This window comes from Phocoena sinus, chromosome 16, assembly GCF_008692025.1.
Source record: "Phocoena sinus isolate mPhoSin1 chromosome 16, mPhoSin1.pri, whole genome shotgun sequence".
Lineage (NCBI taxonomy): Eukaryota > Metazoa > Chordata > Mammalia > Artiodactyla > Phocoenidae > Phocoena > Phocoena sinus.
In genome coordinates, this window is record NC_045778.1 from 82,660,087 (window position 1) to 82,732,175 (window position 72,089).

At 44.8% G+C, this 72,089-nt stretch overlaps 1 protein-coding gene across 2 annotated transcripts; it reads right to left on the reverse strand.

The window, feature by feature from the left end:
- Positions 1-8,662: 8,662 nt before the first annotated feature.
- C16H10orf143 (chromosome 16 C10orf143 homolog) lies at positions 8,663-58,345 on the reverse strand. 2 transcript variants are annotated; one of them, XM_032608933.1, is made up of 5 exons: positions 57,484-58,345; positions 22,456-22,629; positions 22,295-22,357; positions 10,115-10,401; positions 8,663-9,696 (listed from the first exon to the last, which is right to left on the reverse strand). In XM_032608933.1, the coding sequence occupies exons 1-5, from the start codon at positions 57,550-57,552 to the stop codon at positions 9,477-9,479; spliced, it is 813 nt and encodes a 270-aa protein (XP_032464824.1). In that variant the 5' UTR covers positions 57,553-58,345; the 3' UTR covers positions 8,663-9,476. The 2 variants fall into 2 exon arrangements, with proteins under 2 accessions (XP_032464824.1, XP_032464825.1); XM_032608934.1 differs by lacking the exon at positions 10,115-10,401 and having other exon boundaries at positions 8,787-9,696; positions 57,484-58,025.
- Positions 58,346-72,089: the final 13,744 nt, after the last annotated feature.

Consider the following 72,089-nt stretch of genomic DNA (forward strand, 5'->3'; position numbering starts at 1 on the left):
GATGGAAGAAAACATTTGCAAACCATATATCTGATAAAAGGTTAATTTCTAAAATATGCAAGAAACTCCTATAACTCAATAGCAAAAAACCAAATAACTCATTTTTTAAAGGGACTAAGGACTTGAATAGCCATTTCTCCAAAGATGACACACAAATGGCCACAGGACATTTTTGATGATCGGCAACTTTTAGGGATAGGAAAAAGAATTTATGACCCCTGAGGTTAAATTTCTTCTGCTAATTCAGATTAATTATGAAGAGGCTTGTCAAGAATGTTTGGAAAATTTAAGAGATTTAGATCATCATTCAACTGGATTTCCTGAAACACGAATAAGTGGGCCTCACCTGAAGACCGACCAAAAAGATCACTTTAAATGTCATATACATTTGTGGTTGACAGTTACATCTTATAATTTTATTCTTAATAAAGGTCATAACTAAATGTGATTTAAGTTTGGATTAGTGTAATTATTTTCACCTAAGTAAATTTAGATGTCCGTAAAGGAATATTGTTTTGTCCTGAATTGGGGCTAAAAAGTCACTATGTATTTAGTTAAAGCTCAATTAGCCCACAGCAGGCCACTGGGAGGGCTTGGGCTCTCGTTCCAGAAGGAAGGGCTGCCCCCAGGCCTCCAAAGCCTCTGGCTCTCACCCTTACCATGAGTCAAGAAGTGGGAGTGCTTCTTGCAGACCAAGGAGAGCACCTGGAGAACCACACATGGGTGCAGAAGTAGCAGTTACCACACGCCGAGCCATCACTACATGCACACCGGCGTTTCACCTCAGGTGGCTGACAACTGTCACAATGACTCTATAAGGAGATGTAGGCCCCAAAATACAGCAGAGGAAACGGATGGTCAGACAGAAAACCCAGATGAGTCCATGAGAGCCAGGAGACGCAAACCCACATTCTGCATTGTCCCCATCAGTCACCGTGGGAACCAGTTACCGTCACCGGCCATGGGAGGCGCACGGCCTCTCTTTACTGGACCACCCAGCCTTCCAACTGCTTGGAGACGGCCCTGTAGATCAAACTGACATGCCATCCTGGACCCACACCAAGATATCTGTCCTCAGAGCGACTGGAAACTAAGGAACCTGATTTTGAGCCTGACGCTGACCCGCCCCCATTGGAAGGTCATCTGGAGGGATTATTGCTGAGTTCTTGAGACAGATGGTTACTTCTACTCCATAGACGCTGTGGGGTAGGTGGGTCCCAGGTGAAAGATGTCAGGTGGCTGAGCAAGGCTCTGAGCAGAAATTTAATGTACAGCTCAAGCTTCAAACACAGGAGGATTGTTTCTCCTCATCCTCCTTTCTTTTCTTGCCCAGCTCGGCTGTCCCTGCATGCAATGGAGGGAAAGGCCACGATCCATGCGGGTGCCGCTGTCTGTGACCCTCCCCTGCAGCACTGACTAAATGACAGTCACCACATGCGTCACCATCCACAGCCTCTGCCCTCCAGCAATTACGGCGGGAGGCCCAGCAGCGCTAACAACTCCTCCAGGGCACCTGAGCGTGGCCCAGAGGAATGGACTCCATCCAAACGCTTGTCCGGGCTGTGTCCCCAAACTGGGGACTGAAGGGTCATCCCCAGCTCTGCGTGACCATTTTCCCAAAGAATCCAGGGCAGGGGGTGCTTGTCTGAGTTCCTGAAGTATCCCAGGGTTTCCAGTGGCTGGAGGAAGAGGAAGAAGTGGAAAATGAGTGGTTGGATTTGGGCTGTCCACAGCCGGTGACTTACAGGAAGCAAGGAAAAGAAAGGGAAGCGGTGGGACTTTCCTGGCGGTCCAGTGGTTAAGACTTGTGCTTCCACTGCAGGGGGCTTGGGTTTGATCCCTGGTCGGGGAACTAGAATCCCGCATGCTGCGTGATGCAGCCAACAAAAAAGAAAGGGAAGGACTGAGTCACTGCAAGTCTTGATTTTTTATTCTGGTGAATTACACGACAAAGAACTTACCATTATAACCATTTCTAAGTGTACGTTGCATTGGCATTCATATTGTTGTGTAACCATCACCCCCCATTCACGTCCAGAACTTTTCCGTCCTCCCCAACAGAAGTTCTGTCCCCACTCCCGCTCTGAGCCCTGCCGTTTGCATTAGACAGCCCTGCCTTCCCACCGGGTGCAGAAGTGACAGTGATCATGGGAGGCGGACGCCCAGGAATCCTCACCAAATAAGCACGCATTCTGTAAGTAACTGATGGGCCAGAAGTTCCTAAAGGCTCCCTAAAATAAGCACAAAAATCAAGAATACTATCATGAGCTCGGGGGCCGCGGGCCGTGGTGATGAGGTCTGGGATGGTACTCGCCATGCGGCTCTGATGGCAAGGGAGGGGGCTTCACAACAGGGTCCGTGTCAGGGGCAGAGAGACCCCGCTTTAACCTCCTCTGTCGAGGCTGCCTGTGACCCTGCACACTGGGCTGGGTGGCTCAAAGGCCCCGTGCCAGTGGACCCCGTTCTAGCACCTCAAGTACATCACCGCATCGGCCCCGCTGCAGCTTATTACAAGGGGACACCGTGGTTGCCATTTCACAGGCAGGAAACAGAGGCACTGGGTTGGAGTGAGGAAGCGGCAGGAGCCCCGGGCCCCCGACCCATCAGACGTCACCACTGCAGGTGCTGGACACCGAGACTAGGGACTTCCTAGGCTGTCCAGTTATTCCAGGAAAACGGAAACACCTTCCACACTGGAGCCCGGGGACTGCCTGCACCTCCACGAAGGCCCCATGTCACAGGGTCCTAAGTGACTCGGGGACACGCCGGTTCTCAGAGTGTGGTCAACGGCACCTCCTGGGGCACCCTCCTGGGAGCCCCTCCGCCAGACCCGGAGACTCTGCTTTTTAAGCAGCCCCTCCCGCCCCCAGGATCCAGGAGCACTTTGAGGAGAGCGGGCGGGTCTGGAGGGGCAGATGCTGGCGTCCAAGGAGCCTGGTTTGGACCCGCGGTCTGGCCGTGGATAACTGACCTGCTCTCACTGACCCTCTATCCTTGTGAGTACAGTGAGGGTAATTCTCCCCCCAAAGGGCTTTCTGAGGGTTAAAAATAATTTAGGGGCTTCCCTGGTGGCGCAGGGGTTAAGAGTCCGCCTGCCGAGGCAGGGGACACGGGTTCATGCCCCGGTCCAGGAAGATCCCACATGCCGCGGAGCGGCTGGGCCCGTGAGCCATGGCCGCTGAGCCTGCGCGTCCGGAGCCTGTGCTCCGCAGCGGGAGAGGCCCCAACAGTGAGAGGCCCGCGTACCGCAAAAAAAAAAAAAAAAAAAACCAAACAAAATGATAATTTAGTACAACATCTGACATACAGTGTTGCTCACTCTCTAAAGAGCAGCTTCCTTCCCTTTGCTTTTGGGGAAAAAATGCACCAAAAATCTGTTTGAGTTTTAAGCAGCAAAATTTCGGGAAATGAGCTGGTATAACAGTTATAATCAGAAAATGTAATGGAAAAAAGATTATCTAGGACTGAGCTTAAGGTGTAAGACTGATACTAACAAAACAAAAACCAAAAATGAGGGGAAAGGAGGAAACTTTTAGCTGCACACGTAAGAAGTATTATCAGAGTAAAGTGCGCTGTGTCTCTGGTGACAAGCCACAACGGTGTAAAGTCACCGCTTATCCCACAATTAACCGGTAAATTCAGCACAAATCCAATAAATACTTTATGTGGTTTTTACTTTTGATATTTTGACAAAACGATCCTGAAGTTGATCTGGAAGAACGAGCGCGTGAGGAGAACCGGGAACATCTGACAAATACCAGGGGAGGCGCCGCATCAGCCGTCCACACAAGCGTGTGCGCTGGGCCTGGACACTCCTTTTTTTCCCTTTTCTGCTCATGTGTTATATTTTAACAAAAAGGGCCCCCCCCCCACGCACATACACATCCCACACGCACAGGTGGTGTAACATCCACCAGATGAGAAAGATCAAAGAACAGAAGAGGAAGTACAGAAGCAATCCCACGTACAGAAGTGGGATTTATAATCGGTGCAGAAAGCTGTGGTTAGAATAACTGGTTAATATTTGGGGAAAAGCAAAGTTAGATATATCACCCTTTATGTCCTCAAACTTTGTAGCTAAAGCAAAGTTCTATGTGTTCAAAATGAAATCAGAATCATGAAAAATGTCGATGCATAATTTACATATCAGTTCATATAATGTATGTAATCCGGAGGAAAGGAAGGTCTTTCTCGAATGGTTCCAAGAAGAGAAACAGGCTAAAAAGAGGCCAACAGACATGACAGCTAAAAACTTCCAGCAAAGGACTTTGTAGACCTCACTGAAAAGAATGTGAAAAATTGTAAATGGGGAAAAAAATACATGTAACAGATGAGAGGAAAACAGACTTATTATTTAACTCCTAAAAATAAACGACCATGACACGCACCCCAACAGGAAAATGGCCAAAGATGGGACATTCAGAAAGGACACCCACGTGGCCGATGACACGTGTCAGAAACGCAACGCGGGACCCGCGCATTAAGACCACGAACTTGGTGCAAAGGTCAGATTGGCAGGGATCAAAAAGGAACTTTTGCCAAAAAATCAAAATTGAATCTGATTAAGCTTCTGGATCAACACCAATTTATAGGAAGTACAGAGGTCAGAGGAGTAGGTAGAACACGGGAGATGCAATTAGCAACATCTCAGCACAAACTCTACGAATAGTTTCCTGAAAATACACTGCAAGTGGGGACAGGAGGTGGGGGACCCGTGATCAGAGACTCAGGACAGATCAGCCACTCAGGTGCGTGGACCCTGTCTGTGTCCTGCATCCAACTCAAACGAGTCATGAAAAACCAAACAAAATAAAAACAATCACCTGTGAAATCGAAGAGGCGTGTAGGAATTTGACCAAAAACTAGAGAGAGATTTCACAGTATAAGGAATTATTGTAAATTTTGTTTGAGGGCTGAAAATTGTATTGTGGTTATGCTTTTCACTTTGTCTGTTTGGGAGGACAGACTGAAATAATTATAGTTGAACTAATATTATGTCTGGGATCTGCTTCCAGTACACAGGGAGGGGGAGAGGAGGTGGGCAGGACTGGCCGTGGTGACCCTTGTTGGAGCAGGTCAAAGGCTAAAGGGGGTCCTTGTACTATTGCTTCTGCCTACTTTTGTGTGTGTTTAAGACGAGCTAAGTTAAAAAGGAAAAATAAGAGTGGGTTCTATTTGGTGTTGGTGAAAGGGAAGGGACATGGGACCACCTTTCCAGAGGACAGAAGACCAGTGCACTCGCTGACCTAGCAATACAACTTCTAGAATCTTCTCTTATGAATATAATTGAAAAACTTTATAAAAATGTATGTGTAGGACTTCCCTGGTGGTGCAGTGGTTACAAATCCACCTGCCAATGCAGGGGACACGGTTTCGAGCCCTGGTCCAGGAAGATCCCACATGCCACAGAGCAACTAAGCCCGTGCACCACAACTACTGAGCTTGCGCTCTAGAGCCCGCGAGCCACAACTACTGAGCCCACGTGCCGCAACTACTGAGCCTATGTGCCACAACTACTGAAGTCCACGCGCCTAGAGCCCATGCTCTGCAACAAGAGAATCCACTGCAATGAGAAGCCTGCACACCGCAACAAAGAGTAGCCCCCGCTCGCCGCAACTAGAGAAAAGCCCACGCACAGCAACAAAGACCCAACACAGCCAAAAATAAATTTAAAAAAAAAAGTATGTGTAAGAATATTTATCCAGCAATTTTTGTGATACCAAGTAGATGAAAGAAAGAAAGAAAGAATGAATGAATGCAAAGAACCTACATGCACATTAGACAGAAAGTGGGCAAATGCACTGTGTATTTTCAGTCAATGGAATACTATGCAGCCCTCTTTTTTTTTTTGGCCACGCCGTGCGGCTTTTAGGATCTCAGTTCCCCCACCAGGGATTGAACCTGGGCCCTCGGTTCCCCCACCAGGGATTGAACCTGGGCCCTCAGCAGTGAAAGTGCTGAATCCTAACCACTAAACCACCAGGGAACTCCTGATGCTGCCCTTTAGAATGACAACCTAATACACACTTGCTGACATGAGAAGATGTACATGATGTTAACATCAAACATACAGGCCTACAGATGTGCGTGTCCACACAGAAAAAGATTTATAAGGATACACGCTAAAAGGTAAACATTAGTTACCTTTGCGTAGGGATTATAGATGACTTTTTAAAAAAATATTTTATTTATTTGGTTGCACCAGGTCTTAGTTGCGGCAGGCGGGCTCCTTAGTTTCAGCTCACCAGCTCCTTAGTTGTGGCACGCATGTGGGATCTAGCTCCCCAACCAGGAATTGAACCTGGGCCCCCTGCATTGGGAGCGCGCAGCCTTATCCACTGTGCCACCAGGGAAGTCCCTGACTTTTATTTTTTTTTTATTTTTTTATTTATTTATTTTTTTTATAAATTTATTTTATTTATTAATTTTTGGCTGTGTTGGGTCTTTGTCGCTGCACACGTTTCTCTCTAGTTGCAGCGAGCGGGGGCTACTCTTCGTTGCAACACGTGGGCTTCTCATTGTGGTGGCTTCTCTTTGTTTCGGAGCACGGGCTCTAGGCACGTGGGCTTCAGTAGTTGTGGCTCACGGGCTCAGCCGTTGTGGCGCACGGGCTTAGTTGCTCCACGGCATGTGGGATCTTCCCAGACCAGGGCTTGAACCTGTGTCCCCTGCGTTGGGAGCGCAGATTCTTAATCACTGTGCCACCAGGGAAGCTCCCTGACTTTTATATTTATATTTCATTTCAACTTATCTACAATTAAAATTTTTCTTTAGTAAGTGTGAATTTGAGGTATCATTTTGAAATGTGTTAAAAACAAATTTGAAAATAAACTATTTTAAAAGCAGGCAAAACAGTTCAAGTGATGTTAATAAGTTTTCGATAACCATTTACCATGCTTTTGAATTTTCTGAGAGTTTTGTAATTTGTTCCAAGGTTTAGAAACCATTATAAACTTATTTGGTAAAATGATAAAAGGTATGTGTTGATATTTTTGTCCCTACACAAAAAGCAAACAATGACAGATCATGATTAAGAAGAAATGGAAAATTTAATGGATGGATATTCATGTATATGTATATTTAATACACATACGCAAGTGCCTGGTCTGTTTCCTCAGAGTGTTCCTCCTCTTTTGACAAGAGAAAGACGAAGCACCTTAAAGGGATAATCACATTTCATGCCGTCATGGGTGTGTCAAAACCCCGTTTCGTGGAATCTGCAGGTTTTGCGTGTCGCTAGTCTGTTTTCGTACCTGTGGTGTGGACAAATTGGTGTGGCAGGGAGAGGTGGTCCCTGTGCGGGGTCTCCGGGCAGCGGGCCTGCTTCCTGCCTGTCACATCCCCTTACATCCCGGCAGAGACAGACAGGCTCCCTGCAAACTTGCCTACGGACTTTAAAGCCAGCCCTTCCCCACCAAAGGGCACAGCTAGTGTCAGAGCCATCAAAACAATGGCCTGCTTGTCCCCAGGTGGGGTACCGTGCCACCTTTTAAAACGACGTTTTCCTACAATGATGTGGGAGCATGTTCACTACAAAACACTCAGAAGTAAAAAAGAAGTCCACATCCGGAGGGTGGCCCGCCAGCAGGCCAAGGGTGGCAATGCGGGGTGAGGGGTTTTGTTTTCCTTTCTCTATTTTATTCCACATGAACAAGTATTATTTTTATAATCATAAAAAAGCCAATTAAGAAAGTTTTACCAAAACGTCGTCTCCCTCATCCTTTGCAGGCTGCAGGGCCCAAAAGGAGGCGGGTTGGGCGGGACAGAAGGGACAATTCCGGAGTCGGGGTGAAGTCAAAGGCCAGGTGGGCGAGGTGGGCTGCAGGACGTGCTGCCAGGCTCTGCAGCGCCAGAGGTCTCTGCTGGGCAAGAGGGCCTGCTGGTGGGCTCCGCGGGGCACAGGGGTGGTTCTGGAAGCCTAGACCCAGCACACTCTACCGTGGGCCTGTTCTACAGGGACAGGGAATGCTGAGGCCACACCTCCCAGGGGCCCCCATAAGCTCTTCCACGCTGCGTTTTCTCTTTACCATTTAAGAACTGTAGGAATTTAGGATAAAACTGCCGGTTCCCGCACGCTGGCCGGCTTCACTTCACCCCTCTTGTCACGTTCACACTGCGAGGACTCCTCATACGGGGTTTTTCCAGAGAAGGTCGCCTGCTCTGGCCTCAGAGGGGCCGTGTGGCAGGGCAGGGGACGGACCCTGAGCAGTGGCCAGGCCTCGGTCTCACTCCTGGGTCTCACACTAATGACAGCCTGTGGGTCACCAGACCCTTTCACAGAGGGACGGCAGCCGAGACGCTGGAGGCAGCGAGGGGAGGTGAGCCCTGACTGCACGTCCACCCAACTCTACCCAAGGGCGTCCGTCCTGCGCCAGGCAGGGTGCTGCACAGGGGCTCTTCCCCCCCAGGAAAGCTTTCAGTCCATGTAAACGGCTGGGGCGACCGCTGTGCTGCTTCAATTACCAAAACACCTAGCTGTGAATATGTGGTCACCTCCTCCCCGCATGAATTTGGGGGAAAAGGAAGAGCTTATACACAAAACAAAATGTTGTCATCTAAGAATTTTCACGTTTTCCATAAAAATTAAGATGTGTATCTCATTTGGAAAAGACAGAAGCAAATTAAAGCTCTTTATAGATGTATTTTTAAGGCCACAAATCTCAATACTTCCTCTCGGCCCTGACTGGCGTTTCCTCATCGAGTCACAGCTCTGCGAGCTTGCTCGGGGTTAAGATGCTGCGGACAGAAAAGTCAGCTTTCTGTCCTGAACCTGGCAGTGCGTCCAGTGACTGTGGGTAATCCATATCACAGACGGTCGCACTAAGCTCCTTTCTGCCCCGTGTCTTCTTCTGCCCCGTCTTTCCAGTATGAGGTACCTCCGTGACGGGTCGGGCTCTTCAGGACGCGGATGCTGCAGCCCGTCACCGGCAGAGGACGCGGCCACACAGCTAACACAGGGCAACACGGCGAGCACGGGGCTGCGTCCGCCCGGGCAAAGGACCCAAGAGCAAGCCTACGACCCAGTGGTTTCACCGGGACCCGTCTCTAGGTGACAAGGGCATCTCAGGGTGCCTGCAGACCCAGGGGAACAATGCCAGTCTCCACACTCAGGCCATACACTGAAAACGCAAGAGAAGGTGAGAAATTCCCATTTTAACATAAAGGTGGTCCTGTGCCTGGTACGTTTAGTTGGGGAATCACAGAACAGACTGGATACTAACACTTACTGAAATTCAGTTTAAGATTATAGAGCATTTTCAATATAAAAATAAGACTTTTAATTAAAAAAGAGTACATAAGCAGCTCTGGATACATCCACAAAACAATAGAAAAGTATAAAGTGGGGCTACATCTGGATATGGCTCCGTAAGCTACAGGGCTCTCAAACCTCACGGGAAGTTTGATACTGAATTTTGTAAACTTTTAAATAAAGCAATTGATCTTCTTCTCAAGCAAGATGCATTTGAAAGGAGGCTTCATGAGGAGTAACATTTGGAGGCTCTTCTGGCTCTGGAGCGGAGGAGGACGGTGGGATTTCCTGACGGGAGGGTACCAGGCGCTATTTGAACAGGTGGGCACACACATCCACCCAGGAGAGGTTTACATTCGCTGGCACATGAGGGTTCGAAACCACAACTGGAATCTTCCTTTTTCAGCTTGCATCTTCTACCAACTCTCCATATGGTTAAAATGTCCCTACAATGATAAAACAGCATGTCGTGGGAATTAATTTACCTTGGCTTTACATTCACCAACACAAAGCACTGCATTTAAAACGGCCGAGCTAACACTTATTTCTGCGGTAAGTACATATTTATAGAATATATATAAAATACTCTAAGATATTTAAAGCACTTTCTACAGTGCCTGGTACATAGAATGTTCTCAATAAATGTTACTTCTCTTCTCTCCCACAGTTCTATGAGAGGGAAAAAAAAAAGAATCATTTATAAATTCATAAATAGTTTTTTAAAATGATGTCTAAATATGGAATATGATTCAGCACAAAAGCACTGCAGCAGGGGCCAGGGTCTGGAAGTAACCCAGCGTCGGGAGGATCCGCAACCGGTCCCCCGCCCTCCCCGCCCCTGGAGCAGACCTCCTGTCTCCTCACCTTCGCCCGCAGAAGTCACTAGGAGCACCGGACGGCTGGGGGCAGACCCGTGGCCAGACACTGTGCCACCATGAAATGAGAGGTCTTGTCCAGCATCCAAAAACCTTTATCACACTTGCCACTGTCCCGGCAAAGAGCAGTGTGGCTCCGTGGCCCCTGGGCAGAGGCTGGCAGGCACCCCTGCACTCCAAGGCTGCGCCGTTGCGGCAGAAGGCTTGCTGCGCTGGCTGAGGCCAGGAAGGGAGTGGTGGGCCAGAGCAGTCCGGTCCACGATGGCATCCTGTTTCCTGGAAGGCGGGTGCTGCCCTGAGCCACGGGGACCCAACAAGAGAGACTGAGGACTTGCGGTCGGCAAGGGAAGCAGCACCCAAGCTCGTGAACACCCGTTTCACACGGATGGCTCACTGGGGTGATTGGAACGGGATGCTGTGGCTGATGAACCTGACGAGGGGTGGGGAAGGCTTCACACACGTGGACCATGGAGGCACAGCAGAACCTTACAAGATGGGAGATGGCACCCCAGGCAGTGAGAACGGCAGGTCAGAGTGTTCCAGAACCAGAGCAGCTGCCTGTGTGACCGAAGCCAGGGTTCATGGTGCACAGAGACAGGGATGGGAGATCTGCCTGGAAGGTCAGGGGAGGTCAGGCTGGGCCAGGCTGCAAAAGGTCCTGAAGACCACGATGAATACAGAGGCTGGATTTGTTCAATGGACAGTCTCAGAAGCACATGTATAACAGGCATCCCTTGACAAAAGGATGTTCTAGAAATACTAGGCTGAGCAAAATCAAACCTGTCTCTTCACTTGATTCTCGGGACCAACAGTCTAATGTACATCACACTTCCAAAGGTGGGGAAAGGATGCAGCATTTCCCGAACTTCCCTGGCCGGAAACTCTTGTCAGGAGCCCCTGAGCAGCAGGGCCCCCGGTGGGGAGGCGGGGAAGAGGCCAGACAGAGCGTGGAGGCTCTGTGGAGGGGCTGCGGGAGAGGTAGAGGAGGGGACAGGTCAGCAGGCAAGGCTGCAGAGAAGACGGGCCTCTCGGGAGAGACACTGGGACTCGGGGGAGGGGCAGGGAGAAGACGAGCAACGCTTTTTAATTAATTTCATCATCATCGTCATCAACACCACCACGTGGGTCAAAAACTTTTTTTTTGTTGAAAAGGTCTTCAGGGAGGGAGGGAGACGCAAGAGGGAAGACATATGGGAACATATGTATATGTATAACTGATTCACTTTGTTATAAAGCAGAAACTAACACACCATTGTAAAGCAATTATACCCCAATAAAGATGTTTAAAAAAAAAAAAAAAAAAGAAAAGGTCTTCAGTGAGATGTCTCATTCCTGCCCCCATCCCCACCCTCCTGCTTGGATGGGGTGTATATGAAGCCACGCTGAAGGCAGAACAAATAGGACTTAGGACAATCGGACGCGCGAGACAGAGCAACAAGAGGACTGAGATCTAGAATCTCCCACACAAAGGAACCACTCATTTAAACCTTCCACCCAATCTCTGTTCCCTGATCCGACTTCAAGTTCCCACATCACCATGTTCTTCTCCCCACAGTCCAGTTTGTCAGTGTCCCTCTCAAAGCCCCCCTCAAAGCTCAGATCCCCAGGGGCACCCACAGAGGACCTGTCCTGTCCCTGATACAGATGTGAGGCCTGACGTCCTCAGACTCCGAAACACCTGGTGGCAGGGACCAGCCACTGGAGGCATGTCTGATGGGGGATGTCTGGGCACTGAGCCCCTGATTTGGGTTCATGCTTTAGAGGGACCCCTCTGGCCGTACCTCTCCATGGATGTTCCCACCCAAAGGCCCTGTCCCCTTCTAGGGCCTATCCCCTGACTAGGCCAGGCTCTCCCGCAGGTGCGTTCTCCTGAGATCACAGCACATCACTAGTGTGATTGCTGCAAGCCCGAAAGATGCCCACGGGCCGGGTGCTTGCTGGAGAGGGGTGTGGAGATGTGGGAGCAGGAACGTGGATGGGGTGGACGTGTCCACGTGCACGTGCTCAAGGCCCCTTGTCATGCAGGACAGGGCCTGAGCGGAGGAGGGGGGTGGGCCAGGGGCCAGCTTTCCCTCGTTCCACCATGTCCTGGCGTGGCACTCTGAGAAATTCAAGAATTCTATATTTGAACCTGGCCGTCCACCTTGTTAGGAAGTATCATTTGTCTGCATAAGTCTGAAGTAGTGTTGGGAGAGCAGGGCACAAACCAAGGAAAAGAAGACTTGATTCCTGCGGTCACGTTTTACCTCTGTTCCAGATTGTCCCGTAGCTCCTGTGCGCTGGAACGTGTCCTAGCCTAATCTGCTAGGGCCCTTCTAGGAGGCGGGCATGGCCGATGCGAACAAAGCTTAGTACTTACCGGTACCCAACGACAGCGTCTAGTGAGCAGTTCAAACAACAATGAGCACACAATGTTTATAATCAGTCTCCTACTGAATATCTTTAAGGGGATCAAGTTTGGGAAGCAATCCATTTAGACCAAGGAAAGGATAAGTGGGTAGCACTGAAGTCAGGGGAGGTAGCGTGAGATGACACCCCATAACCTTCTCCACTCCTCTGAGGCTGAGTCAGGTGCTCACGCTGGGAAGGAAGACACAGGCCTGAACCCAGGCCCAGGCTTCTGCAGGGCGCAGCTCCACCAGCCACAGCAGTACGACAGGCAGCGCTCTCACCCCAGATGTACAAGGATCAAGAGCTTTGCAGAGGAGCTGTTGTTGAGCTTGCGAGACAAACAGGCAACTTTAAAAATAGGGTATGGGGGCCCGCGCGCCACAACTCCCGAGCCTGCGCTCTAGAGACCACGAGCCACAACTCCTGAGCGTGCGCCCCAGAGCCCACGAGCCACAACTCCTAAGCCTATGCTCTAGAGCCCGCGAGCCACAACTACTGAGCCCGTGCCCTAGAGACCACGAGCCACAACTCCTGAGCCTGCACCCCAGAGCCCACAAGCCACAACTCCTGAGCCTGTGCTCTAGAGACTGCGAGCCACAACTCCTGAGCCCGCGCCCCAGAGCCCACGCACCACAACTCCTGCGCCCACGCCCTAGAGCCAGCACGCCACAACTACTGAGCCCACGCTCTAGAGACCACAAGCCACAACTACTGAGCCTGGGCTCTAGAGCCCGCGAGTCACAACTACTGAGCCCACAAGCCACAACTACTGAGCCCACGTGCCACAACTACTGAGCCCGCATGCCACAACTACTGAAGCCCACGCACCTGGAGCCTGTACTCCGCAACGAGAAGCCACCACAATGAGAAGCCCACACACCTCAACAAAGAGTAGCCCCCACCCACCACAACTAGAGAAACCCTGCGCACAGCAACAAAGACCAAACGCAGCCAAAAATAAAGAAATAGGGTGTAAAGGATGAATGTATATATTCTAGGAAAAGTCTTGAGTTTAAGACCAAAAAAATTGTAGGCACAGCTTTCCTGGACTTCAAAAGCAGGCATTAAGGACAGACTCTCCAAAATACATATAGGCTGTTCTCTTACATAAGTTTGCTTTATCTCAAATTCATTGACATGGGCTCAGGAAGGGACATCCTGGCACCTTGGAGGGGATACTGACGTCTTAAGAGGCTGCCCTGGAAGGAGCCTCAGGAGCTTAAAGAGCCCACTTACCCAGTGCTGCTGCTGCTTTTAAAAAAGATTTTTGTTGCTGCTTTCTTTTTACCTTTTGACCCCCTTCACCAATTTCTCCCCCGCCCCCCGCACTTCTGGCAACCACCAATCTGTTCTCTGTATCTATGAGCTTGTTTTTTTTTTTTTTTAAGATTCCACACATAAGAGAGATCATACAATATTTGTCTTTTTCTGTTTGACTTACTTCACTTAGCATAATGCCCCAAAGTCCACCCAGGTTGTTGTAAATGGCAGGATTTCCTTCTTTTTATGGGTGAATAATATTCCATTGTATGTACAGCACAATTTCTTTAACCACTCATCCATCCTATTTTTGCATGTTTTTCTTATATTCAACAATCTTGTTGAATATTAGTTCTAGAAGTTGATCGGTAGATTTTCTTGGATTTTCTATGTAGATAATAATATCATCAGGAAATAACAATTTAGCTTTCTTCCTTCCCAATTCTTGTTGCCATTGTTTCTTTTTCCTTGTTTAATTGTCTGAGTTAGAAACCCTGGTAAGCAGAAGTGGTGACAGCAAACAAACTTGTGTTTTTCTCTTCATCAGCAGAAACGCCCACTAAGTGTGAGGACCCTTAAACCTTACCAGGATAAACCCTTCTATTTCTGGTTTTATCATGAGTGTGATTTGGAGTAACTGAACACTGTTTCTGTCTCTATTAAGATGATCATTTTTTTATTTTTCCTCCTCCTTTGACCAAACAATGTAGTCATTTTTCTAATGCAAGTCATCCGTGTGTTCTTCAGGTAGGATTTCTTTAAACCTATAAAGCCATCTGGGATGGTAGCTTTTGAAAACATTCCCAAATTATTCCATTGTGATTGGTCTACGTTCTCTCTTCCAGAGTCAGTTTTGGCAAGTGAATTACTATGGGGGGAAGTGAATTCCCACTGCACTGGTCATTCTAGCTCTGAGCCTAGCACAGCCACGTGTTCACACAGGACAGTCCCCTTAGCATTTCAGAGCGTTATTCCAAGGTCTTTGGTGTCTGTTACTAATGGGGGGTCTGTTGTCACTCAAATCACTGTTTCCTCATGGATACCAGTCCTTTCTCTCTAGCAGCTCTCCAGAATTCTGTCTTTAATGTTCTTCAGTTTCACCATGATGGAAGTGCACATACGTCACATCCAAGACTCACCAGGACTTCTCAGAAACACAAAGAAGTATAGACAGCAATATACAACCCCCATGATCCACCACATAGCTTAAGAGATAAAATATTACAGATATAACTGAAATACGCACTGTATCTGAGCCCTCACTCCCTCGGTAGGAATAACCTTCTCATGCTGAACTCAGTCTACCATTCTCAGGAATGTTTTTATTCTTTTAGTTAATATGTATCGACGTTTTACTTGCTGAAAATTATATCTAAATGGTGTCATTTTCTTCTGTAATTTCCTTTTCTGAGTTCATCCATTCTCACTGCAGTGTGTATTTCACTGAATAAATATAGCCAATTCATTTATCCATTCTCCTATTGATGGACGTCTATGTGGTTTCTGGCTTTCTGCTAAGCAAACAATGCTACAATTATTTTGTACGCATTTCCCTGGGCACCTCTGAATATGTACCTAGTACTGAACTTCCAGGCCACAGGGACACCCACCATCACCTTTACTAGACATCTGCTCTCCAAGTCACTGTGCCAGGTTATACTGGCTCCAATAAAGTGGACAGACCCTTCAGGTCCACATCCTCACCCACACTTACATCAGCAGACATTTTTATTTTTGCCACTTTGGTGCGTTAATTGCATGCCCTTAATTATTAGAGAGGTTGAATCTCCACTTAATATTTATTGGCTGACTGGGTTTCCTCTTCTCTGAACTGCCAATTCATATACTTCACCCATTTATCTGCTATTCTCTGTTTTGTGTGTTGCAAATGTGTTCCCTGCTTTATGGTATCTTCTTAAACAGTGAAGGAGGAATTTTGATATGCAACGTCTTATGTGCGTAGTCAAATATGTTAGTCCTTTCCCTTTGGGTTTATTAGTTTTTATAAATCTTCCCAACGTCATAAATATATTCTCCTATACTTTCTACTGAAAGTTTTACTACTTTGTAGTAAAGTTCTACTTTGTTTTTTGGGTTTTTTTCCCCACAGTTAGGTTCTTTACCTTTCCCCCACTTCCCAGAATTGATTTTTGTGTGGGGTAGAGATCTAATTTTATTTTTCCTCATATGTGGATAGTCAATTGTCCTAGCACAATTTATAGAGTAACTGGTCATTCCCAGCTGACTTGTAACACATTGTCTGTAATATATCCAGCTGCCATATATGCATTGGAGCTACATTGTTTGGTTAACTGAAGCTCTCAGTTTTATTCACTTGTCTATCTGTCTACCCCTAGGCCAATAACACTGTCTTAATTACTACAGCTTTGTAATATATCTTGACACCTGATTGGTGATCTCCCTCACCTTGTTCTTCTTCAAAACTACTTGGCTACAAATGACTTTCTTCAATTTTGGGAAATTCTCAGCCATTATTCTTTTCAAATCAGATCTTTTCATTATCTTTTTCTCTCCCATATTCTAAATTCCTTCCTTCTGGACTTCCTAATGAACCTTCTCATTCTTTCCTCTGACTGCTAATCACACTTTTTATCTCTTTATCTCTCTTGCTGTATTTTGGATGATTTCCCCAGATAACTTTCCTAGTTCACTAATTGTGTCTTCAACTGTGTCTAACCTGAGAATTTTTTTTCACTTCAATGACTGTATCATTCATTTTTAGAAGTTCGTTCTTTTTTTTTTAACCTCCCAATTCCTTTTTCATACCATCCTTTTCTGCATCATGGCTCTATTTCTTTTTAAGTCATTTTTAAAATTCTTAAAATATTTACCTTTATAGTGAACTTCAGGTTCTTCTATTAATTCAGACTCTTATAGGTTTGTATTCTCCTGTTTGTTAAGAGTTCCTGACTCCACTCCCCTACTCCACCCCCCAGCCCCACCACGGTAGATTTGTTTACATAGCTTATATCACTCTATTGTGACCTCACGCACAGTGCCAGCTGTTTCACCTCTGAATCCTGTACTCTCTGGATGGTGGAAGCATCCCTCCAGGCGGTTTCTGACTTTGCCACTAACCGAGGCTTTAAGGACTTTAATAGTCCGTGTCTATTTTTATGTTCATGCTTTAACTTTTGATTTTTGTAGCACTGAGACAGAATGAACTTGGAGCCCACACCCATGTACGGCCGGTACTTTAACTTCTAATCCTCTTTTATGGTATAGGCAGATCTTCAAGGCAGAGAACTTTAGGGAAGGGTCCAAATTCTAGCTCCCACACCTCCACTGGCCAAAGTCTCATCTATCTCTGGGCCCATTCTAGGACCAAACCCAACAAAGGCCAAGACCTAACAACAGCCACAAAGGAATATGTTTGTATCCACTGCTCTGCTTCTCTCTTCACTTATTATATAATTAACTATGTATCTAAGGTTTTTATCTGTAGCAGGAAGGGATACATTTGCATTAGCTTAGTCTAACTTGCTTGTAGGAAATCTAAATTGCATTTTTCTTAAAACACTATCTTTTCTGTAAAAATCCATTTCACCGTCTCCTCATAGTATAACATTTTATTCCTAGAGAAAGGTGGTTTAGTTTTGTTCTTCTAGTCACCTGAAGGCTATCTGTTCCTTCAGAGCCTGGAAGTGATCTCAACAACACAGTTAAAAATTTTTAAACTCTTTTTCTGGCATCCATATTCAGAGAAAGCATTTACTATCAGAAGTTATATCCAACGATTCTGGCAGCAGGTCTATTCAAACTCGTCCGTTTTGGGATTCACGTCTGGCTACGCTGACACAGCCAAACTCCTCTCTTGGCCGGCTCGTTCTTCCACCGTTTGAATAATTCAGCCCTACGTCTCAGCCAGGAAGCTCTCACTGTGTCTGGGAACGACATCCACGAAGACCCACCACCTCACACTGTGCTCCTGAGGGGTTAGAGCAGGTCGTCACTGTGCACAGTCCGGGAGTGCTGCTGCCACACGGGCTATGAGCACAGGACCAGCCAGGAGAGCGGGAAGAGGAGAGGGCTGCGGTGTCGGTCCTGGGGCCGCCACCTCCCCATCAGCCATGGCGCACGGTGGGCCAGTCACTTAACCCCTGTGGACCTCATTTTCCGTATCTGTAAGGTGACAGGGTTAGACCGGTGACCTCTGGGGTCCCTGACAGACCTCAGGGAAAATGCACAGAGCGCAAATTTGATTCCTACAGAATGATCAATGAAATTCCCGTTGATCCCTCTATGACTGTGTTTCCTTCTCTCAGGACGTAAGAGTAAAGGACTCACGAGGAGTAACTGTTGCTGAAACAGGATACAAAGAGCAGCACAGTGTTACCTTCTCATCCTTGGCCCTTGCTCCTGCCTGACACCCAGGCCCAGGAGAAAGAGAGAATCCTGTTTACACCAGCTTCCGGGGCCATTCCGTTTCAGTGCAGTATTTACAGATGCTACAGATGTAGGAAGCAGTGGCTAATAAGACAGATAGGTAAATAAAATAAGGCAAATATTTTAAAGGTCACCCATTTGGAGATAAGAAGTAGTACAAGGAAAAAAATGTATCCATTCAGAATCAGAATAATCATCCCTGGGCTCCTCCTGCCATCCCTACAGGGAAAACGGAGCCCAGACAACAGCTGGGACGCGCCGCCCGCACCCCCCGCCCCCCCAGCCCCCAATGTCTACTCTCACGTCCCGCCTCTCTTCTTCCCCTCCCCCAACACCACTGTCCGGCAAAGGATTTCCACGTCAAAAAGTGAGTAACATCGAAGCTTATTAAGGCTGCTCCCTTAGTATTTGCCCTCAACACTAACGAACAGGCTGTTATCCAAAATCAATCTGTCGGGGATTGGGAGCGGGGGGTGGTCCACAATACCCAAAACATCATGTTTTGCATGTTGGCTTTTACGTGGCAATTCACTACCAGCTTGGGTTAAAAACCCAATAACCCGAGATAAATGGAAGCAAAGGAATACCAGTGATGTGCAATACAAAAGGCCTATCTTTTTCAACTTAACGCCCAGGTTCTCCACTCTGTAGGCACTCCTAAATGTTGAGCCTGCTGGGCAACCAAGACCCACAGGCCTACATTTAAAACTGCAAGGCTTTTGTTTTCAGGAGGATTTGTCCACTCCTTAGATGATTAGCCCAGGTGGGGTCCAGTCAGAAAAGGGAAATCAATCTAGGTATTTCATACACAGGGATTCAACTTCACAAGTGATGGAGGAGAGGGGAAGGGAGGCAAATGTTCCCCCAGTAGAAGCCCCACCCTCCTGCAGGCTGGGAGGACAAAAGCAGGAGATGGTGTGACTGCAGAGCCCCGAGCTGGCTCCACCCAGCAGGAGCTGGGACCGGAGGGAGGGGCTGAGAGGCTGCCTTGGGCGGGGCAGGGGGAGGGAGCCAGGCCCTGGGAGATGCAGGGGAGACGAGCGTGGTGAATGGAGCTGAGAGAAAACAGACAAGTGACCGTCACGCGGACCCAATAAAGTCTGAAGGTGGCCCCTTCCCTGAGGAGCTGTAGAGCATCAGTGGCCAGGTACCATTCAGAAAACGGGGTGCTGTCCCCCCAGCAAACATCTTAACTCTGTTCTTCCTGTAGTTTCCTGCCTGATAATGCCCACCCGCTTTCACGCATCTTCGTTTCGTTATCATGGAGACCTCTCACAGCCTCACTAGGTTTCATTTAATGGGCAGAATCTCCAAGAAGAGCGTGATTTCCATGGCACACTTGGCTGCCATGGACCCCTGTGCCAGGCGGGCTGAGCTGACCGAGGAAGGAAGATGACTGCAAGGCGCAGCCCGGCCTTGGGACCACTCGTAGAAGGAAAGGAGCCTGCTAGAGACGGCGACCATCACCCTGCTCCTGGCCTTGCAGCCTGGACGGTGCACAGCAGTGAGGGCAGCCCGCCCCGGGGTCGGGGGTGGACACCCCAAGTGACATAACACCATGTTCCACCACCACAATCGGGGATGGCTTCACCCCAGTTGTCCGTAACATGAGCAGGGTGACTCAGGGTGAAGAGGAGTTGTTTCTAAATAATAACTTGTACTAGGAGTTGAACCTGAACAGTGATCACCCTAAGAAACTGTCAGCAACGACTGAAACAGTCATCCCCGCGACAGTGAGCTGGAACAGACCAAACAGGAGACTCGTGTGCCCGCCGGGAAAATGAGCTTGAGAAGGTCTACAGAAAAAGTCCTTGCATAGTGAGCAACGACTCATGGTTAACAATAAGGAAAAGCTTCGTGGGAGAAAGACAACAGGAACTCAGGCAGCGGGCTTAGACAGCCACGTGAGAATTCAGAGCAGAAGCCATCGATCAGCTGATACCCTGCTGAGGTCAGAAATACCCAGAGGACTGGGATGCAAAGGAGGTTTTCAGGGATAAGCAGCAAACAAGCTGAGAAACACAGGTCTACGTTTCCCGTCAGGGATTCCACACAAACTCCCCAACGTAACCTCTGCTTCTCTTTGAGCCAAGGTTGCCATCCCAGGTCAGCTATGGGAACTGTGGGCCAGGACAGGGCGGGCTTGTGTGTGAAGTGGGGGGCACACTTGTGAATGGAGCTGTGTGTTTAATAAAGTCTTCTGAAATTTGGAATTGCTGCCCATCAGTGATTTACCGTTAAGCACTTCTCCCTGGGATCTTGCACTTCTAAAAATACTATTTGCTTTTTATTTAACACTGAGCCTTTTGATGTTCTAGAATACAAAAATAGTGTCTTATTATTTTAAAAGCTTAAGAGAGAAACTAGCCATATTATTAGAAAAAGAAGATATATGCAGCTATAGTCTGTTCAAATATCAAGAGGTGTGACTTTTCAAATTCACATTTCAATCTTTATTTACATAAGACTTTTAGAAGTAGTGGGTGTAAATATTAAATCACCCAAGCTTGGGTGAAATTTTATTGAGAATAACTACAAATAAAGGGAAACTGATTTTTTAAAGTCACTTTCTGAAATTTAGATGAAAAGAATATCGAGCATTAACAAAAAAATGATATATTTACATATCAATATAGGTTTTCTGTGCGCAGATTCATCTCCTAGGAAACATACAGAGGCAAGCTTGGGGAATTACAAAGGAAGGAAAACCCTAATCAAATAGGTACTGTTGTTCAAACAGAACATTAGCTTAAATGATCCAATCAGCTGCTTGGGCCAAATTTTTTTTTTCTTTAAGCCCTTCGTGCCAGAAGACGACCTCTCAGAGCATGAAGAACCCACATTACGTTCCAACTGTTTGCCCAGCAGATGGGGGATTTGAAAAATACATTCCATGGAAATGGGATAAGAACGAGGAAGGTCCTGGTTAGTCACCAGCATTCATGCGATCTACCCATAACGGGGTCGCACTGTTTACTCGAAATCCAGGGCATGTTTGGCAGTTACAGTGAATCAACAATCCAGTTGCTGGATCTCTGATTTCACCATTTTTCAGGATTACACCACAAAACGCAATACAACCTGCGGAAAGTTCCCGGAAGACAGAGGACAAAAAGTAGAGAAGCACATTGGGGCGGGTCTGCCACCAGCCTCTGTCTTCATATTTGCCTGATGACGTCACAGAGTCCGAGGTTCGCGTGGGCGATAACTGACACAGTTCTAGGCCTCAGTTTAAAACAGTCATTGCCTCTCACTATAAAACACGTTGCCTGCGATGCAGCACGTGAAGACTATAGTTTACTGACTCAGTCTTTTGCTTATCAAAAACAGCAATGTGTTTCTCTAAAGATCCTTAGGGGGCAATCCTGAAAATACTCACAAATACTCACACAGACACACACACACACACACAGACACTCCTGCTTTCTATGTGGAAATTAAACACAATTCTATCTTACTGCAATATGAAGACTGCAAATTCAAAATTAAAAAAAAACAAAAACCAAGAATTACAGCGGTTTCAAACCTGCTAACTTGTTTTTAGAACAAGTTCAGAATCAGTAACAAGGGTATCACGACACTAACGCACACTTCACGATTTTCTGCCCCGCACAGGAGACTGAGAATCGGACTCTGGTCACGTTAAGACCTCCCTTTACTTTGAATTAATGGTGTGAATACTGTGTTTCTCCTTCTGAAATCTGTGGTTTGTGTGAAGTTTATGCAAACATGAAAGAAAAGCTTAAAGAGGGAAAAGAGAAAAAACAACATTGGTTCCTATTTGGATAAGTAAATGAGGTTAGGACTTTTCTCTAAGATGTACTCAAATAACCTCTATTTTAACCATATCCAGAGACCTGTTCCCTTCCCTGAACCCTGTGTTTTAGAAAGAATTTAAAATGTATATTCAATTTCTATTTCCAGTCTGAAGCTGGAAACAAATTAGTTTGCGGCCGGGTAGAATGCTAAGAAAAGCTTATCTGCACCTTTTTATTCACATCCCTCATTCCTTAGAAACGTAACTGCTGTTTTTATGAACTTTGTTTTATGGATCTAATATTTAAGGCCAAGTCTATCTTTTATGTCACAGCAAGAAGGTTAATGTACTTACAGACTCCCCCGCAATGCATCTTGGGCAAGGCTGGGCCCAGCTCTTTCCACCGTCCTGAGGAACCTATTTAACAAATCACAGTGGTAGGTGAATCAGAACGGTGGTTATTTACACTTTTCATTAGACATTTAAAGGCTGGTTTGGTGGGAGCAGAAACCTACCCCCATGCTTGGTCGCCCCTGGCCACCGTCTGGCCTCGGTGCAGGGAGGTGGCCTCTGGGCTGGGCATCTGGTGACCCGGGCTCCTTGCTGCCCCAGGATGCGGGCACGCGCACCTTCACCTGGGGGCAGCCCCACTCCTGCGCCGCTGCTTCTAATCTCCTGCATGCCCGTTTCTGCAACAAACAAAATCTCACTTGAGATGGCCTCGTAAAGCACACAACACTCTAATTGAATTTGCTTTCTGAGAACCTCAGCTGCAAAGACAGACCCCTATGGAGCTGGGAAAGTTTATAGGACATTTGAGGAGATGACTTTAAACTTTATCTTTCGGGAATAAACACCATCAATTACACTTAACCTCATTATTTCTAGCACTGTCTGATATTTACTTAGCTTTACGGATTTAAAATAGTCATTTTAAACAATTTTGGCTGAAACTCTTGTAATAAACTATTGTGACTGGTTTATTGATATTGAAAATGTACAAAACCTATAAATTTTGTTCAAGAAACTGGTTATATGCTTCAATACATTTTGCCTGGTATCAAGGCAAATACTTTCTTAATACAATATGAATAATTCACATGTGGATAATTCTTTGTCTTACTGACACTGAAGAGTAAACTAATTTTATTTATTTCAAAAGTTGCATACACAGCCCATAACTGATAACCTTTGGGAAAGTCAGCATTTGGCTTTTGCTTCTCCATGAACTAAAGATGAATTACAAAAGCAACCCTCCAATGCTAAAGGAAAACGGTTGACTCTCTAAGTGCGAAGACTGTGTACTTTGCGGGGTAACGATGTTTTCAGTGACACAGAGCTGAGGGTCAGGAGGTCCACCCCTTGCCAGCGCCAGCATTCCATCCTGGGTCCCTGGGTCAGAGGGCAGCCCCGCTGGTGGACAGCTCCCACCTGAGTCAGAAAGCACCCTAGCACACGGGCGGCCTGCACAGCCTCCTCAGTCACTGGCAAACCATCGTCATGACTGGTGCCAAATCTGTTCATTATCTGTCCTATTATTTATTTATGGTTTTCTAAATTGACTTTTTTTTACTTAATGGATTTATCTAATATATTGATAGAAACCTCCTATCATGGGTTTAGAGTGCCAGGGTTACTCTTCCCTAACAAGCCTTAAAACAGATACCTGAGGATGAAAATGGAAAACGTTGACATCTGAGCCCCTTAAACCATTGAGAATAATGTCCTGGGGTAAAAAAAGTGTGGAATCCATGCGGCTGAGACAAGGGCAGAGGCAGTCACCCCTCTCCCTACAGTTCTTCCTGAACACCAGGAAATACAGAAAGGTCACAGTCACTTCTGCACTGAACCACACCCTGGGCACAACCTGAAATCAGAGAACACTGACATCTGAGAATACAGCCAGTGAGAAAGAAAAGCCACCAAACCCCAGTGCGGGGTCCCCTCTACTCCAGCCCACACCCCCAGCGTGGCTCCATGCTGAGCAAGGGCAGAAGCTGTGAGCTGGACGGAGCGGGGACGCCAGTGAGGGTGTGAGTGATCTGCCCCCGGAAAGCCCACCTAGACACGGCAGCTCGGGGGGAGCCTGAGCCCTGGAGCACAGACTCGGGGCAGGGCCTCCAAAGTCCACACCGTGGAAACAGACTCCTCCAAACTCACAGGTCCTGAGAGAGAAACGGGCAAATGAGTTGGGGGAGTGCCCCTTGGGTGCTGGGTGGTGAGAAGGAGAAAGAGGGGAAGTTAGGGTCCTGCAAGCCACGAGGACCATAATACCAGGAGCCTCACACCCTCCCCTGTCCATCACCAAAACAGACAGACAGACAGACACCTGCTATACCTGGACTCAGCCAAATTAACAGAAGAACTGCCATTACACCAGCAATCTTTACAAAACACGCATTAACATAAAAATCCCTCCTGAAAAACAACCAGGAATCAAAAGAAGATTGTAATTCAAACAGTCTAAAAACATACTTAAACGCTCAAACATTTGAAGATATGAAAAACCACCTTGAATTAGAAATGTAAAAACAGAAAGGGACAAAAGCAGGGAGAAACCAAGAGAGACTTGAATGAGTTCAGGAAAGTAATGGAAGGAAAAAGCACAATTATCTCAGAAATGAGGAATAAATTATAAAATGCAATAAGGAGAATAAATTCAAGTGAAAATAAAGGGTACTAAAGAAGGACAGGAGCACAACCAAGAGAAGGAAAAGAACATAAAGGGAAAAAAAAAGGGTAGGAAAGGAAGCAGTGGAAATGGAAGACAAAGAAGGAATAGTGTTCATAAATCAGAGTTCCGAAAAGAGGAAAACAAAATAATGGAGCAAAGCTAATGTTTAAAACTGTAACCTAAGAAAACTTCCCCAAAACAAAAAAAATGACTGAATCTTAAAATGAAAAGGCTCACAGGGCACCTGTGAAAATTAACCCAGAATGATCAACGCTGAGATATATCCTAATAAAACTAGGAGATTTCAAAGATAAAGATAAAATCCTCAAGGCCCCTGGGCATGCAGATCAATGAAAGTGCAAAGGAACTGGACTGGCATCAGGTTTTTCAAAACCAACATACAAGTAAGATGACAATGGAGAAACATTCTTTTCAATCTCAAGGAGAGAAAATATGAAATAAGAATTTTAAATCCAGCAAGCTGTCCTTCAAATATCAAGATTACAGAAAAAGAGTTTCAACATACAAGAATTTAGAGAATACTACACCCATCAGCCCTTCCTGAGGATTCTACCTGAAGGTAAGCTTTATCTCACCAAGCGATGACTGGGAAAATTCCAGCATAAGGATTTTTTGTAAGCATTTGAAAGTATTTAGATGTACATCTAAGACTAAATTTAAAATAAAGGTGGGATTAGGTCGAAAGACTAATGTGCAAATATTAAATACTCTGACAAAGCAGAAATAATTCAACTAAAATATGAGAGACGAAGGGGGAGGGAAAGAGGAAAAATTCTGACTGTGGGGGCTTCCCTGGTGGCTCAGTGGTTGGGAGTCCGCCTGCCGATGCAGGGGACACGGGTTTGTGCCCCGGTCTGGGAAGATCCCACATGCCGCGGAGCAGCTGGGCCCGTGAGCCATGGCCGCTGAGCCTGCGCGTCCGGAGCCTGTGCTCCGCAACGAGAGAGGCCACAACAGTGAGAGGCCCACATAGCACAAGAAAAAAAAAGAAAAAAAAAACACTACGAGAAATTCTGACTGTGTATAGGCCAATACTGTATAAGTGACAGGAGCATATTAAACAGTACTGGGAAAAAACTGATAAATCAGACAGTAAAGAGTTAAATGATAAAACCGATTACTAAGGACATTAAAATAGGTTTAAATACAAAACTAATCACTAGAAAATACAAATCCTCCTAAATCCAAAATAAAAAATCTCAATAAAAAAGCAAAGAATACAGATTGCATAAAGAAATAGCAAATATAAGAAAATATACATAATTATGGAATATTATGATAGAGTTGCACACAAATAAATCAGTCACGTCAAATGTTAATGAGCTTAACTCACCTATTTTTAAAGAAAGGTTTTAAATTTGGTTCACAAAACAAGACCCAATTATATGCTGTATACAAGAGGCACACCTAAAATAAAATGATTTTGAAAGGCTAAAAATAAAAAGAATGGACAAACATATACCGGCAAATGAAAACAGAAAGAAGGAATAGACCAAGTAGATTTCAAGCCACAAAGCATTAAATACAACAGAGGACATATTTAATGCTAAAAGCCATAGTTCACAGTGAAGACTTAATGCTCATGAACATCTATGCACCAAACAATATAACCACCACCTTTACGAAGCAAAGACAATACAGAGATACAAGGAGACAAAATCATGCTAGTCATAGGAGACTTAATACACCATCCTCAGTACAAGGCAGAGCAAGGGTTCCAAAAAGTAAGAAGAAGACAGAAGATCTAAATGGCGTTCTCAATCAAGGTAGATCTTACGGCTATGTACTGAACTTCACACCCTGATAACACAGAATCACATTCTTCTCAAGAACCTACAAGGAAAACACTACCTATCAGAATCTATGCAATGGATTTAAAGCAGTTATCAGAGAAAACTTCATTATACTAACATGTTACCAATAAAAATGAAAGAATAAAATTAATAATAAAATCTCAGCTCATAAAAACTAGGAAAAGAACAACACAGTAACCCAAAAGAAAACACAAGGAAGGAAATAATGGAGGGAAAAGCTGATTAATGAAGTAGAGGTTTTTTTTCCATCGAAAAATAGTAGATGTAAATCCTGGGGAGTTGGAGGTGGGGAGAGAGGAATTAACAAAACAGACAATCCACTGGCTAACTTAACCAAGAAAAAAAGGGGAAAAAGCACAAATACAGAAAATAAGAAATGACGCAGGGAAATAAAATGAAACACAAGAAAATTTAAAACTCGTAAGAGACGATTTTGTAGATTTCTATACAAATGAATTTGAAAATGTAGACAAAATGGATAACTTCCTAAGAAAATTCAGATGACAAAACCTGACCCCATCAGAGATAGGAAACTTAAACAGATGACTGCCATAGAGAAAAAACCAGAAAGGGTTATGAGCAAGTACCCCACAAGAAGCACCAGGACCAGCCAGTTCCACAGGGGAATTCCACTAAACTTTCAAGGATCAGATCATTCCAGTGCACTACACAGAAATTATTCCAGAGCACCGACAAGGAAGGAAACTTTCCAACTCCTTTTATGAAGCATGTATAACTCTGACAAATCAGATAAACAGAACAAAGAAAGAAAACTGCAGACCAGTATCACTTATGAATTTCAATGCAAAAATATTACACAAAATATGAACAAATAGAATGATATATCACATTGAGCAATCACACGTCATGACCAAGTAGGATATTTTTCTAGAAACGCAAGTTGGGTTCAGTATTAGGAAATCCATTAATATCATTCACTGTATTAATAAAGCTAAGGACAAAACAGTATTATTCCCCATGGATGCTGAAAAATCCTCTGACAAAATTGAAACCCGTTTATAAAAACTAAAGAAAATAGGAATTGACTGTTATATTCTTAACATGAAAAAATATACATAGCTTAATCCTAAAGCCAGTATCTTATTTATTGGAAAAAGACTAGCAGCATTTCCACTAAGATCAGGAACAAAGCAAGAATGCCCAGTCTCCACTTCGGTTCACCATTGTCCTAGAGGTATTATGTTACCCAACAGAGTTACAGAATGGCCATCATCAAAAAGTCTACAAATAACAAATGCTGGAGGGGGTGTAGAGAAAAGGAAACCCTTGAACCCTGTTGGTGGGAATGTAAATTGGTACAGCCACTATGGAAAACATTACGGAGGTACCTTAAAAAAATAAAAAGAGAACTACCATATGACCCAGCAATTCCACTCACGGGTATATATGTAGAAAAAATGAAAACTCAAATTCAAAAAGATACACACACCTCAATGTTCACAGCACCACATTTACGATAGCCAAGACACGGAAAGCAACCTAAGTGCCCGTCAACAGACGACTGACATAAGAAGATGTGGTGTACATGCACAATGGAATATTACTCAGCCATTAAAAATATCGAAACATTGCCATTTGTAGGAGCACGGATGGACCTAGAGAATATTATGCTTAGTAAAGTAAGTCAGACAGAGAAAGACAGATACTGTATGACCTCACTTATATGTGGAATCTAAAAAAATATTACAAATGAATCTATATACAAAACAGAAACAGACCCACCAGATACAGAAAACAAATTACCAAAGGTGTGGGGGAAGTAGGAGTACCGGATTAACAGAGACACACTACTGTGCTTACAATAGATAAGCACCAAGGATTTACTGTATAGTACAAGATATTATACCCAATACCTTGTAACAGCCTACAAAAGAATACAATCTGAAAAAAAAAGTTCACAAGTACACCTGAAACTAACACAATACTGTAAATCAACCATACTTCAATGAGAAAAAGGAGGGGTAGTACTGGTGATAAACAGACCAATGGGACAGAAGTTCAGAAAGAAACCTGAATGTGTATGAAAATCTGGCATCTCGAGCCAGTGGGATAAAGATGGACTCTTTAATACACGGTGCTGGGACAACCGGGCAGCCATTTGGAAAAAGATAAAATACAATCTGTATCTCATACCACATACAAAAGTAAACCTCAAATGGATTAGGGAGCTAAATGTAAAAAAGAAAAGAAACTATAATTCCTAGAAGAAAATGCGAATAGATGCTTCTTGAACCTTGGTGTAGGGAAACACCTTCTAACTATGACTCAAAATCCAGCGCAACAAAACAAAAATGGATAAATTTGACTATTTAAAAATAAAGATGTCTGCAGGGCAAAACAAAACCAAACCCTAAACAAAGTAAAGAGATAACTACAAGTTGGAGGGAAGTATTTGCAGCATACACAAGAGAAGAGCTAATAACCCTCATACATGAAACTCTTATAAAAATTGAGGGACAAAGAACCAGAAACCCAAGAGAAAAATAGGAAAAAAAGACACGAACAGACAAAAGTCATAAAAATGGCCTCCAAACACAGGAAAAGCTCAAACTCACTTACATTTACAGAAGTGAAAATTAAGACAATAACAAGATACCACTGTCATCTGTCAGGCTGGCAAAATTTTTAAAGTGTGATGCAGCCTCTGTTGGTGAGGCTGTAGGAAACGGGCACATTGCTGATGGGAGTGCAAACCCTGCAGGGAAATTTGGCGGTATGTAACAAAGCTCAGCCACGCTTTTTAACCCAGAAACTACACCTCTAGGAATCTACCCTCCAGGCACAGCAACAACCATGTGAAAAGTAAAAACTGCACAGGGTTATTCACGGCAGCACTGGTTAAAGCGCAAGGTATTGGAAACAACCTAGATGGAGAGTGGCTGGACAAACATGGTACTGTCCAGGCAGTGGAGTGCCATGCAGCGGTAAAAAGGAGGAGGGTCCCTGGCTTGCAGTGATTTCCATGATATACCGTGAAGTAAAAAGACAAACTGCAAAAGAATATCTATAATCTGCTATACTGCATGTAAGAAAGAAGGGGATAAAAGACATTACACACCTCTCTGCAAGCTCATCTGTGCAAGAGAAATACTGGGAGGATATATCAGAAGCTGAAGAGAGTGGGTGGGAAGGGGCTGGCCAGAAGGGGGCTGGCACCCGGGATGAGGCGGGAGCCCCGCCCCGCTGAGCTTGTTCTTGGGTAGCTCTGAGTCTTAGAACCATAGTAACATTTCATGTGCCCAAACAATAAGTTTGAAATTTAAATCAAAAAGCATGTCAGGGAGAGGGGACCCAAATGGAACACAAACAATAACAAACGAACAGAACTGTATTACAAAAGAGTAACACAGCCACTGAAGGACAGAACCATCCTGAGTAAGCCCGGAAAATACTATTCTGACTAGAAACTTAAACGGCTAATGACAGAGCCCATTAGAAATTATGGAAATGAAAAGTAGTTATGGAAAAACTCAGTAGATCACTAAACAGTGAGTCACTGATGAAAAATCACTAATCAACTATGAGCCAGAACCAAAAAAATTACCTGGACCGCAGCGCAGAGTCAGAGACACAAAAAACTATGAAAACCAGTAAAGGAGAATGAAGGTAGACTGAGAAGATCCAACACTCATACATCCTCCAGATTTGGAGTGTTAAAATAAATAAATGATAGTGAGGCGATATTTGAACTAAAGACAGAATTTTTCAGAACCAAGGCATGAAATGAATTAGATTTGAAAATCCAACCAAACACCACACAGGATTGACAGAAAAAGAACCCATATCCAGACATATCACAATGTAACTGCAGAACATCAAGGATAAAGAGAAAAGAGAAGAGGCCACCTCTTTAAAAGTACCTCTTTTAAAGTAAAGAGGCTGTATGCAATTACTGACTCTAGTTAGTAAATCTGTTTCTCGCAGGGTTTCCAGTTTTGAAGCTTTATTGGCATACTAGGATTGAATAAATAGATAAATACATTGTCAATAATGAGAGCCAGCTTTCTATTAATGAAGAAAAATTACAAATAAAGAAAGGGAGAAGGCTACAATGAACCCAGGGGTGCTGGATTAGCAATGGAATTATTAGTATGAATGCACAGTTTTTAATACATATCCAGATAGAGATACAGAAATATACACAGATGTGTGTATATATATGTAAATACAAATATATATACATTTACCCACATATATAAAATATGTATTTTATAATGTACACATTATAAATATATATATAATATATACATTTCCTAGCTATGTCTGCTGAGAACAATGGCACCCTACCAGCAAGACTACACCTAAGCCCCTAGATACTGGTTTCTAAATATCATTCTCCCATTAAAGGAATCTGGGCTCCGTGGAAAGTGGCTGATTCAGGGATGGAGCAAGGAAAATATAAGCTGAGCCTTAAACATTTTCTGGCACCCAAAATAAGAAAGAGTTGTGCTTTTTTTTAAAGGACAAGGGCACATCAAAAAAAAAAAATAGCACCAACCTGAAAGAGTTCCTAACGGCCAAAGCTGAAACAGCTCAAGCAATAAAATAAATAACAATAGCAGTGGATTGTAATCCACAGAATAAATACCTGTGAGGCTAACCAAAACAAAAATAATTGAATAATTGGGGGAGAAAGAATAGCTCTTCCCTGCAGATGAATTCTAATTAGTAAGTATAAAATGAATGAGGGAAAGACAAAATCATCATTAAGTATACACCACAGTGAAAAATATTTCAGGCAAGATTTACTAATAGATGCTAAATCAGTAGGCAAAGGTTTAAGGAGAAGTAGGATATGGCACAGTCTCAAAGTATCTCCCCCAAGGTATGTATTAATTATGAAGAGAAAACCAGTAACTTTACAGGGGATGAAACCACCTTCATCCAGAGATAGAATGAAGGTTAATATCACCAGTAATGAGACATCCTGACATCATGGACCCCCGATGGGATGTGCTAAGAAAGTGTAACATCACCTCTGTGATATACGTGCCCGAAAATGCATGGCCTCAACCTCATGACAGAAAATGCTGAACAACCAAAATTGAGTGACGTTCTTCTGCAAAATAACTGACCACTGCTCCTTAAAAGTGCCAAGGTCGGGACTTCCCTGGTGGCACAGTGGTTAAGAATCCGCCTGCCAATGCAGGGGACATGGGTTCAAGCCCTGGTCCGGGAAGACCCCATATGCTGTGGTGCAACTAAGCCCATGCACCACAACTACTGAGGCTGAGCTCTAGAGCCCGCAAGCCACAACCACTGAGCCCGCATGCCACAACTACTGAGTCCGCGTGCCACAACTACTGAAGTCCATGCGCCTAGAGCCCGTGTCCCACAACAAGAGAAGCCACTGCAATGAGAAGCCCGTGCACCCCAAGGAAGAGTAGCCCCACTCGCCGCAACTAGAGAAAGCCCGCACGCAGCAACGAAGACCCAACACAGCCAAAAATAAATAAATTTACTAAAAAAAAAAAAAAGTGCCAAGGTCAGGAAAGACTGAGGAAACCTCATAGACTGGAAAAATCTAAGCAAACACCAGGACTAAGTGCAATGTGGGGTCCTGGATTAGATCCAGGAACAGAAAAAGGATGTTAGTGGGAAAACAGGTGAAACTGGAATAAGGTCTGTAGTTTGGTTAATCATCCTGCACCAATGTGAACTTCATGGTTTGCTAACTGCACTACGATTACGTACGCTGTTTAGGTGAAGGGTGTTCATGAATTCTCTATATTTGGGTTTTTGTTTTTTTTCCCCAACCTTTCTGTAAGTCTAAAACGATCCGGAAATAAAATTCTTAAAATGAAGGTAAGAAAGTCTCTCGTACCCACTGTGGCATGTATGCCACACTTCTAGAAATAGGGATGCAAGCCGAATTGCCTTCCCACAGCCCGCTAGTTCTAATTTTTCCCTCTTGAGCAACATAAAGTAAACAGTGACAGGTGTATAAGATAAAAATCCTTTCCGATGTGTGAAGACAGCTCTCAGGTACTTTTGAGGCTATTCTCTCCAGCCAAACTTTCCTACTGCCTTTCACTATCCTGTATCTGAGGTTTTCCACAGTCTTCCCATCCTAGACACGCTGCCCTGGAGTTCCTAAATCGTCAAGATCCCTCTTAAAACGCACCATGCAAAACACTTGCAATGCCCTGTCGCCAGCCACAGAGGAGAGCCGCGTCCCCACCTCCCCAGCTCGGCCCTGAGCCTGTGGGGAAGAAACCCCTGCCAGCCGAGCGGTCCTGGCGACCAGGGCATTGGGTCCACGCGAGGCCAGTGCCCGCAGCTCCGCGTCTCCTCCACAGGAAGCACCGTCCCGTTGCTGGTGCCCACTGACTGTCCTTGTTCTTTAAATTCAACTGCAGGCTCTGCTACGTCCCCTTGTTAAGTGTAATTTGATTTCCATGTTGTTTTCTAGTGTGTCAAAGTACTGCCAAATACTGCCGTAATCATGCGGATTGCCTTCGCGATTGGAAATGACGCCGCCTTCTGGGTCCCACCTGAGTCGACCAAAGTGTTGAAGAAGGGAAGACCAAGGACCTAGATCTCCGGTTACTCAGGATCTGCTCAGTCTTTACACTTTAAAAAGAGGCATGACGTGTAAAAGGGGTTTACTGTCAAGCTCCAATAATCTGGGCAGGGCTTCCCTGGCGGTCCGGTTGTTAAGATGCCGCGCTTGCACTGCAGGGGCGCGGGTTCCATCCCTGGTCAGGGAACCAGGACACCGCGTGCTGCGCGGGACGGCGGAAGAAACATCGGGGCAAAGGGACAAAGTGGAGATACTAAACGCGCCCGTGCCATGTTACACACAGGCTGCGACTTTCCCGTCAGTAGCGTCACAGGCTGGTATAACTGCGGTATTACTGTCTCCCTCGCTCCTTCCCAACACCACTTGCCAAGAAGGAAAGCAAAGGGCGTGGGTGGGCGACTGCGGCCACAAGCCATACTTTCTGGATGGAGTCTACACACGCTGGAGCTACACTCTAAACTCTTCCTCTCTGGCGTCTAATAACACCTGGCACAGTAAGGTCAGCAGACCTGGGACCACAGCCGGCGACAAGCTGACACTCCTCGCGGTGCTCAGGTGGCCGGGGCTGGGTCCCCAAATCCCGGGGCAGCGGAAAGGGGGAGCCACACTGACACTGGGGTGCTCGGCGAGGGCTGTGCTCCTCTAGGTAATGTGGGGATCACCTGCTTGGTGGCCCTCAGCCAGCTGAGTGGATTAAATTATTCATGTTTTCTGCCATTTACTGTGGATTGTTGAAAGCTGGCCGCATACGATACTGATCCGTATCATTTACTTGGGATTGGCCTGGACCAGAGGAAGACGAAGGATGCAGAGGCATTTAACTCCAGGATGCTTGTGCTGCATGGCCTGCTCTCTTCCACTCCCTACTAGAGAGGCTCTGTCAGCCTTCATAAAAGCAGATGAAGACTCTGCTTTTACGACCCAAATAAAAGACTCTTGCTCTGTATAAACAAAATTAAAATCCTGAGTATACACAAAGACCCCATTACTTAATAACTGAAGATCTACCGAACAGCAACCTCGCCAGAGAGGAGTTGAAACAGGAACATGGTTGAGTAGGAGAAGACACTTGATAAGATGCATAAATTAAAACATAAAAGATGCATCATGTTCCCACAATGATGGGACACACAGCTGGCATGTCTGGGAAAGACAAGCTCCCCTCCATTGAGAAGGCAGGTCATGCCTTTGCTGCCGGGACTCTTTCCTTTACTGGAAGTGATGGGGCCCCGGCGAGCTTGGTGAGTGGGGTGAACGGGAGGTGGGGTAAAGGTTTCACGAGCTGGCAGAAACGGAGTGCACAGCCCTGGCTTGTAGAAACCAGACGGGGGCTGTTCTCCTGATGCGCCCGGGCACACACGGGTGAGCCAGCAACAGGGAGCACACAGAGCACCGTCCAGCCCGGCTCTGTCGAGGGCCAGCTCTGCCCTGGACTGAACCCAGACGTGCGGCCACCGCTGGAAACCCATTTCTCGACTCTGTGCTAGAGAATGATGTGGAAGATAAAGACGCCAACTTCCTGAACCCTGACAGAAACACAGCGTGTATCCTCTTCAGTCAGCACAGCAAGAAATGGCACGCTCTTAAAAACCTTAAGTTAAGCATATATAACACATATGCTAATGTATGTCAAGCATATTTAAGTTAGAACGCCAGTGTAAATCGTTAGAAGTTGGTAATGCAATTTAAGGTAATTCTCTACACACACACACACAATAATCTCAGCTTTCATTTCAAAGGTATTTTAAGGATTTTTATTGACTAATGGAGATTATTCGAAACATTATTTGTATTATAAATGTGTGATGCTGGTTAACTGAGTTCTAGTTATCAGAAAATTTGCTGAGTGGGTTTTTATAGGTTACTTTTAACTCTATCGTAGTAAAGCAAGTTTACTTTTTCTGGAATAGCTGATGCAGACGCCCATCAGCTCTGATACAGAACCCTTAGTGCTTATGAACAGGATTAATAAGGCCTACAGACTGTCGTTGAGAAAGGAAGAGTGTTTCCATCAAGCAGAGATTCCCCCTCAGTGACACTTGCAAACGACCTTGCGCTCTTGGGGAGGGGTTGCTTTCTGCGGCACAGAGCAAACTACAGAAAACACCAGAAGCTAGGGTCCCTACTCTCAACCCCATGTTGTCAGGGCATCCCAGGACTTCAGCCACGTGGACCGTAATATCGAGATGCTGCGCTTCCCTCAGCTGCCCTTTCCAGAAGACTCCTCACCTTACCGGGCACGGGCTTGCATCCACGCCCTGGACCAAGTCTAGCTCGGCAAAGAGAATGCATCACCTCCCGAGGAGGAGATGAACGAGGTTAAGCCTCGGGCAGGAGTGAGAGCTGGTTCCCTAGAGGAAGGTAGCGGAGGAGAGTGAAGAAAAACCACTCTTTACTTCCAGTTAAAAGACAAATAAATGCACACTCTAGGCTGAGGATTAATTCTGCTTGCATGGTTTACCAAGGACACTATAACCCTAAATTGTAAAAATCTACTCACCACAGGTGGAGCCTAGTAACCGTCCCTGCAATGGTAAAAAACTACAGCTTGGAGTGTTTCTGCATGTGTTCTTTTTGGTTTTTTGGGGTTTTTTGGCTGCATTTGGGTCTTCGTTGCTGCGTGTGGGTTTTCTCTAGTTGCGGCGAGCGGGTCTTTGTGGTGCGCGGGCTTCTCATTGTTGTGGCTCCTCTGGTTGTGGAGCGCGGGCTCTAGGCGCATGGGCTTCAGCAGTTGTGGCGCACGGGCTTAGTTGCTCCGCGGCAAGTGGGATAGAACCCTGGTCCGGGAAGGGTTCTATCTGCCTTGGCAGGCAGATTCTTAACCACTGCGCCATCAGGGAAGTCCGTGCATTTGTTATTTCAATAACAAACAAAAATTCTGCGACGTAGGAAGGATAGGGAATTTTATTTCTATGAAGTCCACAAACCTCAGGTAACTTGCCTGGTGATTTGAGATGGCAGAGCTGGGGCTCAGTGTGCATTCATTCTAACTGGGGAGACAAGACTGAAACATACACTAAAGCAACACTAAAAACTTTACAATAATGTATGAAAAAATATTTCAAAACTTAATATAAAGCTATAGTAATCAAGATAGTGTGGTAATGGCACAGGGATACACATAACAGATCAATGGAATGGAATTGAGAGTCCAGAACAAACCCTTCCATTTATGGCCAACTAACTTTTGACAAGAGTGCCGAGACAATTCAAAAGAGAAAGAAGAGTCTTTATAAGAAATGGTGCTGGTGTAATTCTATATCCATACGCACAAAGAGAAACACAGGGCCCTATCGTTTACCACACACAAAGATGAACTCAAAATGGATCAGAGAGCTAAATGTCAGAACTAAAAGTATTAAATTTTTAGAGGAGAACATAGGAGAATATCTCTGTGATCTTTGGTTAGGCAAAGATTTTTTTAGATATGACAGCAAAAGCATGACTCGTAAAAGAAACAAATTGATAAATTGGATTTGATCAATATCGAAAACTTTGGGGCTCCAAAGGACACCATTAAGAAAGTAAAAAGACAAGGCACATTCTTGAAGAAACTGTTTACATACCATACACACGTTAAAGGACTTATCTCCAGAATATATAAAGAAGTCTTTCAACTTCACAAGAAGACAACACACTTTTTTAAACGGGCAAAGGATCTGAATAGTAATTCTGCCAACAAAGATATACATACGGTACTGGAGAACGGACTTGGGGATATGGGGAGGGGGAAGGGTGAGCTGTGACAGGGTGAGAGAGAGTCATGGACATATACACACTAACAAACGTAAGGTAGATAGCTAGTGGGAAGCAGCCGCATGGCACAGGGATATCGGCTCAGTGCTTTGTGACCGCCTGGAGGGATGGGATGGGGAGGGTGGGAGGGAGGGAGACGCAAGAGGGAGGAGATATGGGAACATATGTATATGTATAACTGATTCACTTTGTTATAAAGCAGAAACTAACACACCATTGTAAAGCAATTATACCCCAATTAAGATGTTAAAAAAAAAAAAGAAATTTTGGGGTTAAAAATATGGGAAATATTGTGTTGTCATAAAATGTCTCTCCTGATAACTTTCAATATTTCCATACCTCATTAAAACTGACTGAAATTTAAAAAAAAAAAAAGATATACATAAGGTCAATAAGTACATGAAAAGATGTTCAACATCATTAGTCATTAGAAAAAGGCAAATCAAAACCACAATGGGGCTTCCCTGGTGGTGCAGTGACTGAGAGTCCGCCTGCCGATGCAGGGGACACGGGTTCGTGCCCCGGTCCGGGAAGGTCCCACAGGCCGAGGAGCGGCTGGGCCCGTGGGCCGTGGCCGCTGAGCCTGCGCGTCCGGAGCCTGTGCTCCGCAATGGGAGAGGCCACAACAGCGAAAGGCCTGCGTACAGCAAAACAAAAAACAAAAAAAAAACCCACAATGGGATACCACTTCCCACCCACTTAGAATGGTTATAATCCAAACAAGTGTTGGCAAGGATGTGGAGAAAATGGGACACTCATTTGTTGCTAGTGGGAATTTAAATGCTGCAGCTGCTTTACAAAGCAGTTTGGTGATTCCTCAAAATGTTAAGTGCAGAGTTAGCTGACAACCCAGCAATTCCACAGCTAGGTACCCACCCAAGAGAGATGAAAACATATGTCCACACAAAAACTCGGTCATGAATGTTCACAGCATCATTACTTATAAAATCCCCAAAGTGCAAACAACCTGAATGTCCATCACCTGAGAAATGGTTAAATAAAATGTGGTATTATCTATACAATGCAATATTACTTAGAAACAAGACGGAATAAAATACTGATATATGCTTCAATATGGATGAACCTTAAAAACATTATTACGCTAAGTGAAAGAAGCCAGTCACAAGAGACCAAATACTGTGTGATTCCATGTATATGAACTGGCCAGAGCAGGCAAATCAAGAGACAGAGCTGGGGGAGGGGGAGCTGCTAGTGGGTACCAGGTTTCTTTGGGGGTGATGAAAACGTTCTGAAATTCGATTACGATGATGTCTACACAACCCTGTACGTACACTAAAACCACGGATCCGTGCACTTTAACAGAGTGGACTTAACGGTATACAAATCTGCAATACTGTGATTTATAAGAAATATATATATGGTCATTCCGGTGACCAACACGTATTTTTCAGATATATTTGGTCTTTGTCCATGGTTCCTAGATCACAGCTCCCAAAACCCTTGGAATTTGCCACGCGATTAGAGCAATGTGAGTGTTCTCCGTCATAATACGTGGTCTCTAGTCCTCAGTTCCTGAAACCACTTCACAGCCATAAAGGTGAAGTGGGTGTCTCCTTATTCATAACAAGCCCCTTTCCACCTCGACTGGGTTTATGCTAATGAAGTGACTTTGGAAAAGCACCTGGGGGGTGGGGGGACTTGCTGCCTGAGGAACAAGGCAGAAAACTAGATGGATGGAACTTTCAGTCCCACCCCCTGATTTCCGGGGAGTGGGGAGGGGGCAGAGTCAGTGTTCAATCATGTGTACATAACAAAGCCGCCACAAAACCCAGAAGGAGGGGGTTCGGAGAGCTTCCAGTATGGGGAACCAGACGCTTCCACAACCAGTGTGCCAGGCCCCAAGCTCCAGGAAGACAGAACCCCCTTTGTTCAGGAACTCATCCTATGTGTTTCTCCATCTGGCTGTTGATTCGTATCCTTCAATGTCCTTTTACAATAAATTGGTAATCTAGTGAGTAAACGGGCTTCCTGAGTTCTGTGAGCTGTTTTAGGAAGTTAATTGAATCTAAGGAGGGGGTCGTGGGACCCTCTGATTTACAGCCAGTTGGTAACAACCTGAGCTTTCGCCGGGCATCTGAAGTGCAGGGCAGCCTTGGGGGACTGAGCCCTTTGCCTGTGGGATCTGATGCTGTCCCTGGGTAGTTAGTGTCAGGATTGAGCTGAATCCTTGGACATCCTACTGGTGTCCAAGAACTGCTGTGGGCAAGCCTCTCCCCCAACACATCCACACACTGGAACTGGGTCCAGGAACCCATTTAAAATTATACATAAATAAAGCTATTTTTTTTAATGGGCAAAAAACCTGAATAGACAGTCCACCAAGAAAGATATAAATGATTAATAAACACATAAAAAGATCTTCAACATCGTTCGTTGTTAGGGAAATGCAAATTTATATTGCTGTGAATACCTAACTTCACACCTACGAGGATGACTATAATCAAAACGACAGACACCGTGAGGATGTGGACAAACCAGAATACTCACAGGACGCCAGTGGAGGTGCAAAATGCTACTGCCACTTTGGGAAACAGTCTGGCAGTTTCTAGGAAGTTAAACATAAATTTACCATTGGAACCAGCCATTCCAGTGAGGGACATCTATCTAGCAGAAATGAAAAGTTATGTCCACACAGTGATCTCTATGTGACCCTTGTGAGTTCTCAGCACTATGCATAATAGCCAAAAAGGAAAAGCAGCCCCAATGTCCATCCGCTGATGAATAAACAAAATGTGGGATATCTATACAATGGAATATTATTTAGCAGTCAAAAAACAATATACTAATATATGCTTCATCATGGATGAACCTCAAAAAACATTATGAGAGAGAAAGAAGTCAGCTGCAAAACCACACACTGTATGATTCTGTTTACATGAAATGTCCAGAAAAGGCAGATCTAGAGAAACAGAAAGTAGATCAGCACTTGACTGGAACTGGGGGTGGGAACGGGAGTCACTGCAAGCAGGCACAAGAGTTCTTTCTGAGGTGAAGCAGTCTAAAACTGGGTGGTGATGGTTGCAAAACTAAAGTGACGAAAAATCACTTCATTGTACACTTAATATTTTAAAAACCCTAATCAACGTGGTCTTGATGATAAGCGCAAAAGGGAAATCTGAGAGGTCATGGGCCACGGGCATGGTTCTGAAGGGGAACACTGCACTCAGCTGATTTATAATTTCCCCTAAATAAATGAAACTTTGAAAATATCAACAATTTTACGCATCAATGTAATCCTCCCTTCATTTCTTTTCAGTTAAACACACATACACACATGCTCTTCCACGTTAAGCAGTCACAAAGTAGGTGCTGAACACCTACTGGGTGCCTCGCTTGGCTCTGGGCACCTGGCAATTAGAGAAGCAGGCGCCAGGTCATGGTCCTCCATGGGCCACTGCTGAACACAACAGACACCTACAAGGGCCCAAACCATGGAAAACTACCTCCTGACTGACCTAACCTCATTTTGACTTTTCTGTGTCACGTACAAAGAAATCTGCTGAAAACTAGAAATGATTGAGGCTATGTGTAGCTGGCAGTATGAGTATTTGTATTAGAGTTATAACTGAAGGTGAATTATGATTGATAAATTTCCTTTTTCAAGATGGAAGAATGGCTGAATACAATTAAACTGAGTAGACCAGATAATACGAAGTGGCTCAACAGATGATTTCTAAACTAAAAGACAGGTGAGAGAAATAAATAACTTGTTTCTTGAAGAGTGGGTTACAATTATTTAGAATGAAGAGTGGCCACAGAAAGGCAAAACAAAAGGGCTTTGTCAGGGGTCTGCATCATCAGCTACTATACATTAGGTTTTTTTGTTTAGTTTTGCTTTTTAATTTATTTTTGGCTGGGTTGGGCCTTCGTTGCCGCACGTGGGCTTTCTCTAGTTGTGGTGAGCGGGGTCTATTCTTCGCTACAGTGCATGGGCTTCTCATTGCAGTGGCTTTCCTTGTTGCAGAGCATGGGTTCTAGGCACATGGGATTCAGCAGTTGTGGTACGTGGGCTCAGTAGTTGTGGTTCGTGGGCTCTAGAGCACAGGCTTAGCAGTTGTGGCGCACAGGCTTAGTTGCTCCGCGGCATGTGGGATCTTCCCGGACCAGGGCTCGAACCTATGTCCCCTGCACTGGCAGGCAGATTCCTAACCACTGCGCCTCCAGGGAAGCCCCTGTTCATTAGATTTTCACAGTGGGGATCTCATTCAGCAGATGAGCCATAAAACCTACATCCTACAGGATGAAACAAGCAAATTTAACTCTGAATTTTCTCACTTTGTAAGTTCAACCCCATAGGACAACCTGGATGGAGTTAAAGCCATCAATATGTCTAAGTGGTTTTGCCTACAAGGACTACTAGCTTTACTGGATAACTTTTCAAGTGTTAATAAAGGCAGATCTAAAAGTTATCCAGAGAAAGAGTGGATATAAAATATCCTCGGCCCTCTAATTTAGGGGCAGCTATTCATAATACCAAGATTGGTGAAAACGGCAGATTGGAAGTTTACAATTTACTCACATCTAAATTTCAACAGCTGCATCAAAAACATTCCAGACTGCAACTCACAATTACCTGCCCTCTCACAAAGCTCAAGCCTGCTCATCCCTGGACTGAAGACAGGACCCAGGTGCAGGTGTGGTGCCCACAAGGAAAAACATGTCTGCCAACAGCATGTGCACCTGAGCATCTTCAACCTGCAGAAGAGCCCTCACAGCACAGCTGAATAAAGTCACACCAGGGCAGACAAGCTAAATGCTGTGCGGAAAGCGTTCACATGGTTAGCGGTTTTAGCTAGCGGTGATTCGCTGCTGCAGTGCACAGCCTACACAAACTTTTACATATTCTAAGTCAAACCAGATCGAAAGCATTCACAACTGACATTCCGGCACTGTTTAAGGAGTGCCTTCTAAGTCAAACCAGATCGAAAGCATTCACAACTGACATTCCGGCACTGTTTAAGGAGTGCCTCAAACTCAACTTTACTGAGTATATGTGTGTGTGTTGCAACTTCTTTCTGTAAGCTTTGAATCAATAATGCAAGTAGCTCTTCAGGCCAAGATGGAGCAACGGGGACCAGGTTCACCCTCCTGCATGAAACAACCAAAAATGGACAAAATAAATGAAACAACAGATTTCAAGACACTGACCAACAAGTAACAAAGAACAGTGACCCCTGAGAGAAGAACACAAATGGGCTGAGCCCTATACCTGCCCTCCCTCACTGCCTCGAGTTTCCAGGCTGTGGCATGGCAAGGGGAACCGAGGCAGAGCCTGGGGGATTCCCTGAGTTCATAACACATTCCTGAGCATGTTGGAGGCTCACAGGAAAGAGCCCTGGAGAAAAGACAGTGGCCTAGAGCAAGAAACAGGATGAGGCACACACATACAGCTGAGTGCTGATCAGCATACATGTGTAAAGTACCCAAGGGCAGGAAAAGAGCCGCCCGGAAGCATTAGAAGCAGTAGTGCCTGGTGCTCAGACATGGCTGGGAATACTGTCTGACCCTGCCACCAAACCTGGAAAACCTCAGGACTCATGATGCAGAGGGCAGACTACACAGATCTTGCTTCAGGAGTAGGGAGTTATTAGCCCTAGACCAAGCCCTATTCTGGTCTCACCTAACAAATCTTAAAAGCATGATCCAAAGGCTCAAACTTTTTCCAAGTAACTTATCTGTGACCCAGAACAAAGTTCAAGCATGTTTACAGGAATCTAAAAATATCCAGCACCCCATACGGTAAAATTCACAATATCTGACCAGCAAAGCAGCAGAAAAATACGATGCACAGTGAAGAGAACAACCTATCAAAGCTGGCCCCAAACTGACACGGATGTAAGAATTAGCAGAGAAGGACATTTAGAAAGTTATTTTGACTGTATTCTGTATGTTTGGAATGCTACACAGAGATATGGAAGATATTTTAAATCCCAATCAAACGTTGTAAGTTGAAATCTACAATGTCTGAGATCAAAAAAAAAGTAACGGATATAATCAACAGCAGATTAGACACTGCAGAAGAAAAGGTTAGTGGACTTGAAGGCACAGCAATAGAAACTACCTGAAAATAAAGAAAAGAGATTTTTAAAAATGAACAGAGCATCAGTGGTATGACCTCAAGAAGCTTAAATGATGTATAATTGGAGTTCCAGTAGGAGAGAAGAGAGGGGAAACAGAAAAAAATATTTCAAGATATAATGGCTGAAAATGTCCCAAGTTTGAGGAAAACTATAAACCCACAGATCCAAGAATTTCAGTAACACCAAACACACAAAAACATGGAGACAATTATACCAAAGAACATCATGGGCAAATTGCTCAAAGCCACTGATAAAGAGAAAACTAAAAGGACAGAGACCAAAGATTTTACATTCTGAGGAACAGAGATGGGATGACGGCAAATCTCTCATTAGAAACAAACCAATTAGGAAGACAGCACAGCAACATCTTTAAAGTACTGAAAGAAAAAACTACCAACTTAGAATTCCATATGTGGTAGAAATATCTTTCAAAAATGAGGGTGAAGTAAAGACATACAAAAGGTCAAAATTTTTATCACCAGTAGGTTTGTCCTATAAGAAATGTTAAAAGAATTCCTTCAGGAAGAAAACCAAAATATAAAACCAGGTGGAAATACGAATCTACACAAAAGAATGAAGTGCACTGGAAATGGTAACTCTGTGGGCAAACAGTTAAGTTTTTGCTCTTGTTACTGAAACTTCTTTAAAAGATGACTGACTGTTTTAAGCAGAAATAGTAACAATATAGTATGGTTTACAACATATATCAAGGTAAACTGTAGGACAAAAGCAGAAAAGCAGAGAGGAGAGGGATGAAGTGTATATTGTAAGGTTCTTACATGTACAGTGGTATGGTACCACTTGATGACAAACTGTACAATTTGAAGATGCACATTCTAAATCATAAAGCAAAAAACAAAGTTACAGTTAAGTCAATGAAGGAAACAACATGAAATCATAAAAAATATCTTACTAAACCAAAAAGAAATAAAACAAATAAAAAACAAAAAGCAAGATGACAGACTTTAATCTAATTATATCAACAGTCACATTAAAAGTAAATAGACTAAATACGTTAATAAAAAGGCAGAGATTGTCAGACTGAGTAACAAAAAAACCCCAATTATAGACTGTCTACAAGAAACTCACTTTAATACAAAGATACAAATAGATTAAAAGTAAAAAGGTAAAATAAGATATACAATGCTAACACCAATCCAAAGAAAGCAAAGGTGGCTATACTAATATCAGACAAAATAAATTTCAGAATGGAGAATGTTACCAGGGATATAAAAGGTGATTTCATAATGACAAAGGAGTCATTTAATCAAGATGACATACAATTCATAAATGTATATGCACATAAGAGTTTCACAGTTCATGAAACAAAAACTTATAGACGTTTTTGCAAGGAGTTTTTGCAAGTTGTTTGCATGGAGAAAAGACAAATCTACAATTATATTCAGAGGTTTCAATACCATCTCACAAAAACTGTTACAACATTAAAAATATTATAGGACATGAAAAAAATTGTTAAGGATACAGAAGATATACACCAAACTATCAACCAACTTGACTTAACTGACACTTATAGAACACTTCACTCAACAGCAGAATACACATTTTTCAAGACTGACCATATTTTGAGTCATAAAAGAAGTCATCTCATAGGAAAAACAGTATGGAGGTTCCTCAAAAAAATTAAAAATACCATATGATCTGGCAACCCTACTTCTGGACATTTATCAAAAAGAATTGAAATCAACATCTCAAAGAGATATTTAGCATGTCCATGTTCACTGCAGCACTATTCACAATGGCCAAGATGTAGAAACAACCTAAATGTCCATTTCAAATGAATGGATAGAGAAAATGTGGTATATTCAAACAATGAATACCATTCAGCCCTTAAAAAGAAGGAAATTTCACAATATGCAACAACATGGAGGGGCATTGAGGACATTATGCTAAGCAAAATATGCAAGATAATGAAAGACGAGTACTGCATGATTCAATTTATACGAGGTATCTAAAATAGTCAAATTCACAAAACGAAGACTGGAATGCCAACTACCAGGGGCTGTGGAGAGGAGGAAATGGAGAGTTATTCATCAGCAGAGACCTGCTGTACAACACTGTACCTACAGTCAACAATAACTGATTGTACACCTATGATTTGTTAAGAGAACAGATCTCATGTTAAGCATTCTTACTACAATAAAATTTTAAAATTAAATTAAATTAAATTTCAGAAAAAGAAAAAAGTGTCAGTAAACTTCAAAGGATTCAAGTCACACCAAGTATGTTCTTGGACCACAGTGGAATTAAACTAGAAAGCAGTAACAAAGATCTCTAGAAAATCCCCAAATATCTGGAAACTAAATAACACACTTCTAAATAACAAACGCATCAAAGAAAAAATCAACTGGAAAATTATAAAGCATTTTCAACTGAAAAAATAAAAAACAAAACATTACATGCACTAAAGAAGAAATGTATAGCGGTCAGTGCCTACATTAGAAAACATGAAAGGCCTCCACCTAGTGACCTCAGAATCCACCTTCAGTCACAAGAAACAGAAGAACCAGTGAACCCAACATGAGAAGAAAAAGGGAAATAAAGAAGATGAGAGTGAAAATTATTGACAAAGTAAATAGAAAAGCAATAGAGAAAAATCAGTGAAACTTAGAAAGACATCACATGTACATAGATCAGAGACTTAATATTGTTATGATATTAAGAGATAATATTCCTCAAATTAATCTATAGATTCAATACAATCCCTATCAGAATTCCAGCTGACTTCTTTGCAGAAATTGAGAAGCTGATCCTAAAATTCCTATGGAAATTCAAGGAACCCAGAATAGCAAAAACGATGTTGAAAAAGAACAAAGTTGGGGGACTCTCACTTCCAGGTTTCAAAACTTACTATAAAGCTACAGTAATCAAGATAATATGGTAGAGACGCGGTCGCACCCTCGTGGACCGTAGAGGCGGCAGCGAACTAGAGCCCGCGTCGCAGTTCGTGGCCACGTAGAGGCCGGGCGAGCCCGGGCACCGGGACCCAGCCCAGGCTCGGCGAGCAGCTCTGCGCGCGGCTGGGGTCATGGTATACTGAAAAAGCACTCGAGAAATCTGGGGGGAGCTGGAAGCTATCAAGTTATTGAGGCCACACAGGGGGCAGAAAAGACAGAGGATCTAGAGATACAGAGAAAAATTGACTACAGGACCATGAGGAGACCCAAGGAGGGTCACATCAAGAGTGGCTGACGTTGGGGGGACCTTGAAGATGGCGGAAGAGTAAGACGCGGAGATCGCCTTCCTCCCCACGGATACACCAGAAATACATCCACACGTGGAACAACTCCTACAGAACTCCTACTGAAGGCTGGCAGAAGACCTCAGACCTCCCAAAAGGCAAGAAACTCCCCACGTAACTGGGTAGGGCAAAAGAAAAAACAGAGACAAAAGAATAAGGACGGCACCTGCACCAGTGGGAGGGAGCTGTGAAGGAGGAAAAGTTTCCACACACTAGGAAGCCCCTCCGCGGGCGGAGACTGCGGGAGGCAGAGGGGGGAGTTTCGGGACCGCGGAGTAGTGCACAGCGACGGGTGCGGAGGGCAAAGCGGGGAGATTCCCGCACAGACGATCGGTGCCGACCAGCACTCACCAACCCGAGAGGCTTGTCTGCTCACCCGCCGGGGCGGGCGGGGCTGCGAGCTGAGGCTCGGGTTTTGGTTTTGGACGGAGCTCAGGGAGAGGACTGGGGTTGGCGGCTTGAACATAGCCTGAAGGGGTTAGTGCACCACGACTAGCCGGGAGGGAGTTCGGGGAAAAGCCTGCACCGGCCGAAGAGGCAAGAGACTTTTTCTTCCCTCTTTGTTTCCTGGTGCGCGAGGAGAGGGGTTTAAGAGCGCTGCTTAAAGGAACTCCAGAGACGGGCGCGAGCCGCGGCTAAAAGCGCGAACCCCAGAGACGGGCGCGAGCCGCGGCTGAGGGCGCGAGCCCCCGAGACGGGCGCGAGCCGCGGCTGAAAGCGCAAACCCCAGAGACGGGCGCGAGCCGCGGCTAAAACCGCGGACCCCAGAGACGGGCGGGAGACGCTAAGGCTGCTGCTGCCGCCACCAAGGGCCTGTGTGCGAGCACAGGTCACTCTCCACACCCCTCTTCCGCGGAGCCTGTGCAGCCCGCCACTGCCAGGTTCCCGGGATCCAGGGACAACTTCCCCGGGAGTACGCACGGCGGGTCTCAGGCTGGTGCAACATCACGCCGGCCTCTGCCGCAACGTCACGCTGCCTCTGCAGCCGCAGGCCCGCCCCTCACGTAGTGCCCCTCCTACCCCCATCCCCCAACCCCCGGCCTGAGTGAGCCGGAGGCCCCGAATCAGCGGCTCCTTTAACCCCGTCCTGTCTGAGCGAAAAAAACAGACGCCCTCCAGCGACCTACACGCAGAGGCAGGGCTAAATCCAAAGCTGAGCTCCTGTGAGCTGTGAGAACAAAGAAGAGAAAGGGAAATCTCTCCCAGCAGCCACAGAAGCAGCGGATTAAAGCTCCACAATCAACTTGATATACCCTGCATCTGTGGAATACCTGAATAGACAAGGAATGATCCCAAATTGAAGAGGTGGAATTTAGGAGCGAGATCTATGATTTTTTTCCCTTTTCCTCTTTTTGTGAATGTGTACGTGTATGCTTCTGTGTGAGATCCTGTCTGTATACTCTTGCTTCCACCATTTGTCCTAGGGCTCTATCCGTCCATGACTTTTTTTTAAAAAATTCTTTTTCTTAATAATTAAGTTTAATTGTAATAACTTTATTATACTTTACCTTCGTTCTTTCTTTCTTTCCTTCCTTCCTTCCCTCCTTTAGACAACGAATCACCCCAAATTGAGGAGGTGGTCTCAGGGAGCAGGATTTATGATTTTTCCCCCTTTACCTCTTTTTGTGAAGGTGTATGTGTATGCTTCTGTGTAAGATTTTCTCTGTATAGCTTTGCTTCCAGCATTTGTCCTAAGGTTCTATCCGTCCCTTTTTTTTTTTTTTTCTAAATATTTTTTAATTCAATAACTATATTATACTTTATTTTATTTTTACTGTATCATCTTTCTTTCCGTCTTTTTTCCTTCTTTCCCTCCTTCCTTCCTTCCTCCCTCCCTCCCTCCCTCCCTCCTTTCTTTCCTTCTTTGCTTCTTTCTTCCTTCCTTCCTTTCCTCCTTTCCTTCTTTCTTTACTCATACTTCTACTAATTCTCCCTACTTTTTCTCCCTTTTATTCTGAGCTGTGTGGATGAAAGGCTCTTGGTGCTCCAGCCAGGAGTCAGGGCTCTGCCTCTGAGGTAGGAGAGCCAACTTCAGGACACTGGTCAACAAGAGACCTCCCAGCTCCACATAATATTAAACGGTGGAAATATCCCAGAGACCTCCATCTTAACACCAGCACCCAGCTTCACTCAACGACCAGCAAGCCACAGTGCTGGACAACCTATGCCAAACAACTAGCAAAACAGGAACACAACCCCACCCATTAGCAGAGAGGCTGCCTAAAATCATAATAAGGCCACAGACACCCCAAAACACACCACCAGACGTGAACCTGCCCACTAGAGAGACAAGATCCAGCCTCATCCAGCACAACACAGGCACTAGTCCCCTCCACCAGGAAGCCTACACAACCCACTGAAACAACCTTAGCCACTGGAGACAGACATCAAAAACAACGGGAACTACGAAAGTGCAGCCTTCAAAAAGGAGACCCCAAACACAGTAAGATAATCAAAATGAGAAGACAGAAAAACACACAGCAGATGAAGGAGCAAGATAAAAACCCACCAGACCTAACAAATGAAGAGGAAATAGGCAATCTACCTGAAAAAGAATTCAGAATAATGATAGTAAGGATGATCCGAAATCTTGGAAGTAGAATGGACAAAATGCAAGAAACAGTTAACAAGGACCTACAAGAACTAAAGACGAAACAAGCAACGATGAACAATGCAATAAATGAAATTAAAATCACTCTAGATAGGATCAATAGCAGAATAACTGAGGCAGAAGAACGGATAAGTGACCTGGAAGATAAAGTAGTGGAAATAACTACTGCAGGGCAGAATAAAGAAAAAAGAATGAAAAGAACTGAGGACAGTCTCAGAGACCTCTGGGACAACATGAAACGCACCAACATTCGAATTATAGGGGTTCCAGAAGAAGAAGAAAGAAAGAAAGGGACTGAGAAAATATTTGAAGAGATTATAGTTGAAAACTTCCCTAATATGGGAAAGGAAATAGTTAATCAAGTCCAGGAAGCACAGAGGGTCCCATACAGGATAAATACAAGGAGAAACACGCCAAGACACATATTAATCAAACTGTCAAAAATTAAATACAAAGAAAGCATATTAAAAGCAGCAAGGGAAAAACAACAAATAACACACAAGGGAATCCCCATAAGGTTAACAGCTGATCTCTCAGCAGAAACCCTACAAGCCAGAAGGGAGTGGCAGGACATACTGAAAGTGATGAAGGAGAATAGCCTGCAACCAAGACTACTCTACCCAGCAAGGATCTCATTCACATTTGATGGAGAAATTAAAACCTTTACAGACAAGCAAAAGCTGAGAGAGTTCAGCACCACCAAACCAGCTTTACAACAAATGCTAAAGGAACTTCTCTAGACACGAAACACAAGAGAAGGAAATGACCTATAGTAGCGAACCCAAAACAATATATAAAATGGAAATAGGAACATACATATCGATATTACCTTAAATGTAAATGGACTAAATGCTCCCACCAAGAGACACAGATTGGCTGAATGGATACAAAAACAAGACCCTTATATATGCTGTCTACAAGAGACCCACTTCAGAACTAGAGACACATACAGACTGAAAGTAAGGGGATGGAAAAAGATATTCCATGCAAATGGAAACCAAAAGAAAGCTGGAGTAGCAATTCTCATATCAGACAAAATAGACTTTAAAATAAGGACTATTAAAAGGGACAAAGAAGGACACTACATAATGATCAAGGGATCGATCCAAGAAGAAGATATAACAATTGTAAATATTTATGCACCCAACATAGGAGCACCTCAATACATAAGGCAAATACTAACAACCATAAAAGGGGAGATCAACAGTAACACATTCATAGTAGGGGACTTTAACACCCCACTTTCACCCATGGACAGATCATCCAAAATGAAAATAAATAAGGAAACACAAGCTTTAAATGATACATTAAACAAGATGGACTTAATTGATATTTATAGGACACTCCATCCAAAAACAACAGAATACACATTTTTCTCAAGTGCTCATGGAACATTCTCCAGGATAGATCATATCTTGGGTCACAAATCAAGCCTTGGTAAATTTAAGAAAACTGAAATTGTATCAAGTATCTTTTCCGACCACAACGCCATGAGACTAGATATCAATTACAGGAAAAGATCTTTAAAAAATACAAACACATGGAGGCTAAACAATACACTACTTAATAATGAAGTGATCACTGAAGAAATCAAAGAGGAAATAAAAAAATACCTAGAAACAAATGACAATGGAGACACAACGACCCAAAACCTATGGGATGCAGCAAAAGCAGTTCTAAGGGGGAAGTTTATAGCAATACAAGCCCACCTTAAGAAGCAGGAAACATCTCGAATAAACAACCTAACCTTGCACCTCAAGCAATTAGAGAAAGAAGAACAAAAAAACCCCAAAGCTAGCAGAAGGAAAGAAATCATAAAAATCAGATCAGAAATAAATGAAACAGAAATGAAGGAAATGATAGCAAAGATCAATAAAACTAAAAGCTGGTTCTTTGAGAAGATAAACAAAATAGATAAACCGCTAGCCAGACTCATCAAGAAAAAAAGGGAGAAGACTCAAATCAATAGAATTAGAAATGAAAAAGGAGAAGTAACAACTGACACTGCAGAAATAAAAAAAATCATGAGAGATTACTACAAGCAACTCTATGCCAATAAAATGGACAATCTGGAAGAAATGGACAAATTCTTAGAAATGCACAACCTGCCAAGACTGAATCAGGAAGAAATAGAAAATATGAACAGACCAATCACAAGCACTGAAATTGAAACTGTGATTAAAAACCTTCCAACAAACAAAAGCCCAGGACCAGATGGCTTCACAGGTGAATTCTATCAAACGTTTAGAGAAGAGCTAACACCTATCCTTCTCGAACTCTTCCAAAATATAGCAGAGGGAGGAACACTCCCAAATTCCTTCTACGAGGCCACCATCACCTTGATACCAAAACCAGACAAGGATGTCACAAAGAAAGAAAACTACAGGCCAATATCACTGATGAACATAGATGCAAAAATCCTCAACAAAATACTAGCAAACAGAATCCAACAGCACATTAAAAGGATCATACACCATGATCAAGTGGGGTTTATTCCAGGAATGCAAGGATTCTTCAATATACGCAAATCTATCAATGTGATAAACCATATTAACAAATTGAAGGAGAAAAACCATATGATCGTCTCAATAGATGCAGAGAAAGCTTTCGACAAAATTCAACACCCATTTATGATAAAAACCCTCCAGATAGTAGGCATAGAGGGAACTTTCCTAAACATAATAAAAGCCATATATGACAAGCCCACAGCAAACATCATCCTCAATGGTGAAAAACTGAAAGCATTTCCACTAAGATCAGGAACAAGACAAGGTTGCCCACTCTCACCACTCTTATTCAACATAGTTTTGGAAGTTTTAGCCACAGCAATCAGAGAAGAAAAGGAAATAAAAGGAATCCAAATCGGAAAAGAAGAAGTAAAGCTGTCACTGTTTGCAGATGACATGATACTATACATAGAGAATCCTAAAGATGCTACCAGAAAACTACTAGAGCTAATCAATGAATTTGGTAAAGTAGCAGGATACAAAATTAATGCACAGAAATCTCTGGCATTCCTATATACTAATGATGAAAAATCTGAAAGTGAAATCAAGAAAACACTCCCATTTACCATTGCAACAAAAAGAATAAAATATCTAGGAATAAACCTACCTAAGGATACGAAAGACCTGTATGCAGAAAATTATAAGACACTGATGAGAGAAATTAAAGATGATACAAATAGATGGAGAGATATACCATGTTCTTGGATGGGAAGAATCAACATTGTGAAAATGACTCTACTACCCAAAGCAATCTACAGATTCAATGCAATCCCTATCAAACTACCACTGGCATTTTTCACAGAACTAGAACAAAAAATTTCACAATTTGTATGGAAACACAAAAGACCCCGAATAGCCAAAGCAATCTTGAGAACGAAAAAAGGAGCTGGAGGAATAAGGCTCCCTGACTTCAGACTATATTACAAAGCAACAGTAATCAAGACAGTATGGTACTGGCACAAAAACAGAAAGATAGATCAGTGGAACAGGATAGAAAGCCCAGAGATAAACCCACGCACATATGGACACCTTATCTTTGATAAAGGAGGCAGGAATGTACAGTGGAGAAAGGACAGCCTCTTCAATAAATGGTGCTGGGAAAACTGGACAGGTACATGTAAAAGTATGAGATTAGATCACTCCCTAACACCATACACAAAAATAAGCTCAAAATGGATTAAAGACCTAAATGTAAGGCCAGAAACTATCAAACTCTTAGAAGAAAACATAGGAAGAACACTCTATGACATAAATCACAGCAAGATCCTTTCTGACCCACCTCCTAGAGTAATGGAAATAAAAACAAAAATAAACAAATGGGACCTAATGAAACTTCGAAGCTTTTGCACAGCAAAGGAAACCATAACCAAGACCAAAAGACAACCCTCAGAATGGGAGAAAACATTTGCAAATGAAGCAACTGACAAAGGATTAATCTCCAAAATTTACAAGCAGCTCATGCAGCTCAATAACAAAAAAACAAACAACCCCATCCAAAAATGGGCAGAAGACCTAAATAGACATTTCTCCAAAGAAGATATACAGAATGCCAACAAACACATGAAAGAATGCTCAACATCATTAATCATTAGAGAAATGCAAATCAAAACTACAATGAGATATCATCTCACACCAGTCAGAATGGCCATCATCAAAAAATCTAGAAACAATAAATGCTGGAGAGGGTGTGGAGAAAAGGGGACACTCTTGCACTGCTGGTGGGAATGTGAATTGGTTCAGCCACTGTGGAGAACAGTATGGAGGTTCCTTAAAAAACTACAAATAGAATTACCATATGACCCAGCAATCCCACTACTTGGCATATACCCTGAGAAAACCAAAATTCAAAAAGAGTCATGTACCAAAATGTTCATTGCAGCTCTATTTACAATAGCCAGGACATGGAAACAACCTAAGCGCCCATCATCGGATGAATGGATAAAGAAGATGTGGCACATATACACAATGGAATATTACTCAGCCTTAAAAAGAAATGAAATTGAGCTATTTGTAATGAGATGGATAGACCTAGAGTCTGTCATACAGAGTGAAGTAAGTCAGAAAGAAAAAGACAAATACCGTATGCTAACACATATATATGGAATTTAAGGGAACAAAATGTCATGAAGAACCTAGGGGTAAGATAGGAATAAAGACGCAGACCTACTGGAGAACGGACTTGAGGGTATGGGGAGGGGGAGGGGTGAGTTTTGACAGGGCGAGAGAGAGTCATGGACATATACACATTAACAAACGTAGTAAGGTAGATAGCTGGGGGGAAGCAGCCGCAAGGCACAGGGATATTAGCTCGGTGCTTTGTGACAGCCTGGAAGGGTGGGATGGGGAGAGTGGGAGGGAGGGAGACGCAAGAGGGAAGACATATGGGAACATATGTATATGTACAGCTGATTCACTTTGTTATAAAGCAGAAACTAACACACCATTGTAAAGCAATTATACCCCAATAAAGATGTTTAAAAAAAAAAAAAAAAAAAAAGATAATATGGTACTGATATAAGGACAGACATACTGATCGATGGAACAGAACTGAGAATCCAGGAAAAAACCCTCACATTTACAGTGGGTTGGTTTTCAGCAAAGGTGCCAAGACAGCTAAATGGGGGGAAAGAATAGCCTTTTCAACAAATGGTGCTTGGACAGCTTAATACCTACACGCAAATGAATGAAGTTGGAACCTTACCTCACACCATATATAAAAATTAACTTGAAATGGAATGTAGATCTAAATGTAAAAGCTAAAACTATGACTTTTAGGAAAAATACTGGGGTATGAAATAGAATAATTTTGAAAATCATGTATCCAATAAGGGACTGGTATTAAAATATACAAAGAACTATTACAACTTAATAATAAAAAGACAACAACCCAATTTAAAAATGCGCAAAGGATCTGACAGACATTTCTCCAAAGAAGATATACAAATAGCCAAAGAAACACATGAAAAGATGCTCAACATCATCAAGAAAATGCAAATCAAAACTACAAAGAGGTATTACTTCATATCCACTTAGAATGGTTACGATTTAGAAAGCAGATTAAGTGTTGGTGATGATGCAGAGAAACTGAAACCCTCATACACTGCCAGTGGGAATGTAAAATGTGGCAGCCACTTTGGAAAACAATTTAGCAGTTCCTCAAATGGTTAGGGAGTTACCATATGACCCAGAAATTCCACCACTAGGTATATACCCAAGAGAAATAAAAATATGTGTCTATACAAAAACTTGAACATGTTCATAAAAGCATTATTTATAATAGCCAAAAAGCCAAATTGTACACTTTAAGTACTTGTAGTTTGTTAATACCCCAATAATGTTGTTAAAAAATAAATAAAAGGAAAGAAAAATGATAGGCAAAAAACCCTGTAATAGCCAATCAATTAATGTATCCTTCTATTTTATTTCTAAAGGACATTGACAAAGAATGGAAAGAAATTACAACACAGGAAATGGCCACTTATCCCTAGGAACCAAAAGCTGGGAAAAGGGATCTTGGATCACCTCAGATTAAACCAGAAAAAAATATCAATTCAATGTGAGCCCAGGCATCTCAGGTATGCTCTGCCTAGAGAACTTGCTCTTTACAGAGCTTTTATGGAAGGAGAGTCTTCAGGGAGATGAAAGGCTGAGTAGACATGAATCTTCAGGTGTTCTAGGCAGAAACTTCTATTCTTAAAGGAATGGTGAGTGTGGTGGGAAGGGACTGAAAGGAGCCAGGCACTGGATGCCCCGAGTCACGGGGTCAACCTAGGCAAAGACCTCACGTCTCTTCTTCCAGAGCCTAGAACAGTTCCTGATACACAAGAGATGCTCAAAAAACGGCTACCCAACGGAAACGATAAACACTGCTGATATTTAACTGCTACATGTGTTACCACATTAGCCAACCTTACCATGATCAGGACACTAACAAGATTACAGGAGAGGCACCTGACTCTGGTTCATGAGACTCACTCATTCCAGAGATGGGTCCTGGTGGCTGTAGCTCCTAACTCCACGGCTGGTTTTAACGCACAGGGTGTAGGGCCACTAGGCTGTCACAGAGGTAGGAAAGCAGCTGCACTTCCTGAGTGACCAAATTCTGAAGGGGGGGGTGTGTGTGTGAGAGGGAGAATGGAAAACTTGGGACAAGAGCTTGGCTACTTAATTGAACTCAATCTGGATTATTAGATCAAAGACTAGGACACAATACAACATAAACAAGAACTTTATCAGATTAGGAGGCAATATACACCACAGCAATAAGACACCACCTCATCCTTCTTTGGTCACAATCAGGAAGGGTTGTAGCCTCAACCTGGGCGTTTAATTTCAGCAATTCCAGTCTGAAAGATCCCTCAAGGTCTCTTCCATTAAGCCCTTCCTGTTCTCTCTGATCAACGGTGACCTCCGGCTTCCCACCCCTGACAGCCCATGGCATCACACTTTGTCATTTTACGGCCAATTTAGGACCTCGTTTTGAAGTCCCATGTTTTAGTTCCACAAGCCCCCCATGGGAAGCTGTATAGCCCAGTGGTTAAGGACACAGGCTCTGGAGGCAGACAGCGGGGTTTAAGACCTCCTGCCACCACTTGCTAGCTGTGTACCCTTAGGCCAATTGATTAACCTCTCTGTACCTGAGTTTCCTCACTGGCAATACGGGTATAATAACGGATTGTTGTGAAACTGATAACGCACATGGTAGCCGCTCAAGGACTGGCGGTATCTGCCACATCTCTGCTAAATGTCTCTAAGACACACAACTCAGTGTGGCCTAACAGGAATTCCTCATTTTCTCCTGCAGTCACACGTCAATCTTTCCTCAGTGATGGCACCACTGCATATCTGGGTGCTCAAGTCACAACCCTGGGAGTCACCTGGACTCCTCCCTTTACATTTCCTCCCACATCCACTCCACCAGCAAGACCCGACAGTCCTTCCTCCAAAATATACAGCCAAGTCTGTGTACTGTCACCATCTCACTGCCCTCTGTCTGCACCTCTGACGCCTCTCACGATCTATTTACTCCTGGCCACCCCTCTGACCATTATCCCTTACGTTTCCCACAAAGCTGCTCTGTGGAAAGAGTTAGCTCTTTAAATGTCAGTATGATCGCGTCATTCTACTATTTACTTCCCACTGTCTGGAGGACAACACCCAGGGAGTGGTGAAGCCACGGACAAAAGGAAACTGGGGCCCTGGATGTCTTTGACCTGGGTACCACCAGTCCCATACTTATATTTAGCGGCTCTGTGTTCCACGGCCCTGGGCTCACCTCCATACCGTAATGTACGGGAGAATCAAACTTCCATCCGGTTTGAGCCAATGTGGTTTGAAGTCCCTCTGTTCCAGAAGCTTAACCTATGCCCTGTGATATGGCACAAGGGAGTGGGGCGCCACTGTGACAGAACCTAAGTGATACTGGCTCGTGGTCAGGCAGTGCGTGGTGAGGAAACATGCTGCAGAGTAGAGCTCGTCACTCCTGCCATGCTGTGCAAAACCTTTGAGAAAAACGTTGCCTGCATTAACTCAGAAGGCACACCCCGTGCCTACGGAGCCCGTAGGTCCAGAAGAAGCAGACAAACAATGAAGAAGCTCGGTATGGTGGCAGATCCTTGCTGCTCTTAGACGGAAATAAACGAGATGAACTGAGAAACAGCAATTAGCAGGCAGAGGTGTTAGACAAGAGCGCAGCTCAGAGGCCCTGCACTCCTGCTCCAGTCCCACAGGACTTCTTTCAGTTCCCTAAAGGCCTACGCGCTTCCTACCCACACTGTTTCCCCTTCAAGCCTCACACAGCCCCGATTACCCACCCACCCCAGCTTGATTAGGCCCTGCCCCCCTTACTGATCACCTCTTACCCTGCTCTCTCACAGCAAAGGACTGGCGCGTCTACTCACCTGGCACCCGTACCACACCCAGTCCAGCGCCTGCACGTGGAGGCGTGACTTAGGAACAGCGGCGTGCAGAACGCAGGACACCCCCCTGACCTAGACATCGAGACCTTGCGGGGAGCCCCGCGCACATCTGAGGAACCCTACGTCTCCAGTCCTCCTGAGCGCCCGGGTTCGCATCTCTGCGCAGGCGCGGTCTGAGGGGGCGGCCCCGCCCACTACGCTCCGCCCCAGCAGGTGCGCGTGCCCAGCTCCGGCCGGGCCTCCTCCCAGGCAGGGCGCCAGGAGACGCGAGGCCCAGTGGGGGCCCGCCGAGAGCCGCCGCCTTCCCGTTCCTAAGGCCCAGACCCCGGGGGACTCACCGCGTCCCCCGGAACCTGCAGCTCCTCTGGCCTCCGCCGTCGCCACCGGCCGAGCGCCAGGGGGTCCATGCGGGCCCAGGCCCGAGGCCGCCCAGCCTCTCATCCCCACAGGCTGCAAGGTGCCGCCGCCGGACCACGCCCTCTTCGCCCACGTGCCCCGAAGGAGCCAATGAGGGGCTGGGGGCGGGGCGCCGCAAGGAACCCTTGAGACCCGGCGGGCCCAGGCGACAGACCGGAGTAGCGGAGGCCAGAGCCTTGAGGAGACGAGGGGACGTTTGCCTCAGGTCATTGATTCGGGAAGAGGGCTGAACGTCACTTCTCCGATCACTGAGTCGGCCGTGGGGCTCCCAAGAACCTACTCTTAGGGTTTCGTCACCATTCGACTACAGACCCTGGACCGGCTGGAGGAGCGCCCGCCTCCTTTCTTGTGATTGGTCTCCGAGCCCAGTCTGCGGCCGTCTGCCTGTGGCTGGTTGGCTGATGGAAGGCGCAGCGGGCCTTATCAGCATGGGAGAAACTCTGGCGTCTCTGGGAGATGTAGTCCCGGGGATGCAGCTTCAACTTCCGGGCGGGAGTGGGCGCCCGGTTGCTGCACGACCGCGCAGTGGCCTCCTGCCGGGTTTGCTCGTTGTGCGGTAGCTTCTCGTCTGGAGGCCCCGGGAGCACCCGCTTCTCTGAGGCAGCAGGCCTGAGCTGCCGGGGCCTTTGGGCTGTGCGGAAGGGGAAACCGAGGCCTTGCTGTCCGCGCCGTCGTGGGGTGGGATTCCCTCTGTGAGCAGTCCCCAAACCGTGGGCATCGCACCCCCGACCCAGTGCTGTGCGGAGCTGCACTGCCCTCATCTCAGGGAGCCGAGGGACCTGTCCAGGCTGGAGCGTGCTCAGGCTCGGCCGGCCGCCGTACCCCACCGCAGAGCCCCACCGGCTTCTGCACCAAAGCGCCGAGCCCGAGATCCTTTCTGGTTAACTAAAATTAGTATAAGCCAGTCCTTTGACAGTGATTGGCTAGTGGGTCTGTTAGGGGCATGGCTGGCTCTGGGACAGATGTTCCTTACTGTTTAAAAAAGGGGCTGGATGGTTGGGGGCTTAGTTGTTTCCTGCTGTTGTTGCCAGTGGAAGCTCCCTGGAGCTGCTGCAGCCTTCTTATCACCATGAGGGCAGCTGGTTGGGAACTTAGTGAAAAGTAGGAAGGCATCCAGGCTCTAACAATGTGAGCTTCTGAACCAACCCCAAACCAGCTGACCACCAATCTCCAGACGTCTTGTCTTGTCTCTGTTATTTGAGTCACTGTAAATTGACCGTTTTGCTTCGGTTGGAGGCATCTTTTGTCACAAAGACTTGTCCTTACCCGTTGTGGTGAAAAGCATGAATCCCTCCTCAGTTGGGCTACTTTCTGCAGGGTATTCAGCAAATTAAGTAGCTAATCACGTCAGTTTTCTCATTTATAAAAGATGATGACTCTTCTGGTATTGGGAGGATTAAATGTAAAGTGCTTAGAACAATGTCTGACACAAACTAAGTGCTCAATTCTACTACTAGTACTTCTAGGACTACTAGTTAATCCTGTATCAAAAACCCTTGGGACCTTCCAGTTCCAAGGTGATTAAGTTCTGGGCGTGTAATATACAGCATAGTGATTATAGTTAGCAATCTTGTTTTCTTTATATATTTGAAAGATGATCAGAGAGTAGATTTTAAAAGTTCTCACAACACACACACACACAAAATGTAACTGTGATGGATGTGTTAACTTACCTGACTGTAGTAATCATTTTGCAGTATATACATAGATCATTACATTGTACACAGTAAACTTAAATGACAAATATCAGTTATAATAAAGATGGAGGTGGGGGACCTTGGGGCCAGATGTTTTGGAATTCAAAATTTTTTGGATTCTGTGTTAAAGGGCAGTATGCATACTGCATGAAACACCTTCAGCGGGGTCTGGAACAGCATATAATCAAAGACAATATTTCTGTAGCAAAAATGTGTGAATATTCACAAATATTAACCCGAAATGGGATATATAAAGGCTATAGTCTTATGTTAGTTCCAATGAGTTTGCTCCAAACTTAGGGAGAAACTTATAAGTTTTAGAACTTTTTGCATTTCAGAATTGAAAATAAAGTACTACTGTGGACCTGTATTACTACTTCTACTTTAAAAACTTTGCATGTATGTGTCTTGCAGTTGAGATTAAATAACCTGCTTTGTCGTCCAGTTTCAATTTCACTGTTCTTTGCACCTAGGGCTGCTTTTTCAGATGCTTGAGCCAACCATTGGGTTATGGGGGTACAAACGCTTAGTCCCTGAAGTAGTGACAGATGGTCTCCTTGACCAAACTCTACTCAGGTTCCTCTGAAATCTCTTATCAACTAGGCTCTGACCTTTGGGCTCCCATGTTCATCCCTGCATTTTCCAGTTTCAGCAAGAATCTTGCTAAGGCATCTTAGCCAGAAGCCCCCAGCCTTGGTGTCTGATTGGGCTTCTCATCCTCCAGCATCCCCCAGGGGTTGTCATGGTGGCCTGCTTTCAGCAAGAATGCTGCTAGGTTAGTTTAGCTAGAATCTCCCCTTACCCCTGATGTTTCCTCGTAGAAATTTTCCATCCACTGACCCCACTCCCCCATCCCGCCATGCTCCTTGGCTATAAGTTACCACTTTCCCTTGTATTTAGAGTTGAGCCCAATCTCTCTCCACTCCTGCAAAAGCCCATTTCATTAGTCACTATACCTGTCACAGTGGTCCCCCTGAATAAAGTCTGCCTTATCATTCTCTAACAAGTGTCATGATTACTTTTTTCTTTAACACAATTATTATATTTAGAAGGACGCAGTTTAGCTTATCACACTATTTACCAAACATCAGTCATTTGGGTACCAACCAAAAGAGGTATACTAAACCTCTCGTATTATTTACCTAGTATATTTAAATTCTTGATATCTTAAAATTTAAGACTTTAAAAATAATACAAAATATCTATAAAGTGATAGTTTAAAGGACTTGTTATTCTAATATGTTAAATACATTAACAGAAGAAAACAGGAGAAAGCTTCATGACATTGGATTCTTGCATATGATGCCAAAAACACAGTCAACAAAAGAAAAATTAGATAAACTGAACTGTATAAAAATGTAAAACCTTTGTGCATCAAAGGACACTATTAACACAGTGAAATGCAACCCAAGAAATAGAGTAAATATTTGCAAATTATATATCTGATAAGGAGTTAACATCCACAACACATAAAGAACACCTACAGGGGCTTCCCTGGAGGCGCAGTGGATAAGAATTTGCCTGCCAATGCAGGGGACAGGGGTTTGATCCCTGGTCCGGGAAGATCCCACATGCCGCAGAGCAACTAAGCCCGTGCACCACAACTACTGATGCCCACATGCCTAGAGCTTGTGCGCTGCAACAAAAGAAGCCACTGCAATGAGAAGCCCACACACTGCAACGAAGAGTAGCCCCTGCTCGCCACAGCTAGAGAAAGCCCGTGTGCAGCAGCGAAGACCCAGCATAGCCAAAAATAGATAAATAAAATTTCAGAAAAAAATTTAAAAAAAGGAACACCTACAACTCAACAACAAAAAACAAACAACTTGTTTAAAAAACAAAGGACTGGAATAGACGTTTCTCCAAAGATGACATACAAATGGCCATGAAAATGTGCCCAACATCACTAATCATTAGGGAAATGCAAATCAGAACCAAATGAGAGAGACTTCTCTGGTGGTGCAGCTATTAAGAATCTGCCTGCCAATGCAGGGGACACAGGTTCAAGCCCTGGTCTGGGAAGATCCCACATGCTGCAGAGCAACTAAACCTGCGAGCCACAACGACTGAAGCCTGCGTGCCTAGAGCCCGTGCTCTGCAACAAGAGAAGCCAACGAGAGAAGCCATCAAAATGAGAAGCCTGTGCACCGCAACAAAGAGTAGCCCCTGCTCACTGCAACTAGAGAAAGCCTGTGTGCAGCAACAAAGACCCAAGGCAGCCAAAAATAAAAATAAATCAATTAATTAAAAAAAACTCTTTAAAAACCAAATGAAATGCCTCTTCATATCCATTAGGACAGCGGTCCCCAACTTTTTTGGCACCAGGGACTGGTTTCATGGAAGACAATTTTTCCATGGACCAGGGAGGTGGGGGATGGTTTGGGGATGACTCAAGCACATTACATTTATTATGCACTTTATTTCTATTATTATTACGTTGTAATATATACCGGAATAATTATACAACTCACCATAAGGCAGAATCAGTGGGAACCCTTAGCTTGTTGTCCTGCAATTAGATGGTCCCATCTGGGGGTGATGGGAGACAGTGACACCCGAAGTGTGTTGCTTAAGTCCAGTCTACTCTGTAAGATGCAGCTTAACTGTCACTTGCCACTCACTGATAGGGTTTTGATATGAGTGCAAGCAGTTGATTTATTATGGTGTCCGTGCAGTCAAACCTCTCCGCTAACGATGATCTGTATTTGCAGCCGCTCCCCAGCGCCAGCGTCACTGCCTCAGCTCCACCTCAGATCATCAGGCATTAGATTCTCATAAGGAGCATGCGACCGAGATGCCTTGCACGTGCAGTTCACAGTAGTGCTCGAGCTCCTACTCCCGTGAGAATCTACTGCTGCCGCTGATCTGACAAAAGGTGGAGCTCAGGAGGTAATGCAAGTGATGGGGAGCGGCTGTAAATACGGATGAAGCTTCACTCACTTGTCCACCGCTCCCCTCCTGCTGTGTGGCCCGGTTCCTAACAGGCCACGGACCAGCACCGGTCCATGACCTGGGGATTGGGGACCCCTGCATTAGGAGGGCTATTATAACACAAACAAACAAACAAGTGTTATCTAGGATGTGGGGGAACTGGGACCCCTGTTTGAGGGGAGAAGGCAAGAAGGTAAAATGGTGCAGTCACTATTAAAAACTGTATGGCATTTCCTCAAAAAGTTAAACATAAAATTATGATATGATCCTGCAATTTCACTTTTGAGTATACACACTAAATAATGGAAAGAAGGGATTTGACCACCTATGTTCATAGCAGTACTATTCACAATGGCCAAAAGGTGGAAACAACCCAAGTGACCATAGATGGGTGAATGGATAAGCAAAATGCGGTCCATCCATACAATGGAATATTATTCAGTCTTTAAAAGAAAGGAAATTCTGACACAGGTTACAACATGGATGAACCCTGAGGACATTATGTGAAATGAAATAAGTGGGTCACAAAAGGACAAGCACAATACAAGTCCACTTCTATTAAATAGCAGACTAGTCAGACTCACAGACAGGCAGCAGCAGGGTGGCTCCTGGGGGCTGGGGGAGGGGACAGACTAGTCAGACTCACAGACAGGCAGCAGCAGGGTGGCTCCTGGGGGCTGGGGGAGAGGAATGAAGAGTTGGTGTTTAATGGGGGCAGAGTTTCAACTAGGAAGATGAAAAGACTTCTGGACACCGGTGGTGGTGATGGTTGTACAGCAATGTGACTGTGCTTAATGCCACTGAACTGTACAGTTAAAAATGATTAAAATGGTCATCTTATGTTATGTGTATTTTAACACAATAAAAATAAATAAAAGTTAACTATTAAAAGAAAAGTTGTTTCTCTGTGCACCACTTCCAGTCACCTTGCACACCACCTACAGGGAAAGCAGCTCTCAGAGGAAGGCACCTGAGCTCCGATTCCACCTGGCCAATTTCCAGCACCTGGGCAAGCTGCTTTGATTCCTCAGCTTTAAATATATATATATATAAACAGTGCCTCCTGCAGTGGAGTGCTCCGAGTCTACAATGAGACACCATCTGTATAGTGCCCAGCGTGGTGCGTGGTACTTGGCACGCTCGCAGTTCGCTGTGGCTGGAATGAGGAATCTCTAGTCTTTCCCAGCCGAGCACTGGACCGACCAATCCGAGTCCAGGAAGTTTGTGGAGAGGTTTTGTTTGCTTAACTAGTGAGGTGTGCTGGGGGGAGTGTTCATTCCTGAGCCTCAGTTTCCTCATCTGTAAAATAGGAATAAAGCCTTCCAGGGAAGTCAGAGCTTCATGGAGTAGCTGGGGGTTGTCTTTAATAACATGCTCAGCTCAGCTTCGCTCAGATGGGGTATGCCCATGCGCATGTGTCTTGCGCGTCTGTGTCTGTGTATGTGTTGTGAGGAGGGGGCCAGAAACAGTTTTGATTCAACTGTTGCAAAGTCATTACTTCTACTCTTCCATTGACTTAACCTTCCTCCTTTAAATCTTTAGTGACCTCTCTAAAAGATGACTACCTCTGCTTATCTTGTTGGCATGTAACAGAGAATACATATAGTGTATCTATATACACGCATATCTCCAGAAACACATAGCCTGGCACATAATAAGTGTTTAATAAATGCTCTTCCCCTTCCTTCTTGCCCTCTTATTTTAAGAAAATTCCCAGAACTACTTTGGGCACTAGAATAGGTTATTTTTTTCCTTTGAAATTCACAGTTTCTTTAGACATTATATGACAAGGTCGGTTATCGTCTTTGCCTGGAAACACTTCTCCCTAAACTGCAACAGCTCTCCTTCTTGTTTTTCAGAGGCCGAGGGAACCGTCCCTCCGGAGAGAAGCCGAGCCCACCCCGCCCCCACCCCATCTGCCTGATTCCGGTCCCTCAGGGCACTCATGCCTGGATGGTGGGAAGCTTTCTTTTTTTATCCATTGATGTTCCATGTCTCCTCCAGGAGGACTGTTCTCCACTGGGCAGTTGCAGGCCTGCAGTTGGCACTCAGGAAATAACCATACACTGGGCGTTAACAGACTTTAGTGGTCAATTTTGCGACATTGATCTCGCTTCATCCTCCCAGCAACACAGCAGGGCTCGGGCTGTCTTCATGTTCAGATAAAGGAACAGAGAAACGTCAGGCTCAGAGATGTTGCCTGCGGTGCCCAGGGCTGCAAAAGGTTGAAGGGCAGACCTGAATTCAGACACAACTCTGTCCGGATTTCTTACCCTTCTGCGCGCCTTGCCTTTGGTTCCGGTGGAAAGCCTCCTTGTTAAGCTGCAAACCCCGTGAGTTTGATCAAACAAACAAACAACAACAGTTCAACAAACAAAACGGCTCTGCTAGTTGCCCCAAGGGCCTTAATTTCACCACACAATTTTCCAGTCGCTGCTGGCAGGTACAGAGTCCCAGTCGGCTTCCTCAAGGCGAGCCTCTGCTGCACCCGGACATGAATAATCTTTATTCTGATCACCCACCTTTGCATTCGAAGTGGTTCGTGAACGGGAGTGTGTGGCCAAGGGCTTCTCCTCTTGAGAATCTGTGTCCCCAGCGCCCAGCACAGGCGGGACCCAGCGTGAGTACTCAGAGCTAGGCCAGTGAATGAATGAGTTCAGCAGAAGTAGCTGTGTGGCATCAGCTCCAGCCGCAGCCCAGGGAGGCCTCAAGACAGGTGCCCCTGCCCTCCTGGCCCCTCTGGGCTGTTTTTAGCTAAAGACATCTAACGTCGCTGGGATTTTAAATGGGACAAGGAAGAATAGAGTGCGCAAGCCGTGCACTAGTCCACCTCTTGTCTCGGTGATTACATCTTACGCTTCTGGGCCACAGTCAAAGTGTTACTGAAGAGTGGCTGGTCAGGACTGCCTGCAGGTCCCCACGCTCTGCCTGCATCTTCTGCCTTGGTCTTCATCTCAACAGTACACAGGTGACTTGAAGGCCCACGCGCCGTGGACAGCTGCTCCATCCCAAGAGGGGTAATCTGAAGGATGCCTGTCTCTCCAGAAAGTCAGCGCACGTTCATCTTCCTAAGGGTCATGGTTTTGTTCCCACGTCATTTTAGCTCAGGTTATTATTTTTTTTATGGCAAGACTCATTATAAGATTTTTCTAAATGCAATCCTTATGATGATCCAGGAATATTTCATTAAGGCAAATAAGAATAACAATAATAATAACCCCTCATTTTCAACTTTCCAAATAATATCTCTACATGGAGACCTTTGTGATCGAGCCATTTCCCTACGTTATTTCCTGACATTGTAAATATGCTCTTCAGGGATGATCAAAAATAGATAATTATTTGAAAGACGTTATGACCAGAGCAAGTTAGAGATTTGTATGGTACAGTATAACGTATGTACCCCCATCCATCCCATAATGGAACCGTAAACACTTGCTTTATACCACAGGCCGGGATTTTATAGTCTGCCATTTTGCATTTTCTAAATAGGTGCTGTAGAAAACTTGAAATACTAGTAAACCACAAACGTGCCTTCTAAAAGCAATAGCTTTAGGTTCGAACAGAAAGTAGTAATTGTATTTCATTTTAACTTACCCCTGCTTCTAATCGCTGGGTAACGATTGTTAAATGCCAGACACCAGTGTACTTTCTATGAGACACTATGTTTCAACAATAGATTAAAATTTTAGCATGATGTTTTATATTTCATCCTAAGATTTTTTTATTTGCAAGAATATGAAGTCACACTGGCTATGTTTGAGAATCCATTTTTGGCATGTATTTTCATATAAACTATAAGGTGTTTTTGCCTCTCAGCTCTCACAACATAGTAAGGAGAAACCCCCAGGATGTGGAAATATGACTGAGGCCATGTTAGTATGTGGGTTGGAAATAATGATTATAAATGACTCGGTAGGTAGAGAAAATAAGGGGAGAAGACTTACTGGGGAGAAGTAAAAAAGCTTGCTCTCTTTATGCACAGCTGGAAGAAAGCACCATGAAAGATATATTACTAGTCACCTTCTTTTTATTTCTAAGGGGTTTTTATTAACCCCTTTTTATCTATCAAAGTAAACTGATTGCCAGCAGATGCCATATTTTCTGACTATTTGAAATTATAAAACAAAAGCAAAGGCACACAAACTCACATACTATATCTTCCGGTAAATAAGAGACAAACCCCTCCAAAGAGATTGCTAAATAGTGTTAAAGATTTTTATAGCCATCCCTTAAAACAGAACATTTCATTTAAGGATAGGAGTAGGCCTCGGGATTCTTCAGAATGTGGCTCCCCCCTGCTGTGTTAGTGGACAGGAGTTCCAGAACACTCTTATTAATATTTATGTCCCATCATAAAAGGACATATATCTGTAGGGTAAATACAGTTATGCCTGATAATAACTCTGTCCTGGGTAAGGAATGATATAATAACCTGATTCAATGGGAGAAAAAAAAACAGGGCCCAGAATCCATGTGAAGTGTACCCAGTCGTTTCTAGCTGTGATGCAGTGACAGAGAACATGTGGAAACCAGAGAAGCAGCATTTCATCCAAATGGGCGAGAGCATCTTCCTGGTCCTTACCCGTTGGGGAGAAAGCCCTGGGAGTTTGGGGCAATAGGAATAAATACAGCAGTTTAGGAGCTGGGGCCTCCCGTGTAGAGGGGCTGGGGGTGTGAGGGTAGCAGGCTGAGACTGAAGACCTACCTGACGCCCCGGGAGCTTTGCCTCTTCCATCTCAGCCCTCAGGGCAGCCGCAGCCTGACTTCTGACGGCTCAGTGCCTGGCAGAGCTGGTGTGTCGTGTCCCTGCAGAATCGGCCAGACGTGCTGCTTTCTCCTTCAGGTCCACGCCATAAAGGGTTAGCCAGTTTAAGGTCCCCCACTTCTGCCTCTTATCATAGAAAGGAGACTTTTCCCCCCTGAATCTCCTGTTATTCATTTCTTAGTTCAACAGATATGAACTGAGAAAAGAATGTATGTCATAGCTGGAAGGTCTAAAGGTCATGTTGGCATCGACATTTTTACATGAGATATTTGTTCTGATTAAAATAGTGAAGTGTCTTTCATACAAATGAGCAAATAATAGATACTAACTTAAACTTAGGCTAATAATGGAGTCACCACCAAGTTTTTTACATTACTTTACTTTACTCTGGTGAAGAGACACAACCATGGAAGTTTAGCTACTTCATCAAGAGAACATGAAAGACTGACCCATTTATTTTATATACGTACTACAGGGCAATAGCGCCTATGCATCATTTAAAAATCAGTGGTTTTCTTTTTTCCTTTCTTGTTTGGTTCTAGAGGAAAGAATTTAAAGTTGGCAAGGAAGGGCCAGCTCTGCTCACGGTGTTTGCTGGACACTCCAGACACCCACTCTGAGAGGTGACATCTCCAGGCAAAAGCAGCGGGACAGGGGACCTGTGAACTCAAAAGCATAGGTGGAAGGATTCTCTTTGAGACGTGACATCTTGGAGCCACACGGCCCAGAGGAGCTTGCCTGGTTAGAACTTCTTAGTTCTCTTAAGAACTACCTCTCATTTTACAAGTGATCTTGTTTGTGACACCAAGGCAAACTCATTTGTATCCTCAGTTTCTCAAATTTGAAACAAGAATTACAAATACAAGCAGAAAATTGACTCCAAATGGACCCGGAGAATAAATACATAGACACACATGCATACACACACACACACACACACACACACACACACACACACACACACAACACTGTTTATATGTAAAACGTTTGACTCAAGACAACACACAGCTGCATACAGACATACACAGTGACTATGTACACTCGTGATCAGCAAAGTGCCATGGAATCTTCATCTGGGTGATCACATGGAAAACTGAAACTTCAGGTAGGCAAAGATGTATGTGGCAGTGTATGTGTAAGTTTTTCCTTCTCTCTCTCTGCACATGACCCTTCCCTCCAACCCCATACTAGCGGCTTTCATATGTACAGCACAGACTTGGTACATCTTATAGGACCTCAAATACACTGCCAATCGAACTGAGAAGGCAGGAGGTGTTAAAAATTGGCAAGTCAGGGTAAAGCACGTTTTTGGTGGATCAGAAGAACCTCTATAGATAGAGCATCAGTTTGTGTTAATTCTGAATTGTGACGTCTCCAGGTTGAATAAAGAAACCACTCAACAAAGGATGCTCCTTCCCCAGCCTGAAGAAGTGGCTGGTGCCACCTACAGCTTGGAAACTGGCTCTACAATCCTCACCTGCTGCCCCGGCTGGTCTTCCGTGGAAGACAGATTAGAATTGATGCAGGGGATGGAAAATGGGTAGTCAACTCTCAAGATGAATTTTCCCTGATAAATTGTCAACAACTAGAAACGTGTTTAAAAATTATTTTGACTAAAGGGCTTTTGAAGATTGTAGCAATTAGATCAAGATTTGTGAACTACATTTCCTATAAATATATTTCTTCTAGAGAGCACCTTATGGGATGTGGTCACATTTTTTTTTTGCCCTATAGCAACCCAAAAACGTTCAACTCAGTGCTAGATTGGGTTAATGGGTACACGCTTATCCACATTGTCTTATCTTAGGGGAAAAGAGATTACTGTGAAACCATCAGATAATACACACTTCTGAAAAGAAATGAAATGTATTTTTATCGGTGGAGCCAAGATGAAGTACGTCTTGAAATGTGTTTTACAAATAAGCTTGCTCATAAATTGTCCATTCACTGCTTCGAAACCTTTTTTCACATTTGAGGAGCTGTCAGAGGTCCCTAACAAACACGAGTCTTATTTAGTTTACTGGATATGTAATTCTTCTTTTCTTTGAAAATAATTATTTTTCAAGCAAGTGCAGCAAAAATACAACCAATAAAAATCTCGCTATGGCAGCATAAACAACCTTTATGGCCAGCATATACATAGAGTTCTTCCAATAACAGCAGTTTCTGGTAAGGAAGGGAAGAAAAAATTGGCCAGACTTTGCCAAGATCAAGTGCGGGGCTCCTAAGGGTTGACAGAGGAAACATCACAGCCCATTCCCACTTCCCTATCCCAGACTAGTTCTTGGTTATCAGGGTGACATTTGTAGCATCCCAGTTGCCAGGGAGGCCCTTGGGCCATGGAGAACAGGGCTGGTCACTTGGTTGGACCCAGTGTCCAGTTTACCTCAACGTGGTTTGTGAGACAAGGCCCATTCTTGGGGCCGCCAAAGCTGATGGACGGCGGGGTGAAATTCCCTGGAGGGCTCCCGAGGGGCAGAACTCAGACTGTCCACTTCTTAGTTACCCCACTCTCGGTCCAGGCCGGTGGTCCCTCAGCAGGACTGTGCCAGGGTGGGTGGCAGGGCTAGGGTGGGCCGATGGGGGTCGACTTCCGAGAATCTGGTCCAGGGATTCTTCTCTGGGGTTCCGGTCAACCCGTTGGGGCTCCCGGGAGGGGTGTTTGTTTCGGCCTTTCCAGACCTGCGCCCAGCCGTGGTCACGTGACCACGACCCCTGCTCCGGGCCACCCACGTGGATGGAGCCCGCAGCATTGGGACCCGGGGCCACCCCAGCTCCGCGCGGACTCCTCCCCAGGAGCTCCGTGTCCGCAGGTTCTCAGCAGACGTGCGGGTGCTCGTCTGTGCCATTTATAGTAGCTCGAGAAGATGTTATCGCAGCTTGAGAACGGAAATTAAAATACGTATCCTTCAGGTGCAAATCTACTGTACTTACAGTTTTACTGTTTCTCAGCAGGGGGCTCCATTAATCTTGTAACAGTGAAATTCCTAAGGAAATTAATTCCCTCCAGTTGGGGTTTTTCTCAACCGGCCTTTGGAGGCAGAGTGATTGGGATTTAGGAGTCTCTCTTAAAAGAGAGGAAGCATTGGCCATTTTCCTTGAGTAACAACACTTCTTAATGCCATGCTTTGCCCATTAAAAACCCTGTGTGTCTCTTGGCCCCTCGAGGGAGTGTTTACAAAAACCTAGCCAGGTGGGAATTCGATTCCAAGTCCTCCCCTATAACGACCAGGTGTTCTTCTCCACCTGGGTTATCTGTGCCCACCTAGTACTCAGCACTGGGGCCCAGGAGGGAATGATGTGTCACCAAACGTGGGATGGCTAAAATATTTCCTCACCCATTCAGGAGTGGTGAAATGTTAGCTGTCATTAAAAATAATTATACCTCAGCCACACAAACACAGCCCTTTTGAACTGGGGTCCATTCGCAGACACAGGGTGCAGCACCTTTGCTGCCAGGAAGGCCCCCCGCAGCCCTCTCTGAAGCTTGTGCTCTGCCAGGCCGGGACTTCAGCCGCCAGGACCCAGAGCCTCAGCTTCCCGGTCCCCACGGTCCCAGCCCCTGAAGTGCCACACAGCCTTCTCAACAAAACCTAATCGCCCCATCCTTTGCAGGGCTGTGCTGCTTGGAGAGCTGTCCCTGGTTCCTGACCAAGTGGGCCGGAGAGCCCGGAGAGGCCCCTGCCCAGGGCCACGAAGTGTCACTGGGTTCCCTAGGGGGAGCCCTCTGCCCCAAGAGGGTATAGGATGTAGCTAAATGATGCTTACATATGGGTCAGCAGAATGTCAGTGTCTGGGATTAACCCACACTGGGGACAAAGGCCAAAATCAGCCCCAGCATCTTGCTTTCCTGTGGTTTTGAGTCTTCATGCACTAAGTTCTGTATGATAATGATGAGTTTTCCCCTCTGTGACTGAACACGCTCCGAGAAACAGAGGACTGGGCTCTCCAAAGTATGAGCAGCGTGCAGGATGGGGTGCGGTGGGGGCAGGACAGGGAAGGCCGTGGAATGAGTCCCGGCACTGCCCCTTCCCTGCTGTGGCTTTGGGCAATTTCCTTAGCTATAAAATGGGGCAGGTGTAACTGAGCAGGACCGTATGGGGCCTTCCCAGGACAGAACTGCACCCCGCCTCCCATGTCCTCTGCCTGACTCTTGTCTGCAGAAAAACTTTAGCCTCCTAGGCCTTGCCCGAGTTCCAAGGAATAAATTTAATCAGAGAAGTGAGAAAATGCAGAGAGAAAGGAAAATGGTCAAGCAAGACAAAATAATAGTTTAAACCAAGTCCAGGGCCTTTAGTTCCTCCTCAAGGGCTATAGATAATATTCTGAGCCATGTCCTTGGAGCTGTTTTGCAGATACTGAAGCCCCTACCAGGTGGATGACGTTAACTGCATGCTGCCCACAAGCACGCACACCCCAGACCAGCTGGACCCAGAAGGTTGATGATGTTGACCCTCGATGACCTCACCACCAAGCAATCAGAAGTATGTCCACGAGCTGATCACACACCCCACAACCCTCCTCCCTTACCCTGTCTTTAAAAACCTTTTCCTGAAAGCCTTTGGGGAGTTTGGGCCTTTTAAGTACTAGCTGCCTGGACTCCTTGCTTGGCTCCTGCGATAAATGCTGCACTTTTCTTCACCACAACCTGGGGTCAGTAGATTGGCTTTACTGTGGGTGGGTGAGAGGACCTAAGTTTGGTTTGGTAACACAGGCAGCGATGTTTTTGCATCATGATCTGGAAGCAGCAAGGACTTTGGAAAGCTGAAAAGCACTATATAGCTGTGTACACCCTTATCTACCTGTAACTCAGATGTGACAGCCCCCCAAAATGTGGCTTGGGCTCAGGGCTGAGTGGAATGGTCTTTCTTGCGAAATCAGAGCATTTTAAATCTCAGAGATTCACGTGCTGAACATTAGGCCTGTTGATATCAATAGTGATAACAGCAAAAAGGGCAGGAGGCAGAACTGGAAAGATGTTTAGGGAGTTTTCCCAACTTTATTTTTAAGGTAGGGAGCATGCTCTCCAGCTGGTATATCCTGCATTCAGCAAATTCCATTTAAAGAAGGAAAAATCAGGATTTTTAACAGTTACATTAGATGGGTGACTCTTACATTTTTTGAAAAAGAT

Excerpts from the sequence above, each read along its gene's own strand:
- C16H10orf143 (XM_032608933.1), bottom strand. The coding sequence starts at position 57,552 with ATGGACCCCCTGGCGCTCGGCCGGTGGCGACGGCGGAGGCCAGAGGAG. Across the intron at positions 22,358-22,455 it reads AGGGGCGACCAAGCATGGGG|GTTCCTCAGGACGGTGGAAA; the intron begins GTAGGTTTCTGC and ends TTTGTTAAATAG. Across the intron at positions 10,402-22,294 it reads GATGCATTGCGGGGGAGTCT|GAAACAGGATGCCATCGTGG; the intron begins GTAAGTACATTA and ends CCCGCCTTCCAG.